General features: G+C 40.8%; 1 protein-coding gene across 5 annotated transcripts; it reads right to left on the reverse strand.

The window, feature by feature from the left end:
• Positions 1 to 5,330: 5,330 nt before the first annotated feature.
• On the reverse strand, positions 5,331 to 45,542 carry GCGR (glucagon receptor). Of its 5 annotated transcripts, none has more exons than XM_058174179.1 (15): positions 45,158 to 45,510; positions 27,729 to 27,875; positions 20,304 to 20,445; positions 20,105 to 20,213; positions 19,455 to 19,562; positions 18,253 to 18,368; positions 17,899 to 18,005; positions 16,752 to 16,905; positions 14,751 to 14,910; positions 13,447 to 13,507; positions 13,129 to 13,198; positions 8,889 to 8,977; positions 7,695 to 7,833; positions 7,544 to 7,585; positions 5,331 to 7,013 (listed from the first exon to the last, which is right to left on the reverse strand). In XM_058174179.1, the coding sequence occupies exons 3-15, from the start codon at positions 20,355 to 20,357 to the stop codon at positions 6,714 to 6,716; spliced, it is 1,509 nt and encodes a 502-aa protein (XP_058030162.1). In that variant the 5' UTR covers positions 20,358 to 20,445; positions 27,729 to 27,875; positions 45,158 to 45,510; the 3' UTR covers positions 5,331 to 6,713. The 5 variants fall into 5 exon arrangements, with proteins under 5 accessions (XP_058030162.1, XP_058030163.1, XP_058030164.1 ...); XM_058174180.1 differs by lacking the exon at positions 27,729 to 27,875 and adding an exon at positions 36,581 to 36,753; XM_058174181.1 differs by lacking the exons at positions 27,729 to 27,875; positions 45,158 to 45,510 and adding an exon at positions 45,527 to 45,542.
• Positions 45,543 to 53,077: the final 7,535 nt, after the last annotated feature.

The raw sequence follows: 53,077 nt of genomic DNA on the forward strand, positions 1-53,077 counted from the left end.
TGTGGTAGCCGTGCCAGTTTGGCAGCAATCATGCACCCAGGGTTTATATTGTCCCACCCCTTTGCTAGGTTGCTTGAACTATTTTAAGGAAAAGGCATGATATGTAGTTTTAGTCAAAATATCATGATTGTGACTCAAATGTTCTTTAAGAAAAGATGGAAGCTGGGGTCCTTCCTTCCTCTCGTTTAACACTTTCTATATCCCATAAACTGCCAGGTGCAAACAATCAGGACATGATAAGCTCCAGTTAAACTGATTTATTGCTCATGCCTATACATAAGAATCTAGTCAACTAAAGTGAACACTATATTGGTGCTAGATAAGAGTTAACAGGATTCAAGAAGGGTTGGACTTAAACCGCTTGTGGGAATGTAATGACTCCATGCCAATTCCTCTCTTGACTCTGCCCCCCCCCCCCCCGTTCTGTCTGTCCTGGTCCTACATCAAGTGGGAGTACCCAGTTTTAACTAATCTCCCTGTTACTTCCAAAACAAACAATACAAGCCTTTCCAGCCAGAAGAGACCCATTTCATTGGCTCAAGGGTATTTTTTCAAGAAACTCCTTGGATGAGAAATGAAAGAAAAACCAGAAAGTCCAGTTGCCTCTTGAAAAAGCACCTTTGGGACAACCATGACCTGGATGACTGAGAATCTCCATAGACCCATTTCATTGGTTCTACACTGTGAAAAGGGGAAAATATCTGCACATACAGGGTACAATTGTGCTACTTACTCCACCAGGATGTTTGGCCCGTTATACCTCACAATACTGCCCTTTATTGTTTTTCACAATATTGTGTCATTTGCCAAAGAGTGGACCTCTATAGTCACAGAATGCATTGACTGGAGATCACACAGGGATCTCAGTTCCTTTGGAGGCACAAGTTATCTGGTGGGAAGCAGATACGATCTGTTCTGGATCACTCTGGCTCTCTTGAGCTGTGGTGGCGCAGTGGTTAGAATGCAGTATTACAGGCTAACTTTGCACACCCACCAGGGGTTCGATCCTGACTGACTCAAGGTTGACTCAGCCTTCCAACCTTCCAAGGTCAGTAAAATGAGGAGCCAGATTGTTGGGGAAAATACGCTGACATTGTGAACCACCCAAAGAGTGCTGTTAAATACTATGGGGCAGTATATGTCCAAGTGCTATTGCTATTATCGCCAACATTCAAAATCTGCTCAAATTAATTGTGAATAAGCATAGGTGAGCAGCCGGCGATCTTGGAGAGGAAGCATTTTTCAGATGCAGCATTATGTGGTTGCGCACACACACTTCCCAGCTCATGAGTAATCAGCTCTGGGGCTAATAGAGATGGGCTTGTGATGATATGAGGGGATGTCAACATTTATTTGCCAAATAGGCAATTATTGAGCAGCAGGTTTCTGCTCATGCAGGAGTGAACATTTATAATCACAAGTCCCCTATACTAGCCCCTTTTCTTTGCATCAACAGTACCAATCTTTAGTGGTCTGAGTTACAAAAATGACTGGATTTGTGACAGTGGCCTAGCTCATGGAAAGAAGGCAGGCAGATGGATTGGACAAGGCTGGCATATTTCATGTCTTACCTTTATATGAACACAGAGCATGATATTTTTTAAAAATAATCATATAGAAAAACAAACAATTCCAAGCATCTGGGTTTTTTTTAAATCCACCTTCTTCCTTAGATTTAATGATTCATCAATGTAAGTTGAATACAGCTGGAACATTAAACAGCAGCTATTTATTATTTTTGATACATACTGATTGTGAGCTCATGTGTTCCTTAAGGCCCCTGACATGAGGAATGTTAACATTCCAAAGACATAGACCCGTAACTAATAAGGAATGAAGGCTGAAATTAGGGGTTATTTGAGTTTGATGGGAGGATTTGGGGGTGGGGGGAACAGAGTAAATGGAATAGAGCAGGGGTCTCCAACCTTGGCACCTTAAGCCTAGTGGACTTCAACTCCTAGAATTCCCCAGCCAGCTTTGAGTTGAAGTCCACCAGGCTTAAACTTGTCAAAGTTGGAGACCCCTGGAACAGAGCACCAGGGTAGTGAGAAGAGCAAAATCTCTTTCAAAGGACAGGTGCACTTGTGTGTTTTGCTACTGAGAAGTAAAAATAGTGAGATATCTGTAAGTGTTTGAAAGACACACACGTCATATGCATGGCTCACCAACCATATTTACCTTCTCATAAAGTGCCTTTGTGTTCCAGCAATTTGCTTCAATTAGGCTCATTATCTCGGGCTGCCCTCAGGCGTCTGGTAAAGGCAGCAGCTCCCTTGGGGAGAGGAATAGACAGTGCCTCTGACTGTACTTATCAAAGGCTGCTGTGGCCTATGAGCTCACCTTTCATTGCCCTTGACATTATCGGGTGTCAGCAGGTAGGGAAACAATAACTTTCTGGTAAACAGCCCTGTGTTGTTTTTCCTTCCTCCTCATTTTGTATTCAACTTTCCCTTCTAGTCTCTAGACTTGCAGTCTCCATCCCTTGTACAGTTGGGGAAAAAACACATTGTTAGAAGAGGCATTACTAGGCAGAAAGGTGACAGCTGAAAATGTAGCCTCAGAATTTATTTTAGCCATTCACCTTAACAGTAGTTTATTCAAGAGGCAATGCTGAACTCAAAACAATAGCCTCTGGCTACCTATTGAGACAGAAGCTGAAATCAAATGAAATCAAACTAATGGTCTGTCATGGTCTTAAAGGGAAAACCAGAGATGACCTTCAGCTACTTCTGTTTCACTTCTCTCTCCTCAGCCTGCTATTATTTTCTTCGAGGCAATTTCCTCCAATCTGATAACCTCAAAATATACTGGATTTGCAACTCTCATAGTGCCAGCTGTCATGGGGTTTGATTGTGCTTGATAGAGATAATGGGAATTGTAGGTAGCACATCTACAGACTTCAGAGGATAATTAGAACTGCAGAAAAAATAATTGCTACCAACCTGCCTTTCACTGAGGACCTGTAACTGCACGAATCAAGAAGAGGGCCATGAAAATATTTACAGATCCCTCACATTCAGGACATAAACTGTTTCAACTCCTACCCTCAAAACGACGCTATAGAGCACTGCACACCAGAACAACTAGACACAAGAACAGTTTTTCCCCGAAGGCCATCACTCTGCTAAACAAATAATTCCCTCAACACTGTCAAACTATTTACTAAATCTGCACTACTATTAATCTTCTCATTGTTCCCATCACCAATCTCTTTCCACTTATGACTGTATGACTGTAACTTTGTTGCTGGCAATCCTTATGATTTATATTGATATATTGACCATCATTTGTGTTGTAAATGTTGTACCTTGATGAACGTATCTTTTCTTTTATGTACACTGAGAGCATATGCACCAAGACAAATTCCTTGTGTGTCCAATCACAGTTGACCAATAAAAAAATTCAATTCTATTCTATTCTATTCTATTCTATTCTATTCTATTCTATTCATCTAAAAAGTTGGGAAAAGTTTACTTATGGAATGGGGACCAAGCAGGTAAAAGATCCTCAACAAAACTATGGGGAACTGAGCCAGGCTTGACCATTTCACGCATGGACAAGTTCAGGCTACTCTTGAGCATTTCTGGCATGATTGGGTCACACTTATATAACAGCACAATGGCCTCCACAAAACTGGTGCACTTACTAGATAAGCTTTTCCTCCTGGTTCAAGTATTAAAACTCTTTGTTGTATTCCTAAAGCAGTCATTGGACAAGAATTATAGACTCAAGCAGAAAAATTATTTGACTGCCAAGTGGCAAAGTGGCGTAAGGCGATTGGATGTTGTATGAAGCTTGATCACTTAACCTTTTTCATTAATTTTCTGTAGCTTTATGGTATTAATGTTTGCCCATTAATGAGTTAAATCGTGCTTCTATGAAACTGCATGCAATGCAAAGGGCTTTCTCTAGGATCAACCAATTGTGTTTTTCTTTTGCAGAACCTACATCAATCTTCAAATAACTGAAACAGCCCTGCAAAGCACTCTTGTTCTTATCAACATAGCTGAGGAACAGAAGCTGAAAGTGATGTTGCCAAAGTCAGACAGTACATGTATGGCCTGCAATGGAAAACAGCCCTTCCTTTCCAAGATAACTCCATGTATGTACCGGTAGATGTGATTCACCTTTTCCTTGTTGCTCCAATGCTTGCCTAAATGTTTTTCCTATTTTCTTCCACTGTTGTGAGAAGACTTGTAGGTAAGAAGAGATATGATACATCTGACCAAAAGTCCTATTTAGTTCAATATTCCCGTCAGATGCAATTGGGGATTCCATAAATGGAACATTAGCCCACTGGCATTTCCCATTCATGTCCTCCAGCAATGAACATCACAAGTCCTATTGCTTCTATTACTGAAAGTCTCACAAAGCTAATGATTGGAACCTTTCCCTCTTATGAAAATGCTATTTCTGCTAATGTGGGTTTAATAATATCTGTAATGGAGATTGCTGGTACTAGTTACTAGCAACAGGGAGAACTAATTTTTCTAAGAATGACAAGCAGGTCTGTGACAAGAAACTATTCGATACATCCAGGGCAGGAGAATTTGGGTCAGGTGAATAGAGGAAATAATCGGAATAGAAGTAAGTAATGAAAAATTTGAGGTAACATTTGAATTTTTGAATTCATACAACACATTCAGCCATGGTTAAGTTAGCTATGATTTAAGGAATTATCCCAATACCGTAGATTCACATTACACACTGAACCTTAAATTAACGACCTGAGCTGGTTTTTCCCCAAACACAAAGTCATTAAATAGTCTTGTGAGTTGTGGCAGCTCAACTACAGAAACTTCTGCTTTATTCATACTGTGTTACAGTCAAAGGAATTTAAGGGAACATCATAAGGATGGGCATGCATGAAGTTATTCTGTGTTCTGAGTTCACGCTCAGAAGGAACATTTTTTTATGCACATGCCAATTTTAAAAATAAGAACATATTTGAGAGAGAGAGAGACTGTGATGAAGCGCTCCATGATTAACATAGATAATATCTGTGCTTCTTCATACGGATGTCTGGATCAGAATGTTTCAATGCCCCTGGAAATGCCAGAAGAATTCTTCCATGCCTATTCTGGGGAGGACAGAATCTTAGGCTTTGAAAGAGACATTGCATAATCACAGAGGGCAATATATTACCTGCCTGTTGCAATGGTTCTAATTTAAACCTGTCACATAACTTTCCTATGAAGGTTAATATTTTTGATGAATGTGGCCAGTGCAGGACATCTGTTCCTGTCCATGTTAGTAACTGTTGTATAGTCCAGTCCTTAGGTAAGATGAGCTGTGATGTGCTTCAGGAGGAACCACCCAAGTTGCCAAGACACGTAACACCATTTATTGAGGGTTTGATCTCCGGAACATTGGCACTGACATCACAGACCCAGAGGCAGCCCTCAGCAAAAATCAATTTACAGAATCATTCAGGACAGAATTATCCTAGGAACAAATGGAGTAAGTGTTTCCATAGCACAGATGTAATGGCACAGCCATAAAGATGGTCAATACGTAATATCTTCACTCTTGAGGGCGAATATTACTATTGCTGCCTACTTAAGATCACAGGCAGCACTTTTGGTACTATACTGTCACCTACCACAAAACAATGTGCTAATTACCTGATAACCCAAGTGGGCAGCTCACAACAAAACGGGCTAATTTATGCTCAGGCTATTTTGGACTGCGATTGTGCTGAAGTGTTACATTCTGGGCATTTTACTGCCCAGAATCCTCTAATTCTCATTTCTTTATCTCCAGTTAAGAGGGACATTATAGCATTACTAAGTAGCTTTCTGAAATCACCCAGATGCTCAGGTGGAAAAGTTATGCTCCTAATTCTCCAGATGGACACCACCTCTATTGAATACCATACCTTCTTCAAGAAGCATGGCCCTTATTCCTAAGGTACTACCACTCCAGAGGCAAAAAAAAAAGATTTTCAAGAAGGAATTTGGAACTCTTGTGCTCAAACCCAAATTCTACAATTACTAAACTTGGAAATAAAATATTTAGCTATACCAAACAATTATATAACTGCATTTTTTGCAGATGACTTGGTTTCCAGACCTTTTTGGCAGTTTTTCCATCAGGATATAGCAAGTTAGGGAATAGGCAATAACTGAATATACACTCCCTTATGACTAATTTTTAAAAAATTGCACAGCCCCTTCTGCTCCATTTGTTTATCTTTGAGCAAATACTGCTGATGCATTTTCAGCTTGTTCTTTATAAAAGCAAGAGCTAGAAAGGTTTCTGAGATTCTCAGTTTGATCAGCACTAATCAATGTGCAATTTCTGAACTGTAGACTTTCAGACCTCCTAGCTATAGTACAGATTCTCTTTCCATCCAAAATCCACTTAATGTCATCTCCAACCTTTAGCCTATAACTCTTCCAGACCCATACCTGGGCTATCACTGACTTGTTCCTTTCTGCTCATCTACAATGGAGTTCACCCTTGGAATACTATGAATGCAGACAAGAAGGAGGACATGAGTCTCATCAGGATATGCCTCCCTATCTCAGGAAGGACACAACCAGATACTGAGGTATCATTTCAGGGAGCTAGACATTGGTCGGTTTCCAATCACACGTCCCACTCAGTGTCTCCTGGACTTCTAGCTCTGCCATCCTTGCTCTGCAATATGGCTGTCTTATGAGAAAAGAATCAATGGGCCCAATCTGCTGGAGACAATGGACTGAACTGCTTTAGATGTCGCTCTCTCCGTTCACGTCAGGAAATTCATAGCAAGGAGGTAGTTCATTCACAGCTAGATTTTCACTGATGCTGCAGTGTGTCCTCTCCAGATACTGCGTGCTAGTATGTACAGTTGCTTGGCTGCAGCTCAGACCATTGAGGTAGTTGCCAACCAGTTTGTGCTTCTCACAGGTGCTGCTGCTCCTCCCATTACGAGCATTGGGGGTGTTGCTGTATGTGTGTTTATACTCTTCTTCTATGTCCCGACCAAGTTTCCAGCGTGTCCATTTTTTAGTGAGTTCCGACTGTACCTACAGGGAGGACACACCAGCAAAAAGTTGGCTTTGTCGCCATTTTGGTACCATTATTTGTAGCATCCTAATCTCCTTGTACAGCCCTACACCTCTGTTTGCAGTATAGGACAGAGTATGGAAGTGTAAAAGGGGGAAAGGACGCTGGCTCTTGGAAATGAAAAAAATGACTTCAAATAATTTGATGTGTAAGGCACCTACAACTACAGCTAGCATTTTAAATCCAAACAGTATGTTAGAGTTACCCAAAATTAGTGATATTCCAGCTATATTTCAACCAAAAACTGCACAGCAGGCATGCTTTGGCAACTAAAATACCAGTTCTGTCAGTACAGCCACATATGGATGTGTGAACTGAAAGCTATAGTTATAGCTGCCCTTTTAATTGCTTCTTGACTACTGAAACTCAAAAGGACATTGTACTCAGCTCCATCATCATTCAAATGATTGCAGCTTGAAATTCTGGACCTCTCATAATTTAGCCACAAGGGGCAAAGCCTTTGTCCCATATTTCTCTATTTAGGACTCACCTCTTTGTTCACAAAGCAGTAGAGAATGGCTACCAGCATTCCCTAGGGATACAGAAGGGTAGTTACAAACATTGTAACAATAATTTCCAATAATCAAATTATACGGAAGATATGGAACAGCCCGAATATTAGTACAGTTCTTGTTTCTCACCTGAAAAGAGCCAAGAAAGAGGTCAAAGAACAGCTTGACAAAGCGCAGAGTGCCCTGGGCTTGCTCATCAATAACGAAGGCAAAAACCATCTCATGGATGCCCAGCAAGGGAATCAGAGTCAGGGTTGATTTTGCCAGCCTAAATGAACAGCAGGTGATTAGGCCTCATCGCAAGGAAAAGCAGTTAATCAGATGTGTAGGGAAGAGATGCACCATCTTTTGGGGTGAGAGACAAGCATTACGTTCAATCTCATTAAAGTGCATCAGGAACTGCATTCCCAGAAACTAGGCAGATCCAAAACGGAATTGGAATTTGACATGATGTGAATTTAGTAGTTACTGTGATTGCTTCCCGTGCATTTAATAGTTTCTTCTTTTTGTCACATTAAACATTTTTACATGCAAGTTTACACTCAGAGTAAACTTTTATGGGGAGTCACACCAAAAGTTGGCAAGGGCTATAGTCTTAATGTATTGATGGCTATTTTAGAAATCTATAGATCAATGATAGCTAACCTTTTTGCCATCACGTGCCAGGAGGTGGGGGGGGCTGCACGCGTGTGTGCCCACACCCATAATTCTATGCGCCCCTGTGCATGTGCATGCGACCCCCCCATGCTTCTGGCATGCAATGGCCTGGTAGGTCTGTTTTTCTCTCTCACCTGGCTCCAGAGTCTCTCTCTGAGTCTGGGGAGGGCGAAAATGGCTTCCCCACCCCCCCAGAGGCCAGAAATGGCCCGTTTGCCAACTTCCGATTGGACAGGAAGTGATGTTTTTTGCTTTCCCCAGCCTCCAGAGACTCCTAGAGAGGGTCTGGAGGCTGGGGCCTCCAGGGGGGTGCGGAAGGCCGTTTTCACACTCCCCCGACTCCTAGAGAGGCTCTGGAGCCAGGTGAGAGAGAAAAATAGGCCTTTCTCACCCCCCCCAGGCCCTCTGGAGGCAGGAAACAGCCTGTTTCCCTACCTCTGGTGGGCCCAGAAGGCCCGAAAATCAGCTGAGCTCATGTGCCCACTGATATGGCTACACATGCCACCTATGGCCTGTGTGCCATGGGTTCACCATCACGGCTATAGATCATGGTGCAGACCCAAAGCCCTACCCGGTGAAGGGACTGCCCTGACCTAGAAAGCCAAGGATGTAATTGTTCTTTTCCCAAGAAGCATGCCATTTGGGGAAAATGCCGAGAGCCAGTACCGAAACTTGTAGTCTGTGTATCGCATTTGGTGGGCACGGAGCTTAGAGACCAAGATCTGAATGATACGGATAAAAATGAAGAAATTAATCTGAAAGAAAGAAAAAGAAGCAGAGTGATTGAGTGGCAGGAAGAGATGGCATTGCATCAGTTGATATGACCCTCCATGCATAATAACGTTCTAGAGGATTCTTGAATAGTATTACAGTTTTGATTTATTTTCTCACTCTTCCCAAATTTATAATGACTGTTTTGTAGCTTCTGTTCCAATAATGATCATTTCTATCCTTAATTAGCGCTATAAGATTTCCTAGAGAAAAGATTTCAATGACCTGAAAGACAGACTGATAGGCTGGCAGGCAGAGAAGTATTTAATTAATCATATGTTGGGACTTAAGTATTTAAGAAAAGTGCTATAGAAATACTGAATTCTGCTACTCAAGAGAAAATGTATGTTCATTACTGGAGAACCGCTGGTATTTTTTCAAAACTAAGTTGTGTGCTAGTGTAGCTCATCATAAGATGATAATAACTCAACTTTTATTAAGTTATCACATCGGACAAGCCAAAATCTTCAGCTGCTACACATAAGTGGATGAGGATCTGGTGCTCAGACCACAGTATAATTCCAGGATCAAAGGACTATGTTTCCTAACTGGTTTCAGTTAAGTTTGTGTAGCATTTTGGAGTGTGCAGAGCTGTTCATGTACTGTAATACCAGCTGCTAATCTCTTAAACCAAAATACCTTAAACCATTGTTTCTTTTTGTAGGATCACACTGCAGTTATAGAGGGCAGTTGCATGATTCCAGAAAAAGGTTCACCCATTCCCCTCCAATGCATTGTTCCATTCTAATCCAAAGCGTTATACAGCCCTAGTTACATTTACAATTATTTACAATTAAACAATTGGGATCAAGTTATCCACCACCCCACTCCCAAATATATATACTTATATGTACACTGGGCATTATTATTATTATACACAGAAAATAAAATGAGAAAATGTCTGCTTAGTATGAAAATCAACTTGATTACAATCCGAACATTTGAACATTATATGATCAAAATGGATAGAATAAAACTCACAAATCCAGTATACAATGTATAAATGCAGAGGTGGGGAAGGAACCCAGAGGTTACTTGAAGAACTGCCTTTATGTAAATCATTCTGCTGGCAGGAGGAACGCAGACAATTCAGCGCTGGAATTTGCTACCATAAGATATAGAGCTGGCTATCAGCCTGGCTGGTTTCAAATAAGGATTGGACCGATTCATGGAAGTCATTAAAACACAAAAGTCCCAAAAACCTCTTTTATTGCAACAGCTGTGAATTACGTGAATTAGTTGCAAAAGTCCTTCGGAAGAAGTCCTTCGGGATAATCACCAACTTTTATTTCCCTTGACACGCTCCCAAAGACCTACTTGGCAAAGCCACACAGAGTCCAGAATCAAACAGAGATGCCGACTGGGAACAGAATTAACAACGCTGCTTTCCTGCAAAGGGCCCACATGCCTTTGCTCCTCTTTTAAGCGTTATGGGAGGGGCCAATCATCTCCAGGCCTTACTCCCGAGTCGTCCCTTTAGTTTTAACTGTTCTTGCCTTCTGGCAGCTGTGCGCATGCACGCACTAGGAACAGGCTCCTCCTTCTTCTGCCTCTGATGTCTGACTCTGGAGGCTCCAGAGACCATGCATAACTCCCAGATGGCCCTGGACCCATCTCTGCCTCCGATGCAGAGCCCTCGTCCGAGCCTTCCCCAGACTCCAGGACTGGCCCATGTTCCTCCCCAGCCTCCTCACTGTCCAGCTCCACTGCCAGCTGTGCAGGCTGCTGGCGGACCACAACAATGAGAAGAGACTGCAGGACTACAGATAGTCCTCAACTTAGGATCACAACTAGGATCTGAATTACCATTACTAAGCAATTGTTAAATGAGTCACGCCTAATTTTATGATGGTTGTTAAGCAAATCATTCCAGTTGCAAAGTGAACCATGCAGTCGTTATGCAAATCTGGCCTCCCTCATTGACTTTGCTTGTTGGAAACCAGCTGGGAAGATCACAGATGGTGATCACATGATCCCGGGATGCTGCAAGCGGTGTAAATACATGATGGTTGGCAAATGCTGAAATTGTGGTTACATGATTGTGGAGATCCTGCAATGATCATAATAGTAATAACAAAAGCACTTAGACTTACTTACTCCATAGTGCTTTACGACACTCTCTGAGTGCTTTACAAATGGCACCATACTGCCCCCGACAATCACAATCAGGAAGTCCAGCTGCCAGTTACTTTTTTCAGTACTGTTGTAACTTTGAACGGTTGCTAAACAAACGGCTGTAAGTCGAGGACTACCTATAGATGGGCCAGGGGGTTCATTCCATCTGGATACTGCTGGTGTTTTCTTTTTTATGTGCCTATCCATTGAGGTCAATTTGGGCCACATGCATTTGGCAGGCTATGGCTCATCTAGACCTCCCTCAAAGCAACTATGGCACAAGATAGGGAGCATTTTTAAACTGGCTTTTTTCTATCCTGAAAGAAGAATTTTAGCATATAACAAGATTTTTTAAAAGGCCTACATTGGTTTTTTTGAATATTTGAAATTTCAGCTGTTTATTTGTAACTATTTATTTATTTATTTATGTATTTATTTTATTTGATTTGATTTTTATACCGCCCTTCTCCCGAAGGACTCAGGGCGGTGTACAGGCATGATAAAACCGACAATACAATATACAAATTAAAATACGACTTAAAAAACTTATTTAAATTAGCCTAGATATTAAAATTAACCATACTAAAAAAAACCCGTTTAAAAATTAATAAATTTAACATTAAAATCCCAATTTAAGCCAGCCCCGCGCGGATAAAAAGATGAGTCTTCAGTTCGCGACGGAATGTCCGAAGGTCAGGTAATTGGCGTAAACCCGGGGGAAGCTCGTTCCAGAGTGTGGGAGCCCCCACAGAGAAGGCCCTTCCCCTGGGGGCTGCCAGTCGGCATTGTTTGGCGGACGGCACCCTGAGAAGTCCCTCTCTATGGGAGCGTACGGGTCGGTGGGAGGCGTGTGGTAACAGCAGGCGGTCCCGTAAGTACCCAGGTCCTTACTAGCTGAATACCCGTGCTCCGCTACGAAATTATGTGATCTGGCTTGATAAATCGACGCTTAAGAGTTTGAAAATTAATGAGTAGTTACAATCGGCCTCTTCTCTTCCCATCTCTTCCTCAGGCTTGCCCCATAGATCCTCTTCTCTCCTATTTTCTTCTTCTGGCTGGCCCAACATAAGCCTCTCTTATCCTCTCCCCTTCTCTCCCTCAGGCTGGCCCATAGATCCTCTCCGCTCCCCTTCTCTCCCTCAGACTGGCTCCATAGATCCTCTCCTATCCTCTTCTCTCCCTCAGGCTGGCTCCACAGAAACATCTCCGCTCCTATCCCCTTCTCTCCCTCAGGCTTTCTAGCCCCTCCTCTCCATGAGGCTTGCCCCACAGAAGCCTGTCCTATGCTATCCCATCCTCTCTAGAGTTATTTTCAAGTTGGGAGGGGGAGTAGAACGTCTAACTAATTAGCATCAGAGTGTATTATAATAATATAGGAAATACTAATGCTCTGATGGTCATTTTGAAAAATCCTTTCTTAGTGAGCACCTAGAAGCCAAGAGGAACATATGTGGCAAATTTCAAGTTTGTACGCTTTACGGTTCTGGAGATTTTGTGATTAATACATGAGTGGTTTTCGCTTTTATATATATAGATAAGCAGTGATTTGAGCTTCACAATATTGTATTACATCCAAACTAGACTGTGTTGTTTCTCCGTGTCATATAATATATGTGGGTATATGCGTAATTTTGTATCTATCTATTGATTTATTCTTCAAATTCATGTAGTGTATATTGGAGGTGGTAACCCAGCTGTATGCAACAAATTTTCATTTTAAGGTGTGCCGATTAGTGTACATTCAAAGTGACAATAAAGTTATTCTAAGTCATTTGTTGACTGATTATTGGAAGCCATCCTGAGATGTGTAATTTTTAAAAAGTATATAAGACAGGAGGGAAAAGTGAAATGTCTTCACAGCCGAAAAGTAAATACTGTACGTAGTTCCCTCACTCCTGCCCTTAATTGGTTAAAAGAATGTATAAAGAACACAGCTGAAAACAAGAAAATGATGCAGTTTTGAACAAAGCATTTAGCTCCCAAAGCTTCAACAAAGAAAAGGAAAAAAAGTGGGGCTTACCAAAATGGCTAAGAATACAGGGAAACGCAGGATCCACCAGAAGCCCATATTATTATTGGTACTCCAACAACTGGGGGAGTGATGAAGAAAGAAAGAAAGAAAGAAAATGAGTACAGATTCTTATTCTTCAGCAATCTTTCCTGCTGCTCATACACTGTATGGTCCTTGACCATGCATTTCCAAATCTCATGTGAAAGGCACTTCCTAAAGCACCTGGTAATACTGGGGATACAGAAAAACCATAGCCAACTTGCACACCGTCTACACTTGTGGATACTACATCTTTGTAGATTTTTTTTTTTGGGGGGGGTAACTTACTGAATATTTTCGTAAAGATATTTCACCACTACCCATGGCACAATGAAGAGGACTGGGGCTCCTGGGGAGAAAAAGGGAACAGAATTATGCAAGAAATGATCATCTTTTCATCATAGCCAAAAAACTAGTGCAGGAGAAGTCAATGTTCTAGATTCCACCCAATACGTATCTTTTCTAATTCCTAAAACATAGATATGAAGGAGGCAAGTTGTCAAACTTTGAGGTTTTCTCATTCGGTTTGCTGAAGTTGCACAGATACTTATTTGTTTCAATGGCATTTGCCCCAGTACAAATAACGTCTGGACTGGGACCTCTATAAGTACATAGTGATCAAACTCCCTAACCGTCATCTCCTAATCCTCATCTGATTCTATCTTTATTGAGACCATCCAACTTCTTATGACTTGGTCATTATATATGCTTTAAATCAGGAGTAGGCAATGTAAGGTTCTTCAAGTATCACAGAACTCCAATTCTCATTAGTCATCGTTGGCATGATCAATAATGAGGGATGATGGTACTGTAAAAGCACAAGTGATTTAGATGAGACTTTGAAGGAGAGAAGCAAAAGTTAGAATTTCAGGTAGGATGTCAATGATTCAATATATATACTGTATGTATTTTTTTAAAAATCAGGCAATAGCTATTCAATTGCTTTTAAAATACCTCTGCTACACATCTAGACATTTAAATCATTTGGAAAGCCTGCAAAGAGCACCAATTTTTCATTTACAGAGCAGAATGGCAGCATCTTTCTCACCTGCAGATAAAATGGCTGAACTGAACTGAACCTACAAAACACATTCAGCCTTGAATCCAGCGATTCCCCATGGATGGACCACAGGACATTCCCAAACAAAAGAAGACACAGGAAGAGATTTTCCACAATGCTTCCTTTCTTTAGGAGAGGTTTTCTGGAGAGTATTGGAAATGGTAAGTGGGAGACTGCAATGAGAAGGCAATGTGTGACCTTCCGGAGATTCCTGACTGCAGTTGCTATTATCAATAGAAATCCCCCCTTCGTTTCTCCAGAGGATGATACTACTGGATCTAAACCTAATTGCCTGTGGAACCGAAGAAGCACTCTGGGTCAAATCCATACATCCTGGCTATTCTCATAATCATAATTGTTGCACGTGCTCTATGCCAGACATCAGGAATGTGATCACATGCTCTAGTTCCACCTCCAGTTATATTGTTTCCTGTTCTGATATTACAGCTGACTCCCTTGTGTTCTTTTCCGATGGATGTGCTTATCTGTGCCCTGGTGATTACTGACACTCGACTCCCCGTCCTGTACTCACCCCAGCCGATGCAGAGGTAGAGGGTGAAATAGCTGCGTTCAGAGAAGACAGTCAACACCAGCAAGTTGTACAGATAAATCCCCTCCACGAGCAGCCAGCAATAGTTGGCCACAATACCATACTGCATGAACACTGTGGCTGCCTGGCACCCTGGTGCTGCCTGGAGAAAGGAGAGGAATCAGGAAGGAGAACCCCAAGAACATGTTACTGTAAATAACAGGTGTCTGGGCTGGGAGGCGTTTTTGTCCAAACCATGTAGCTCCCATGTTGATGCCTTGTGGCAGAATTTCTCAACTTTGGGCAATTTTTATAATATATAGAATTCATACATGCAGGCTGGGGAATCTTGGAGTTAGGGGTCCTTGGTGCTCTCTGAGCTTGCTTGTCCCAAATATGCTTTTTCAAGAGGCAACTGGACTTTCTGATTTTTCTTTGAAGACGTTTCACTTCTCATCTAAGAAGCTTCTTCAACTCTGCTAAAGTGAATCACTAAATGCCTATGGAAATTCTCAGTCATCTAGGTCATGCTTGTCCCAAAGGTGTTTTTTCAAGAGGCAACTGGACTTTCTGGTTTTTCTTTGAAGATGTTTCACTTCTCATCCAAGAAGCTTCTTCAGCGCTTGAGAATCTCCATAGATATCTGGGCTTTCTTGTTTTCTTGCAGATGTTTCATTACCCTAACAGTAACATCATCAATGCTAGTAAGGAGGGCTGTTTGCTGTCAGTTTATATTTTGGTGGCTTGCCTATATGAGTGGGTGGGTGGGGATGGTCTTAGATCTTGGAGTTGAAGTCCACACATCTTAAAGTTGCTAAGACTGGGAAACATTGGCTTATCATTAAAAACTAGCAGTGGGACAGACTGGGGAGTCTTGGAAGAAAAAAGGATGAAACACTCTTTTAACACTTTCACAAGATTCAGAGTTTTCTGGGCAATGTACCAGTGGCCTTTCCTTGAATTGTGGATTGAAGTTGTTGTTACAAATTGTTTGATGAGAGCGAACACTGCTACTTCCCATATCTAGGATTACAAAATCTGTTATGTGTGACTTTCCAGATGTTGCCAAAGCATAATTGCTGACTGGAGCTTCAGAAACTTCCAGAGGATCAGATGTTCCTCACCAAATAAATGTACAAACACTGAATCATTGAACAGAGATTTTATAGCATGACCATGACTCATTTTGAATCAAAATCTAGCTCCAGGATGAGCTTTCACAAGGATCTTATCTTCAGCAGTTACATATGTGAAGAACAATAGAGCATCCTTATGTGAAGATTATTGACCATGTGAAAGTTATTAACAGGTTATTGGCATTTTGTACTGGATGTTCTCTACATTCAGTAGAGAAACTGAATATAGGTTTCAGCTGACCTAAAAATGTTTTTTCCCCATAAATTATTTTAAACCATCCCCAAACTTTTCAATGGTCCTTGGTTGTTTGGGCATAGGAACAGAAAATCTGAGACTGTAGAATAACAGAATGATGGGCATAAAACAGATTCTTATACTGGAGGTTGGGACCTCTCAGAGAGGCATAAGGATCTTCAAGAAGTGTGGTAGAGGGGAAGGTAGAGTGTCACGATTTATTTAAAAACTAAAGGGGTAGTAGCATTGTCAAAACTCAAGTCAGGCTTTTATTCCCCATTGTGACTATGTGAGCCTGCAGTGGGCCACTGTAGTTCTTGACAACTGAGAACTTCTAGTGATACAGAGGAACCACCAAATCTACATATAAAAACATGTAATTATTTATATGTACATAAATTATTTAGACATATGAATTACTTATCCATCCTAATTCATGATGGCAGAGGTGTCACAGAAGTTCATTTATCACTTGAGGGGGTTGCATTATCACAATGTTCAGAAACTCCTGGCATAAGATTTATTGGATCAGTACATATACAGGTGGCCATTGGTTGGGTGGAAGCCTTACAATGCAGCTGGCAACAGGAGAAAATAAAATAAATGAGGGACTATAAAAGAGGGGGCTGTTACCTTGTCACTCTGCCAAAGGCTCACGTTGTAGTCATCAACTTTCTCACTGTAGCGAGTGTGGAGCAGTGTGTCGATGGTGAGCACTGAGATGCCCTTCAGGATGAAGGAGGCGAAGAGGTTCATGTGGATGTAGTTGCGCATGCAGTGCAGCTTGCTGGAGAGCAGGGAGCTTGTCAAAAAGGCCTGTCTATCTGGCTCAGGTCACGCTATACTTCTCTGCCCAAACCTTCACCCCACTTGGCCACTGTTCCTCCCATTCCCTGTTTTTTGCTCTCATTCCACTCATCAGTTTTTCAGTTCTTGCATTACTCTCTTCCACCCCCTGCAGCAACCCCTCACATTAACAGTTCTGAAGAAAATCCAATCTCTCCAGACTAGCTAGATGTGTCTACTGCAGTGCATCTCCCCACCCAAGTTGTGCCCAAAGTGAGATGAGATGGAATAGGTTTAAATGTCCATTTAATCACGGCTTTCTCAATCTTGGCAACTTTAAGATATCTGGACAAGTGGTGGGTTTCAAATTTTTTTAACTACCGGTTCTGTGGGAGTGGCTTAGTAGGTGTGGCATGGATTGGTGGGCGTGGCTTGGTGGGCATGGCAGGGGAAGGCAGAGAATAGGTGGGGGCAGGTTAGGGTTAGGGGCCAGTCAGAATTTTTACTACCGGTTCTCCGAACTACTCAATATTTCTGCTACTGGTTCTCCAGAACTGATTAGAACCTGCTGAAACCCATCTCTGATCTGGACCTCAACTCCCCATTGAAGTCCAGACATCTTAAAGTTGACAAAGTGACTGTTCCAATCAGTAGAGATAAAGCCAGATAATTTTAGAGGTTGGACTTGAAGACTAGGGCTTCCCTCAGTAGAGGATAATGTATATTTCAAAATAAGATAATCCATATCTGTTTTGCTTGAGGGCCCCTTTTGCTCATTACGCTGAGTGAGGCCCTGGATGTTTACTCTGATGGCACTAATAGTAGGCCTATGACCAAGCTCTACTAATCTCCTCCCTCTTTCTTTTCTCCTCCCACTTCGAAGGAATCCATCTCATTCCAACCCAATCCATTTTCTTTTTTCTTCCTTTTTCCTCCACTGTTTCAAGGGTCAACCACCCCACCATCACCAGTCCCGATCTAGTTTCCAAATTACCTGAAGCCCAGCAACACAGCCAAGGCCAGAAGCAGAGCACAGAGGGACACTGAGTAGCCCACCGTGTACATCACTCGGAAGCTTCCATAGATTCTATCAAACCACTCCTGGGGGAAAAAAAAGAGGAAAAGAGTTCGTCTGATACACAAAACCAATTCAGATCCTTTATCTATTGCAGGGGTCTGCAAACTTGGCTCTTTTAAGACTTGTGGACTTCAACTCCCAGGAGTTGAACTCTGGGAGTTGAAGTCCACAAGTCTTAAAGGAGCCAAGTTTGCAGACCCCTGATCTATTGGAAGCCAGAAAAAGATGATCTTGTAAAAATTAACAGAACTTATTTAGACCTCTGCTAACCTGGTCTTCCTTGTTGTCTATCATACATTGATCAGCATTGCGAAGTGACTTCCCTCCAGGACCAGTCACCCACTGTCCATCTGGGCCACATTTCTTGAATACATAGCCATGCTTCACTACAGGAATAAAGAGGAACATTATCATAAATATATCTGACTCCATAGAGAATGTCTACCTGTTTTGAGCTTTAATAATCTATTGTTGATTCTAATGTCTGTTCTAAATTTAAATTCCGGCACCCTCTGACTTTCATCTCACGTTTCCCCAGAAAATTAGGCTAATCTTTAATGCATTCGCTTACTATTTCCCTTATTTTATATTAGTTTTATGACCCTCTTTCCATTCGGAACGGAAACACAGTGCGTGTAAGCTTTTAAATTATATTTTAAAACTGATAAACTACATTAAAACTACGAAATTTTATTGAAGTACCGGTATCTCAAATAATAGGTAACATAAACTAAATAAACAAAACAGTAAAAACTAGAAAAAGACTTTCTAGAACAGTGATGGCTAACCTTTTCCGGACCGAGTGCCCAAAGTAAGCACAAACCCCCAAAATGCAATGCGCACGTAGTCCCACGCATGCGCCCTGCCCCCATGCATGTGCACATGGCACCCTCACATGTGCCTCATCCCCCCACATGTGCCCCATCCATCCGTAGCAGAGACCTGAAGACCAGCTAGCTGGCAGGAGGCATGCGCACATGCACAGCGGTGCTGAACTGGGGCGATGGCTCATGTGCCATCAGAGAGGGTGCTGTGTGCCACCTCTGGCACGCATGCCATAGGTTCACCATCACGGTTCTAGAGCTTTGAAATAATAATGGAATAGTATATCATTCATTTTCCCCACTGTGAATTATAGACCAAATGTAAGCATATTGACTAATATTTGGCCATCTCTTAGGCTGAAAGTTGACATATATCATTGAAGCGTTTACTACCTTGCAGGCCTATATAATAGAAGAATACAGTACATCATATCTTCTTATTATATCTCCCTGTGTTAGGCAAGGTAGGATAGTAGGTTTGTTTATCCCAATTACCCAGTGAGTTTTCTTGGCTGAAGATGGAAGTAAAAGGGTCTCCCCAGTTCTCCAACATTAGAATCATCACACACGTTGTCTAGATACACAGTCTATTTTCCCTGCTAAAGATATGGTGCAATGCCAATCATCTCCCTAGTGTAAATACTGTACCTTGATCATACCAGGGCAGGTACCAGGGGCAGGAAACGTTGACAGTGCTGTTGAGTTGTGCATCAGGCCAGCATGAATACTTATCAAAAGTCCGGTTACAAACCAAATCTGGAGAACAGAAGAAAATACAAAAATGGATACAGCAATTATATATGTGTGTGGGGGGTGTTTTTTCTTATTTTATTCTATTTCCAAGATTATCTCTTTTAATTTTATCTCACATTATGTGGACCTAAAATGTTTTATCCAATAAACTCTATTGGGGACTTGACTCAAATAAGCCTAGTAGTTCCTGCCTTGTACTTCATTCATAAACCACAGCCTTGAAACCATTTGTATGTTTCTGTACATACATGAATGCATCACTCTCAAGGAAAAAAAGTGATCTGTTAAGTTACATTCTACTATTTCTGTGATGTCTTTCTCCATTCCTCCAGTGCCACAGTTTCCAAAATTCTTGCATAATAGTTTTCAGGATGTTATCAAAAAACCTAGGATCCCAGCTTTCAAAAGCATACGACTTCAGCAGAATAAGCTGGAAGAAAATCAGTAAACACTTTGCCAAACTGTCAATGCTTTCCCCCGTCTCACTTTCCTTGTTCAGATAAATTATCAGCTGATACCCAATCTCCAGAGGGACCTGGTCTCACCAGTAGATGGTAGCCAAAGGCTCATATTGCGATGACATTCTTCACTGTAAGCCTTCCAACTTTCATACACGTATTCATATACATATTCCATAACCTGGGCAGAAGCTCCCTGAGGAAAAGAAAGAAAAAAAGGCCCTGCTAAGTGTTTGTGTATTTGATCTGAAACAGCCAGACAAGAAGGAGGGATCAAGATCCTTACCTGAAGGCAGAACACCAGTGCAAGCAGGATTCTGAGAAGGTGTGCCTGGGACATCCCTCTGGAGGGCTACAAAACTGCATAGGGATGCTCCTGGAGCTGTTGGTATCCTACCAGATGTCCTAGAGCTGTTTTATCAGGTGTCCTGCAAAGAATTAGAAAGGGGAGAAAGCAAAGTTACTTATGCTTGCGTGCTCCTTGCTGCTGAACTGTTAGTTCCAAGCTTCAGGAGCGCGTCTCCAAGGTTGATGACGCAGGCGGAGACAGGGTTTTCTGGGCTACGTCCAGATAGTCAGTCTAGTGCCAGCAAATCAAGGATTGAAAGGAACCTGTCAGGAATAAACATGGCTGCTGAGCCTCCTCCCAGGTCAGGTATTAAGGGCTTACTAGTGTTTTGAATCTCTCTGGTTGGTGCTGGGGCCTCCCTCACTGGAGCCAGGGGGAGTGGAGGACACCCAACTTAGGGGCTGCTTCAGATGCCAGCCATTGCAATTGGAGCCTCTTGGGGGAAGGGGAGTTATTTCTGGGCTGGATTTGGTTCCACCGCTGAATGCTTAGAGTTGCGAGCACAAGGACTATCTTGCCTCATCGCCTCAGAACCACAGTATGGTCTCGCCTTGCAGAGACTTATATACCTCACTCACAGACGGGCGCATGTTTGCCAAAGAATAATATGCAGCCAAGTAAAAGAGAACATGTAAAAATAAAATAAAACTTGAAGCTTTCTTTACAGAGGATCCAGCAATTGTTCCCATGACTAAGCACATCTGGAACTACTGTAGGAAGGCCACCTCATTTTCCTGGAAAGGCACCTTGGCCCGTAGTATTGACTGATATGCTCCTCTAGCCAGGGAGTGGAAGAATTGCAGTGCTCTGGATGGTAAGTTAGTTGTGTGATGTGTGGATGGTAAATTAAGCGTGCATAGAAAAGTGTGCAGAGGGCATAGAAAATAAAATACATTATTTTATTATGTCAGGGAATTAAAAAGTAAGTTACGTGAGGGATATACAGAAACAGTGCTGCTTGGGGGAACCAGCAGAGGGTAGTATAGCTATGCAATCGCTAGCAATAATAGGTTGACACCCAAAGCCCATGTGCTGCGTGCATGTTAGTAAGGTCAAAAGTAGCAGCGTGCTTGGGAAAGCAGGGAAGGCTATGTTCCTTGGGCTACCAAGACGGAGGGGCTGAAGTCTGCTGAGCACAGGGGACTGGATGCCTTTCAGTCCTGATCTTGTGGACACTGTTCTTTGCATTCCATCCCACTGACAGGGCCTGTCATTCAAGCCAGCAGCGACTCTATCCTCCTGATTCAGCCAGTATCTCTCCCCCACCCTCCCCTTTCCCTCAGTCCTTGTCTAAGAAAATAGGGAGGGACGAGGGAGAATGTGCCAGCACTACTCTGGTTTGTTTACAGCTCCTGGCACAGTCCAGTTAGGACTCAAAAGGCAGTTAATCATTAACATCCTCCAGGGATCCCTGGCTCTTCAGGCCTTGTTGTCTCCTAACCCAGAAGCCCCCTTCCTGTGGATGACAAAATCCCCCACTGTGCCCAGAGTCTGACTTCCTGGCTGGAAAGCTATGCTGGGTTCCCATGGGAGGGTTGGGCAATGCCCTATGTTCATGCAGAATAAACTCCAAGGCACCTCTGAACTAATGCCTTCAATCCTTCTCTAATCTGGTTAAAGGGCTTCTGAATGGGACTGCAGTGCTCCGGACAAACAAGCTATTCTTTGCTGGGTACCTTGCAACAACAGGCCAAGCTTTTGGCACCAGATACTTCCAGAGCTCTGCTGAGATTAAAAGGGGGCTGCTCCACTTACCCCATGAAGCAAAAAGCCCTTGGCTTGGATTGCTGGAGTTTTAACTGTGGAGCCTTGGAGGGACAACTTCCCACTAGACATCAGAACTTTCCATTATCCAGTATTCTCTGAGCAATGGAAAAGGGCAACCAAAAAGCCGGGAAGTCCTCTTTTGCTAGAAGGCAACTGTACCTTTCAGAAATTGTCAGGATGTGATTAATCCAGAGCAGACAGTTCAGGTTAAGCAAGAAAAGGAGCACCTGTGGCTAATCTTGTTCCTTCCCCTTCATAGTTCATGGAAACAACATACTCATCAAATAAATTAATTTGTTTAAGGCATTTGTAGACCACCTAACTGATCACAATGAATCCACAAAGTGCTTCACAGTAATTGGAACCTATAGTCAAGCCAGCACCCACTGATACAGGCAAGAATAGTGTAAATCCAGAGCAGCTGGTGATCCTTCAGTCAGTATAGAAATAACTGGGCCTTCACTGATACGATTAAATGGCAATGCATAAATACAATTTTTTTCAGCCATAGAAAGTCTAACTCAAGAGTTTGACCTGAGAGTGTGACTACCTGCTCTCCTGCCATAGAAGCATGGCCATTCCACAAGCCAACTTCCAAAGCACAAATCCTTTGAGTATGTAATGCAATACTGTCTATATCCTTTGATGCATTTTTCTCTCCCACACATGAAAGCTACTGATTTGCTCATGTTTTTTAAAAATTCTCCTAGATATGCTTTGTATTTTGCATTTTGCTTCTAAGCTCGAACCCAACATGAGTTAAAACTTGAGGCCCTGCTCTATGGCTAGTCTGCATTTGATTGGAGGATGCCAGAGACTGCTCAGTAGTTGCACCACAGGCTCAGCTTTTCCTCTTTGAAGACAAGGGCCTTCTACGGGGATTTCTGTGTTCACACCTGCTTTTAATTCTTGCATACTTCGGTGTGATATACTGAATACTTTCTGTGGATAAATTGCCTGCTGCTTTCAGGCATCAATCCAAGCACAACATGCAATCTTGTTAAGCTCTGTGCAGCCGTGTTGAACCTTCCCCAGGTAATGACTTCTGGCTCACGATTAGCACTCAGCTATAAGATCTGGCACCACAGAACATTTAATGGAGTAGCCGCTTATGAACATTTAATTTTATTTACTTTTTGATGTCATCTTTTATGCCTCCTACACTTTTCATATCCTTTATGCTCGTATACCTTCTTGTATTATTTTTAAGTTTTAAAAAGTTTTTATTAAATATAAAAAATTCAATATCTACATAAATATCTACCTTTTGTATTAATTATATTACCTTCCCATTCCTTATGCTGGTTTATGAGCATAATAAAGTTTGATTCAATTTGATTTTGTTAACGATATCGTTCATTACGATCCACTTTTGCAACTAGGGTCAAAGTAAGACATAATTGTGTAAAATAAATACAGCGGTGCAGATTTTAGACTCATGGATTAGGAGGATGTGTGAATTAGTTGTCAGTTTTAGTAACTAAAAATAGTTCTTCCATTTAATGTTCAACTGTTCGTTGAAAATCAGAGCGCTGCATATAAAACATCCTCCATATTTTTTGCAGCGTCCAGGATATTAGATCAGTATTATCCAAGATAAGGTTTAAATCAAGGACTTTCCACATTATGTGGAAATATGCATATCATAATTGGTTGCTTTTCCCAGGGAAAAGCAATTAGAGGGTAGAGAATGGCACTTGGTTATTTTCCTTTTGGCTGCCTCTCTACTTTGGAGTGTTCCATAACTCACAAGGGTTCCCCTCCTCCATTTTCACAGAAATAAGGAAATTCCACTTCAACTAGGTAACACTTTTAACAACTACACAGTGTTGTGCAAGAATAACAGCAAGAATATCTTTTTAGGAGTGTAACACAGGCCTGTATCATACGAATGCATATAAGCACATGTTATATAAAGAATACAGTAACGCATGTCAACATTTGTTGCAGTTAAGTGAAATAATTATTTAAAGACTTAAAAGATTTAAACACTGTGAAAAGTGTTTCTTGAGGATTAAGATAAAGGCGCTCTGGAATACTTTTTTAAGAAAGAGATAAATAGATTCACAAGTAGAGGATAATCAGATTTTAATATTTGGTATTATTAGCTAAAACTTTCATGGAGCCAAATAGATGTAAAGCCTTGAGTTATGCTTCCTTGTTTCAGAACTTCCATTACAATAGCAGAGCAAGTGTTTAGGGATGCGTTGACATAAATTTATTGTCTTTTCTAGTTTGGGAGTGGCATGGGATCCCTGCCTTTCTACCATGTGATGCCACACTGTTTCCTTCTTTTCCTGTGTCCACAAGTGACTTTGACCAAGCTGTTTCTAATTTTCATATCTTCACGAAAGAAGCTTTCTCGGATGAGCTAGAGGGAAATATGAATGCCTCTGAGGTGTTTTATAAGTAATTATCCCTCCTACATGGGCTACATAATGTGCAGAAGGTCTCTGCATGGTAATTCTGCTAAGATCGAGATAGCAAGTGAAGGAGTTATTTGTCAAATTTCTATAGCAGCCCATTTAACCTAAGGCAACTCTGGGTTACATACAACATATTTATTAGGGTCCCATTTTAATTAGGCTAACAAAGGCCACAAAATGATTGAGTTTTTTTTTAGCCGGGAGGCAACAGAAAAAGGGATGACTATGATTTTGCCAGAAAAGAACGATGCACTACAAAAAAATAAATAAATCATTTCTTGCCCTAAAATAAGCCCTGATATTTTGATATACTTATTACTGAGTTTCTGGGTATACTGTCAATGACTGTTCTAGATGAAAGTCTGCCCTGCTGGAAATAAAGCCTTGAACTCCCTGATTTGATGCTCTAGATCTAAATACAACACACTGAAGGTAGAAGCAGAGTCTTACTGATCAGGATGGAGTAGTTTGTGTCCAGCTCTCTGTCTTTAGAGTGTATTTTAAAATTCTCCATTAAATCCACAGCAAAAATCCCCCCCCCAGTTTTATCCTGCTCCCAAGATTTATTTATTTTTTATTTATTTGCTTATCAGATTAAGTTATTCTTATCCTTGGGAAAATCATGTTTCCTCTGAATAGCGTCTAACTGCTGCTGCCTGAGAGCTAGAAAGCTCATTAATCAGAGAGGCTGGAGGAAGCTAGCAGCATCAAGAACTGTCTATTCTGTTGGGATGAGCTTTCTCCACATTAAAATAAGACAGACAAATACATGTGTGATGTGTCCCTTAATTGGAAAGAGCCTGTACAGCCTCTGATCACCTTGACTCAGGTTTCTTGGACTGCGAACTCCACAGGCAAATTTCCCCCTCTGGGGATTATATCTCCAAAGCCAGAATGATAAGAAAGAGCCACCATCTTCACTATTGGAAACTGCCCCTTTGATACTACTACCAAACTTCAATGCAGACTTCCTTGTTGTGAAGGAAGAAACTCCTTTTCAACTTCAGGATCTGGGTTTAGCATATAAAATCATCCGTTGCAATGTCCTTCCTGTCAATGACTTTTTCAGTTTCAATAACAATATCACAAGAGCTACCAACAGATTTAAACTCAATGTCAACCGCTCCAGTTTAGATTGCAGAAAACACGATTTCTATAACAGAATTGTATATGCTTGGAATGCATTACCTGACTCTGTTGTTTCTTCTCATAACCCCAAAGGCTTTACTCAAAAACTGTCCACGGTTGACCTCACCACTTTCCTTAGAGGACTCTAAGGGGCGTGCATAAGAGCACAAACGTGCCTACCGTTCCTGTCCTATTGTTTCTTCCCCTATGTATATATATATGTTTATAGTACCTCGTTTCTCCTCATATATACGTTCATATATTATATAACCCTTTATGCAACGCTTGTATATATTGTTACGATAAATAAATAAATAAAAATAAATAAATAAACTTGCAACATCTGGAGATGGTCTCAAATTCCACACCCAGGAGAATTTAAGAACTCTTGGGTTGCTAGGATTTGCAGAGATATTGGTATATGTATGCATTGGGAGGACAGACTAATTTTATTCTTCGTCAGCTATTTACCTTTCCGCTGGAAGAGTTTATTTTTTTACTGTATTGCTGGCAGAGAAGTAGCCTCCAAGGAAGCCCAGTCACACGCTATCCTGGGAGCGGCAGATTCTTCTGGCAAAAGAAAACCTCTGCTCTAAATCTGCTCTTCCTAGAAATAATTCAGTTTGTGCTTCTTGATGTCCCTTAGCTCAGCTGGACATGCTACTTTCCTGGCCCAGTCCCTGAACTGAAAGGGCCTCTTCCTGCTTCAGCCCAGCTCTGTTGGGCAGGGATTTTCTGGTCAGAAGCCAGTTCTTTGTACCAGACACATTCAAGTAGTCTCACCCAAGCTGCATTACTGCTCAGGCCCTCCTAATGGTTTTTGGAGTCTGCCTTGGGAAGAGGGCAAAGAAGATACACCTTTGATTGTGCTCAGTTCAATCACAATAATTGGAGACGTGTTCTCCCTGCCAGAGTGGCCTCTCTTCTCCATGCTTGGTGAACGTGCTCTAATGAGTAATGACCCTGTTGTGCAGGCTAATGACACTGGCCCCTGGGAAGAAAGTATCAAGGACTTCCTAAAACTGATTCTCTACCCAAATTTACTGATTCATGACGTAAGCTCAGCGGGTTAGGAAAGGAAAACTCATGTTTTCAAAGTTCAATCTATCTTGCAAGATTATAAGATACAATTGTAAGATTGCAATTGTTTTTTGCTTAACAATTAAAATGGGAAAGAACCCTCAAGGAGAAAAAAAAACCCTGCCTTAATCCATAAATGCTGGAAACTTCCACTGAAAACAGATTCTCAATAAATTGAACTACACCAGATGAGCATTCCAACTTCATCCTTAATAAACAAAACGTTTAACAGATTAAAGCTACTTAAATTCTTTAGTGCATCATAATGTTTCATTATCATAATGTGTCCACCTATGAAACAATACATAACATGAAACACAAAGGCTTTCTTTCCATCTGTTTCAATCTTTTCTATGTATTTGTTTCAGCAAATTAGCCAATTATTGGATCCTTGAATCTTAAACTCTTAACGTTTTAAATTAGGCTGTTTCCTTCCATCAACTAATGTTCTGTAAACTGCAGGAATGCAGCAAAATCTTGATATTCCAGAAGAAACTTTAATGGCAGTAATTCAAATATAAACCGAGTATAATTTAAATGAAAGTATAATTTAATTTAATTTAATAATTTAAATGAAAGCACAATAACAGCCAATAATTCCTAATAGGATTTCTCCTTTCGGACCAGGTTTTATATAAGTTTGTGACAAAGATATTGTCAAAGATATTGTCAAAGATATTTGACAATCGCAACTACATTCCTGCCTAAACGAGATATTTGGAGACAAGAAACTTTATGTAAAATCTCAAGTTATCCAGTGTAACTTTCCAGCAAATATTGCTAGTGACTAACAAGTTGGGTTATTGCTCCTCATAGAATTATTTTGGCCATCAAACACAGTCCCCTGCTCCATGCAGAAATCCAGATTAGTGCATCCCTGAGAGATGGTTTTCTTCCCTCTGTCTGAACCTATCCAGAGAATTATAGATAGCTCTGCTACCCAGGGATGAGTTTCACTTACCTTCGCTTCTGGTTCGCTCGTGTGCGCGCCACTTCTGCACATGCACAGATCGTATTTGATGACGGGCGGGTGGGTGGAGCCTCCCACCGCTGCTACTAGTTTGCCCAAATCAGGGCGAACCGGTAGCAACCCACCATTGGTGCTACCCTGTTGCAACAAACAACAACAAAAAGAAATCTTATGCGCCCTTGTAGCCTGACACATTAAGGGCATAATGTTTAATGGATGTTAGTCTACTTCCTCAGTTTCATTTGATGAAGTGAAAGCCAGTCCATGAAAGTTTCTGTCATGACAAGCTCAGAATCGCAGAATTACAGAGTTGGAAGAGACCATTTAGGCCATCAAGTCCGATCCCCTGCTGAGCACAAGAGTCCTAATTACAATTTTTCGACAGATGGCTATTTATTTTCTGCTTGAATACATCCAGTGAATGAGTGCCCACAACCTCTCTGGGTAACTGGTTCTACTGTTAAAATATTCTTGTTATGAATATTATCCCCTTAACACTCAAACAGGATTTATCTGTCTGCCTGGAAGGCAATTGCATTATTTTGTACCTTAAATAGGTCTCAAATATTTTTTTTGTTATGACATCCTTTAAAGGTATATGAAGTATGTTATTACTTGCGTTGCCCCTATTTGGATTACAAAAATGCAGACAATCAATACATCATCGCAAATGCACTTCTATATTTTTCTTGGGTTTTTTTTTTTTTTACAGCTAAGCCAAAAGGGCCATTGAGGGTTGTAATTAATGATGGAGAGGGAGAGATGCACCTTAGCCTCAAATAGCCAAGAGGAATATAGCAGATGCTAGTCCCCATCTTCTCTTTGGTGAGATAGCAATAGCACTTAGACTTATATACCGCTACATCCTGCTTTACAGCACTCTCTGAGCAGTTTACAAACGTCAGCATATTGCTCCCTGAATGAGAGGTCATAAATCATTTGCATGCCAAGACTTGTGCTGGGAAAGACAGAAAACACTACTTTAAAATTGGAACAGCTACAGATAAAAGGACTGGGTGGGATAAAAGGACTTACTCCCTCCAGGGGGAGAATAAGACAATGCTGCATCCTGAGACATCTTCTAAAAATAGTTAGTGGAACATCTTTGAACTGTGATCATGTGGAAGAGCCTAAAGACACAAATTGGGGATGGGGGAGTTACTACCAAATGAAAGAAACCCCCTAAATAAATGATTATTAGGTGGCTTGAAATGGGTCAGTGCCATTCTACAACTTTATTGAAAGGGAGGAAGGGAGAGCAGAACAATAACTTTTAGGTAGGGGAGAGAAATAAAGAAGCTATAGAAATGAGATTTATTTTAGGAGCAACTCCTGTGTATCTGTCAGAACTCTGTGCAAGATTCTGAACTACAAGTGCCCATATTAGATTCAGAGCAGTGGTGGGTTTCAATTTTTTTTACTACCGGTTCTATGGGCGTGGCTTAGTGGGTGTGGCATGGCTTGGTGGGCGTGGCAGGGGAAGGATACTGCAAAATTCCCATTTCCTCCCAATCAGCTACGAATTGGGAGGCAGAGAATTGATGGGGGTGGGGCCAGTCAGATTTTTTACTACCAGTTCTCCGAACTACTCAAAATTTCCGCTACTGGTTCTCCAGAACTGGTCAGAACCTGCTGAAACCCACTTCTGATCCAGAGAATTGCAAAGTTCAAGAAAGAGAACTGCATGCATATCTTTGGAATTATTACTTCATGGTCCAGATTTAAATGTGTGACTATCCTGCAACACAATTTCAGTTACCTTTGCTTCTAATGTCTTTTAGCCTCATTTAATTTAATGAACCATCTGGAGGGAGGCTTGACCTACATGTCTGGTTCCTATCAGACAGAGAGCTCTGGATTCTATCCATTCAAAAGACCAGAGAGAGACTGGAGATGCATTGGCTGAAATGTTATTTTTAGGCACAGAGTAAAATGTATCACTGTACAGCTGCCTTTCTAGACAGAAAACGCCTTAATTCATACTTCCTCTACTTAACTCGAATATAGACCCACCAATTTTTGGCTCACTTTTGCAAGGTAAATCAATCTGTTAGTACTGGGTAGGTGAGTGGGTAACTGAGAATCCTATTGTTGGAACTCCTGATAGTTAATAAAAATCAACAGTGTTTAATAGTCCAAGAACTATAAATACAAACATGTGCCCAGATCATAGCACAGGGCTAAATAATCTTGAGAAGGTTTCTGATTCATAGTTCCAGGAGAATAAAGAATGAAGGAAAGGACAAGAATAGCACTGCTCATTACACTAAAACATCTGGATGATACATAACAAAGCAGGCAACCCTCATGACCAGAGCCTCTAATTTTACTTTTCAAAATTTGGAGATGGAGTGGAATCCATGGCTTACAAGGTCCTAGTGGGTGATACACTATAATTCCTGAAGCCAGAACTGAATTTTTAAGAACTTTTTAAGGGGGGGGGGCGCTAGGTGATTAATAGGCAAAATCAGTGCACTAAATTATACCTCTATTTTGTCCTTTTAAAAAAAATTAAGACAGTTCCTCTTGAAAGTCTTATCTACCAATTTTGGTGTGGTATGGATGGACCGCTTGGGGGCATTAAAAAAATAGATGCTATCCATGGCCTATATTATACAATTTTCCCTTCTCTGATAAATAGTCAATATACAATCAAATAAATCACTACACTTCTGAAATATTGACATCATGAGTGGGGAAACAGCTTTGGACAGCACTGGCTCAATGGATGAGAACTGCCCCTTATAGTCGGTAATGACTAGCAGAGTAAAATCCGCAGGGACTCCCTTTTTTACCCTTCTGAAATGTATGGGATGAGTTTTATTTTACAATAGAACAACTATGACTGGCAATACTAACAACCCTCCATTTCAGAGCATCCTTAGTTACTCTGGGATTCCTTTCTGAATAAATTATAAAGTCATGGGTTGGAAGAGACCTTGAAGACTACTTGCTCTGACCATGGCAGGAATTCATTATTAGAGCATCCCAAAGAGATGGCGTTTGGTGATGATTATATAAGCGATATATTATTAGCCCCATTGTACATTTTAGCAATGTATCGCAACATAGGAGTGTGCGTAAGACAAGGATTAGAGATCAAAAACATGATTAAGCGAGTGCTCTGGGTACGTCACTGGGTGAAACCTCATCATCCAGGATGATCAAGATCAAGAAATTTGTTTTTCAATGCTAATAATAAAGTTGAGTTAGAACCTAACTGTGAAAATAGAACCTCTCTGTTAATCCTAACCAGGCTAAAATTTCTTGGGCCTCTTACAGTAAAGCCTACTGATTCTGACCTCTGCTGCCATTGTCTCAGAGGAAGGGGACGGGGGGGGGGGAATGGGATACCCTATACTCAAAAGAAAATGACCAAAAGAAGACCATCAAAAGAAAATGATGGTCATTGCAGTCATATATATCTAGAAAGCATTACTTTTTGTGTCAGAAGGAGCTAGAATGAACCCAGCAGATCTTAGGTCTTACATTAAGGAAATAATAATCTTCTGTAGAGGGAATGGGATGTTGTCAATATAGAATTATTCCTTGCTGCTACTATTACACAGCTACTCATATTAAGATTTATCTCAGCCCCTCCAGGATGTCTCTCTATTTCTATCTTTGTCTGGAGCCATTTACAGTTCCACAAATAAGCCCCCAAAATCAAATTTAACAAGCAGGAATCCCTGAACCATTTGTGGCATTTACATAGATTTGGTTACAGGAAAGAAACAAAGGGAAGTTAGGCAGCATTCCTCTCTCCTAGAAGAGATTCTGTCTACCGTGGATATTTTGGGGTAGCTGAAATCACTAGCTCCAAGCTGTTGGGTTTCTCATTCTTGGCTTAGGACGGCATTTCAAAGCCACACAAATGGAGCATGGTGAATCCCAATTTGCATTCCTCAGACTGTCACCAAATTACCTTGGCCAAAATTTGACATAGAAACCATTGATTTTTGGTAATGCTATCAAACTTTTGATTGGAGGAAGGAGTATAATAAACATGTTTATTATGGGGCAATATAAGGACGTTAGGACTATTTTTTTCCACCTTAATTTCTTCTTGGGGAAAAATGGCCTAATCACAGCACCTGTATAACCCCTCCTGCAATTTTCAGGAATCCAAAGATTTTGATGATACTAAAGTGCATCTCTGACCCTGAAAATGGCAGTCCGGTCCTGACTTAAAACATTTGGTGGACAAATATATGGTGTCATTATTGCTGTACACTGAAGTTCCATTTTCGTTAGCTGGTTTAAAGTCAAGGACAGACCTTTTCTCCATTAATCGCCATAGAGTATTTTTCAGAACTATCCTAGAGTAGTGCAGTAATAAGGCTAGAGCAAGAAATGGGAATCTGTGGCTATTTTATACATCTTCTTTCACTACCCCATAACCTTTTAGTAATACAGGAATGATGTAATGGTATGGGGTATCATCACACTCAACTTTTTATACTCTCACTCTGTTGGCTGCTGCCTGCTAGAAGGATACAACCTGGAATGTGAGTTAGTATCATTATTTACATAACATAACATCAGAGTTGGAAGGGACCTTGGAGGCCTTCTAGTCCAACCCCCTGCCCAGGCAGGAAACCCTATACCATCTCAGTCAGATGGTTATCCAACATTTTCTTAAAAATTTCCAGTGTTGGAGCATTCACAACTTCTGAAGGCAAGTCGTTCCACTTATTAATTGTTCTAACTGTCAGGAAATTTCTCCTTAGTTCTAAGTTGCTTCTTTCTTTGACCAGTTTCCACCCATTGCTTCTTGTTCTACCCTCAGGTGCTTTGGTGAACAGCCTGACTCCCTCTTCTTTGTGGCAGCCCCTAAGATATTGGAACACAGCTATCATGTCTCCCCTAGTCCTTCTTTTTGTTAAACTAGACATACCCAGTTCCTGCAACCGTTCTTCATATGTTTTATCCTCCAGTCCCCTAATCATCTTTGTTGCTCTTCTCTGCACTCTTTCTAGAGTCTCAACATCTTTTTTACATCGTGGAGACCAAAACTGGATGCAATATTTAATATCCTTTGTATTACTACATTTTTCTATAGAGAAGAAGAGAGCGATGTCCACTACAGTAGTAAAAATGTAACCTCTGCCACTTCTTTGGACAGAGTGTGAATTCCATCACTGATAACAAAAGGAGACCTTAGGATCCTGGAAAAACAATTATTTAAAAAAATAATAACAAGAGAAGAAATGAGGAGCGTAAAACCTCCAAATTAACTCCATGCTGCATAGCAATAGAATGTAGAATGGCAACCAGGAATCGTACATGAGCAGTACAATCCTACACACGACTTACCAGAAGTAACTTTTTATTGAGTTTAAAACTCACTAATGCTGTTCCTGTAATTTATTCTGTAATTTCATAATTTGTGTTTTAATAAGTTTTTCCATTTGTGGCAAAATGTTATACCATTGCTATTATTTTGGTGGTGGGGTTTCACATCCTATATAGGATCTTTCTGCCAAGTTGTTATCAAACTGTTTATTAATCTTATGATTACAGACTAGTTTTAATTAACATTTATCTTAAATATTAGCAGCTTTTCATTTGGGTTTTTGAAAAACTCTCCAGTAAATGCCATTGGCAAATGCCTTTGCATGACATAAAGAATAGGGTAGAGATAAAAGATAAGAATGGATGGATAGATAGATAAAATAGATAGATAAAAGATAGATAGATAAAAGGTAGATACAATAGATAATGATAGACAGACAGACGCAAGGGAGGGAGGGATATACAGTCAGTCAGACAGACAGACATAATATACAGATCAGTATCTTCTTTGCTGGATGCTTCAATTTCAGAGTCAGCTATCATTGATGTTTGTAGGTTCATATTTAAGAAGTGTGGTCCTGATTTCAGAGGATATCACTCTCCCCTCTTTCAGTAACACAAGTACAGCTTGGTCCCATGCATGTTTACTCTGAATGTCAATGTTGCTTACTTAAACATGGGTGCACGCAAAACAGCAATTCTAGTCAATTCTTTTGGAACAGACCTTTGCAAAGCGATAATGGACAAATACAAATTTTCATCTTATAGCCCTCCTCTGAGTACATATTTATTTACTTGATTTCTATAGACTCCCCTCTAATCAAGGGACTCTGGGCAGCATACATCATAAAACGTAAAAACTATTAAAACAGTACAGAATAAATATCCATGGCACCAAGTAAAACGGTTACTACGGATGTTAGTCAGGAAATTGGCCTCTTAATACACTTGGGGCACCAAACCTGGGCATGCAACCAAGTCTTCATGTCTTTATAAAAGGCCTACAACAGGGGTGTCAAACTGGATTTCTTTGAGAGCTGGATCAGCATTGTAATTCTCCTCCGCAGGCCGGCTGGAGGCGGAGGGGGAGGCGGGATGGACACCTCGTGCAGCACTCTGATGGCCAAAATATTTTGGTCATCCAGACAGAAAATGGGGCGCAAGGGGCCCGTGTACCTTGTTTTGGCTGGCAGAACCCCGCAGGAAGCCGTTAGGGTTGACTTTGCTAGTTGGAAGGTTTCAAAAGGTGATCATATGACCCTGGGACACTGCAGCTGTCTTATGTATGAGTCAGTTTTAAGTATCTGAATTTTGATCACCTGACTGTGGGGATGCTGCAATGGATGCAAGTGTGAAAAAAACTTTTGGTAACTAAATGAACTACAGATAGTCCTCAACTTACGATCACAATTCAGCCCAAAATTTATGCTGTTAAGCGAGAAATTTGTTAAGTGAGTTTTGACACATTTTACAACTCTTCCTGCCACATTTGTTAAGTGAATCAGTGAAATTGTTAAATTAATAACATGGTTCTTAAGTGAATCTGGTTCCCCCATTTTCTTTGCTTGTCAGAAGGTCACAAAAGGTGATTATATGACTCTTAGATACGGCAACTCTCATAAATGTGGGTCAGCTGTCAAGCATCCAAATGTAAATCATGTGGCCATGGGGACACTATAACGGTTGTAAGCAGTGGTGGGATTCAAATAATTTAACGGTTGTCCCAGGGTCAGGTTGGCTGTTGTGGGAGGCATGGCCCTTCCCCATCCTCCACCTTGCCACACATGCAGGACGAGCCTCCCACAACGGCCAATCTGACCCTGGATGAACCGGTAGTTAAATTACCCCCCAAAGTGGATCCTGCGGGCTGGGCTGCAATGGAGAAATAGGAAATGGAGCAGCCAGTATGAGGGAAGAAGGAGGAGAGGAAGAAGAAAGAAGGAAAGCAGCCTCCTTGTTCTCTCGTGCCAGCTGCTCTGTGGCCCATTTCTCCATTGCAATACAGCATCGCCCCATGGAGCTTGTCCCACCCAGCACCACCCTGATGCCCTCGCTTCCCCCAAGCATTTCTTTGTCTACCTGATTTCCAGCTTCATTGTGTTTCTCCATCATGTTTCTTTTTCTTTTTGGAATTTTTCTTTTTTCTTTTTTAGACAGACAGACATAAACACATCTTCAATACAAATACAAGCAGTGTGTCGGTTGGTTAGTTGGTTACAAATCTTTTGTGCAATTTCACCATATTCATAACGTATGATTTATCTAATTTTACGTTTTACCAATTTAATATATATCCAAGTATTTTGGTCAGTTAATCATTTATTTAACTATAAGTATTTCTTCTGTCATTTCATATAAAATGTTCTAAATTTTATGTTAATTGTATTGCATCATCTCCGTCATGTTTCTTGCCGTTGTGTGCAGGGAAACAAAAAGTTTGTGGGACTTAAAAAAAAAAAAGTTCAATCAATCAATTCCAACTTCACAATATCTTTTTTTTTTTTGGTGAGAAGTTGGACTTGATTGAACTTTTTTTTTTAGTCCCACAAACTTTTGTTTCCTGCACACGACAGCGACAAACACAACAGAGAAACACGACAGAGCTGGAAATCAGGTAGGCAAAGAAATGCTTGGAGTAAGTGAGGGCATCTGAGCACCAGGTGCTGAAACAGGCCCAGGCCCGCTGGAGGGAAGGCTGGCATCTACTGGCACTTAAACGTGGTGGCATTCCAGCTCTGGCCAGGAAGGGGCAGCCGGCATGGGCGCTTCAGGAAGGACACCCATTTGCTTCAGAACCCTCGCCGACCCTCTGGCGCTCTGCCGGTGCTTTGGCCCTGGGCTGCCGCCTTATGCTCAGGCCCCGCCCCTGCCACCTGAGACAGTTTTCGGCAGAGTGATGTGATCAGTTTCTGCCACTCCTCTCTTGGACTTTTGGGGAGGTTCCCCCACCCCACCTGGAAGGAGGTCTAACCGGTTCGCCAAACTCACAAAAAATTAGGTATTCGGTTCTACCGAACTGTTGTGAACTGGCTGAATCTCACTACTAGTTGTAAGTGTGGAAAATTGTCATAAGTCACTTTTTTCAGTGATGCTGTGTCTTTGAACGGTCACTAAATGAACTATTGTAAGTCAAGGACTACCTGTACTGCACTATCCACCATTGCCCATGCTATTGAAGGACAGCGGCACTTGTAGACAAGCAAGATCAGAGCTGCTTCCCACTTTGATTCTTCTCTTGCTCTTTCTCACCTATACGCACATGCAACGACACACAGGCGCCGACATTTCACTAACACTTGATCTCCCGCACTCAAGATAAAGATTGTAGGAAAAGGAGGAAAGGGGTGTGTCCTCTCCTGTTAAGACGCTAAGGGATTAGCCCCTGGTGCGTTAATGGTAAATACTCCATGGCTGGGTTGGCATGGAAGCTACAATCCAACCCAGCAGGGGCTTCCTTGCTTGGCTGGGAACGAAGGGAAGCCCTGAGGAGGAACTGATGCGATGAGGTGTGTGGGGTTGGCTTTTCCCCAAAAGTAGCGATCCAATACCTTTAGCTAACCTCCTTAAGGGGAAGCTCATTAGATCCATCATTGGCAGGTGTTCAACAGCTGCCCTCTCTGCTCTTCTCACTTGCTTTTCCACCTCAGTTCTTGCTCCTTAATTCTGATTTTCATTCTCCTTCACTAGTCTTGCTGGCAGGTTGCTGGATGAAAACAACAGGCTGAAAAAATGACAATGGATCAATTGAGACAGCTCTACAACTCCATGGCCAGATGAGTAATCTCTTTGACCCAGTCCTTTTCCTACATCTGTGCGTAAAACAGCCACAGAAAATCTGATGGTTTCATTTTTCAGTATTACCCAGATGTCAGGATGCGGGAATGATTAGCCCAAAGAAGAGAGACACTAGGCAATCTTTTTTGCAATAATTTTTACCATAATGCTCATGGCATTTCATAGGTTTCATAGGAGCTCTTTAGGGTTGGCTGAAATTTTCTGATTTTAACAGCTCATTCCAATGGGCTCTGTTATTTAGAAGGTAATATAGGGGGAGGAGCTTCTTCATAACAACTTATCAGTCCCTACCTTATATTGTAATACAATGATGGAAAACTGCCTGGCTGTGCAAGATAGGAAAAGCTGGCACTCGTCTGGAAGCAGAATAGGATTAAAAAAAGACAGCCTGGACAGAGAGCAAATGCAGATGGATAATAGTATCTATTTTGGGATGGAGGAACAAACTTCTCATAGGCCTGCATCTTTTTTAAAGGCTAGCACAAATGGCCGATGTTGCTTTAGCAACTACAGAGGGTAGGAAGGCGGTGAAAAAGTGATATTGTACAGAAGAGATACTCTTCCCAGATTCTAACTTTTCTGTTCTGCTATTTTATCCCAACTATCCAAACCAAGAGTATATCTCCTGGATATATGATGGGAGTCCAAGAATAAGAATTAATTGAGTTTGGAATTTGCCCACATTGGTCACTGTAATGAAGAGTCAGAGGTGAGATACTGTATACACTGTTTACAATCTGGGAGTATTTCCAGTCCAGGCTCCTCCAGATACGTGAGCTTTAACTCCCTAAATTCACAGTAATGGCCATTTTGCTAAAGGAATCCTATGAAGTCGATGCATACGGAAGGCGTTAAAGTAGGGGAAGGTTGCTAACAGTATATGCTAACAGTAACTTCTCATCTGAATGGTGCTTGGTACCGTCACAGTTTTAGTCTCCTATTCCAATTCTGTTCGCCTGTCTTATAGCACAAATAACTTTTCTTCTGATCTTATACACTGTGGGAATCTTGTCTCTAGATCAACTCAGGAAGGAAAGAAAAGTCTGGTCCATGTTTAAGATCAAGATTTGGAACGTCGCTGAAGGTCTGCCGATTCTGATCTGAGTTTTTTGGAGCCTTCCAATTCGATGAGTTCAGGATCAATGATTGATTTAGCTGCCGAAGAACCGGCTGCACCTTTCCAACAAGACAGCTTGCTGAGGCTGAAGAACACGGGTAGACTGGCCAGCACAGCTGGTGAAGAGCTGGTTAACGAGAGTTCGCATGCCAAGGACTGGCCGGCTATCCCAGCCAGGTATCCTGTAGTGAGCACTGGCTCCAACGTCATGAGTTGCAGAAGGATGTCTGGATGGCGCACATCTTGGCAGTTCCGAGCTCATGGGTCACATAGCTTTTGTCTGAATATTATATTGCACTCCAGTTCCCTTTGCTTTACTCTCTCCCCACCCCCCTCAAAATCAACAACTCGATGGCATGGAAAGAAGATCCACTGCTATTTCGCCTAGGGAAGTCAGTACTACTGGGCAGAAGAGCTATAGACACTAGCAATCATGGGGGTAGGGTAGGGAGGTGACACATTTGCATGTGCTCGCATTCAAAGACTGCTACCGAATCTTTTTCTAAACCAAAGCACTAATCTTATAGCCAGTGGTGGGATTCAGCCAGTTTGCACCACTTCGGGAGAACCGGTTGTTAACTTTCTGAGCAGTTTGGTGAACTGGTTGTTGGAAGAAATCATTAGGGCAGAAAACCGGTTGTTAAATTATTTGAATCCCACCGCTTACAGCCCTTACTGTAATCTTATAAGTTGGGAGGAAACCATCACAGATGGAAAGGGGAATTCACAACTCTGTCATTCCAATGCAAAACTAGTGCCATCGGTCTGACTTTATTGGAGGAAGTGCTGATGATGGCTGTCATCCGGGTAGGTCAGGGATTGGTGACACAACAAGAGTTGTTATTCTTAGGCTGCTTCCCAAGCTGCAAAGTCTCATGGTGAGTAAGGCCTGTTCAAACAGAACTCTTTGCAATCACTCTGTTGACACAACCCAGCCTGGAACTAAGGCACAAAGGGCACTGTGGAGAGGATGAGATGGGATCCAAAGGACGCTGCTTGGGGCCTCCCAGGGAACCATGTAGCCCTGTGGCAGTAGCTCAGCAATCGCTCCTTGGGCCTTTGACAAAGGAAGGGATAGCAATCAAAAGTAACCAGTTGACTATCCCCACCAATGAAAAAGAAGGACACATCCAAAGCAGGTGTGCCACTAGGTTTGTTGCAAGTTAGCTCCAGAATATATTTGTCAATGTTAGCGCTCAAATCCTAAAGTATGTTGGATTGTTATTCACTGCATAAAAGTAGACAATTTGGGGCTAAACTTTATCTGCCGCATCTATAAGAAACACAGCCAAAGGTAAGGATGCAGCCTGGAAGATTCTGGTACAAAAATACTCAGGAAGCTTACTTGTGCAGTTAATTTTATTTCAACCTACAGTTTAGTAGGTTGTTTGGAGACCAAAATTAGGAACAGCAATTTGGTTATTAAGCGACCAAATGTTGCTAAATGTAACTATAACTGTCCCAAAGGGGCTTTTTCCAAAAGGCAACTGGACTTAGTTTTTCCTTTGAAGATGTCTTGCTTCTCATCGAAGGAGCTTCTTCTGTCTGAAGAAGCTTCTTAGATGAGAAGCAAGATGTCTTCGAGAAAAAACAAAGTCCAGCTTTTTTTTGGAAAAAGCACCTTTGGGAAAACCATGACCTGGATAGCTGAGAATTTCCATAAACATGTAACCACAACTGCTCTTATGAACTTACTTCAGCTTTCCTTTGATTCACAGATTTGTGAAGGTCATAAATGTGAGGATTGGTATAAAGTTATATTTTCATCGCTATTGTGAATGGCTAAGGCAATTATTAAATAAGGATTACTTGTAGTTTGCATCACATGTTAGGTATATAAAAAGAGAGATGAATCATGTGTACTGTACTGCTTAGTTCTACTTGAAGAAGTAGAAATGTAAAAAATAAATACTTGTCAATATTAATTCATTTGTACCTTTTGTCAAAGGGAAAAATAACTAGATCTTAGTGAGAGACTGGGCCATTTGGTAACTTCAAATTTTTTGTGACCCTTGGCCTAAGCAAACAAATGAAACCTCTGATAAAACCAGTCTCTCCTAGTCTGCTACATAAAACAGATTGAATGAGACAGGTAGATGGACAGACAGACAGACAGGATATAAGCACTGGGCAACCCCATCTATTTTTTAAGCCCAGTCCACTGTGGCACACAGCCAAGCTTTTCAGAAGCTGCAGTGGGACAGAATGTTCATTGGATTTTCTCTCTTCGCCCTTGCAACTTTCTTCTTGCTGCATCCCGGGTCAATGTAATTTGGGAAGAGTGTGATTTTTTTCTTGTGGGGCATTGAAAGCAACAATTCCCTAATCGGATTTTGTGAGGTACTCCAAATAACACTTAGGATTAATTTTATTGCTTAGTGTTATTGCAAAGGACAGTGAACCTCAGCAGTAAAAATATTGCTCCCACAAATACTGGAACATTTTCGAGAAACTATTACCCATTAAAAGCCTTCTTAAATGACACCCACCACTTTATCTGAAGGGGAGAGAAGTTGACGTCACAATTCTCTTCCCAATCACTGCAGAACCCCTTTGATTCTCTGACAACAAGGATGTGATGTCTTACAGGCATCAGCATTCAAGGAAGATCAAGGGCAAGCTTGGATTTGTAAGTATGATAACATTTGCATTCTCACGAAATGCTTCCGAATTAAGGGTAATGAATGCCAGCTTTGGAATTGATGCATAGATATCTCTTTACTTGCAACCGATAGTATGAAAAGTATAAAGATAAAAAATAAATATGAAAAGGCGATGGAAGAAATCCTCCCTCCTTCCTCTCTTTCATCATTATCTTTGGATCTCCATATACAAACACAAAACTAGAATTGGTCTCTATCTCTTGTGCCTGGAGTACTGCACACTCCTTATCTGCTTAACTAGAGTTGCTATAATCACAGCCAACCTACCTGAAGAACTGGGTTAGGACTTTAAGTGCTGTTCTCAGTGGCATAGGGTACTTTGTTTCTGTCCTCAATTTCATAGGGGAAACTAATATTTCCCCTACTCCTCCCTAGATTTCATAGCTGGCTGTCCTGAGGTTAGGAAATCCCGACCTTAATAAAAGCCCAGAATGCACAAAACAGGCTTTGGTTAGGGACACAGCCAAAGACCTCTAACCTCTCACAATGTGCCAAACCAAATGAAACTTTTTTTTTCCCCTGAGGAAAAACAACAGGAAAGATACAAGAAGGACATCCCCTGGTGTTCCTATTACACTTATTATGTTCTGCAGGTTGTGCAAGCAAAGGAGCCCCCTGTGCTTTTTCTAGTGGTGGAACCACAAAATGCTCTAAATATAGGATTGCTCTGCTCAATTGGAATCACAGGCACGCTTTGCTGGAAGCCCCACTGTTCCAAGGGTTACTTTCTTCTAAGTAAACATATAACAAGATTGTTCAGTACTTCCTTTGAGTTTCAACTTGTTCTGATCAGGCTGCAGATTCTAATGCAATGTTGGGAAGTAAGCCTATTTTTGAATTGAATGAACCCATTCCTTCTTCTCAGCATGTAATGGAACAGTGATGAAGTCAGGTAACTTTGCTTTTAAGACAAGCAAAGTTTTTCAGCCCAAGCTAAGATTTTACCTTGGTGGTGTAAGACCAATGGTCAAGCATTTTTTGATGGCACGGCAAAATATCAGAAGTACTGTGAAAATACTGGGGGATTAATAATCTTGATTTGGCCACACAGTGGAGCAGCTACACAACCATTTAACTATCTCTAAAACTCAGCACAGATGCAATAAACTCTAATAAGGAGGACTACTGTATCGTATCTCATATATCCTTCAATAGATGGGGTTCGTGCTTTTTAAAAATTCTAGTTATCTAAAGAAAACTTTATCACTAAGCACAACCAGTGAAAGCTTCCAGATCTGATTAAATTCAGTATTTAATTATTTTTTTAAAATGTAATTAATTATAAATTAAATACTGGGAAAGAGTCAGGCAGAGAACAGAAAAGCTAATTCTGTTTCATCCCTAATTCCCAGGGTTTCATGCTAATTGGGACATGAGGAAGTATCATATCAACAATGTTCCAATATGAGTTCGGTTAAATTAGATAAGAACATGGATGACTTCATGATGCATAACCTTTCTCTATTACCACCGGGATCATTTGGTACGTGCACAGAACAGATTCTTCACTATGTTTGCAACAAAAATAGTAGTGATCTCTTCCAACTTCCAAGTCATGGAGGTTTTAATGCATTATACTCAAGATAAGGAAAGCAAAGATTATGGTAAATTTACAAACCATATTAGACATCTTTCAGTAAAAAGAAGCATGTAAAGCAAAGATAGAACAGTTCAAGTTAGAGAAGACATATGTCCCTGGAAATGTTTATAATTTCAGTGGCAACGTGCAGCTTGGAATCTGTCTGTAAGCGTCTTCTGCAGCCTCTTTTTCTGAGGATTTTATACATGCAGCTCCTCTTACAGATATGTGGTACAGAGAACTAGAATGCAAAACTGGCTATGGAGAATGGGAGTTGTAGTCTAGTGTGCTGGCAAGGCACCAGATTGGGAAGGCTGGTTCCTACTGTGGGATGTTAACACAGTACAGATATATTCTTTGGGCTATTAGGGCTACTGATATGGGCTGTAAAATCCAGATGCTATTACAATATATATACAGTATATATAGAGAGAATTCTAACTTGTTACATCCCAGATGTGGAAGCCCTGGTGCTAACTGTTCTCTATGTCAAATATAACAGTTTTCAAATAATTAAAAGTCCTTTAAAAAGTGGCATACCTATCAGATTAATCTAATATACTTTTTTCACAAATATTATGAACACTTATATTTTGTATAACTTATTTGCTGCGTATTACTGTATACTTTATCATTAAAACTCTAGACCTTTCCACAGTTTTGTTCTACTTTTGAAAGACATTGGTGTATAATATAAATGCATACACAAAATGTTCAGACCATACTACATTGGGATAGAAGGGCAGGGACTGGAAACTGGATTTTTGAGAAATAGGAAAAAGTCTTTCAAAGCATTTTAAGGACATGTCAGTGCTCCATTTCATATTAGAGAACCAAACAATAGATTAAAAGGGAACTATTGGCTCAAAGGCAGCTTTTCTAAGAATTTGCTAAAAAGAACGAAAATGTTGTCACAGTTGAAAAGAAGAAAACAAGTCTAGCAAAAATATAGGCTTATGATCTAAACCTTCTCACTCTTGTCTGGACTAGAGGTCAGAACTAATTCTGGGGGAAAAAAAGTCTCTTCTTCATGCAAATGGTTCAAAAAGTTGATAAAATTGCTGCAAGTCTTGACTTTACCTGACACTGAAGAAATGATGCATTGAAATATCCCTAAGAGCAGATCCCCATAAACTCTAGCCTTGTTCTCACTAAGGATGTCACCAGAGCACAACAGCTAACCCAACAGTGCCAAAAGACATCAGCTACCAACTTGGTTAGGATTTTGCTGTCATTCCATTATCCTGCTGCAAAGAGTACCAAAAAAAATTTATGTGATACTCCTGACACATTAGAAAGTTTTGTATGAAATGGTATATTGATAAGAATAATATTGACAGTAAACCCAGCCAAGACAGGGTCCACTCTCAAACACCAATCTTTAGATGGGCCAGGAATTTATTCCCACTGCAAAATCATTTCTAACACCTCTAATTTGAATGTGAACCCAAACACCTTAAGGATACAATCCTAGGATCCTTCTTAATTTTACCAGGGGATGTTGTGAGATTATATCATACATCTAGAAATTTTAGACTGGATCACCTGAAATGGACAATAACAGTGTCCACTGTTCTCTCCCTTTACCATAACTTAAACTGGATGTTACTCCTTGATTAGAAGGGAGATGGTTAATCCCCCCTCCCCCCCTTTCCATATTCCCTTCTTTGTGTAAGAGTTCATATGGGACACTCTTTGCTAAATATTGTTTGCTCAAGCACTGGGCACGCTCTCCCCGCAGCCACCTTTTCTTCTGCACATGCAGCAGATTGTCATTAGTATTAATTAAGTGGAAGTTCTGCCAAGTGTTAGGTAATTAATGAACTAAGCCAGGCCAGCCCACAGACAGGGGACCAAAGGCTGAGGGCAGCCAGCGTTGGAGTACTACTGAAGTAACAAGATACAGCACAGCCTGCAGAAACAATATGGGGTGAGGATAGAAAACAGGTGTAGAAACTGCAGCAGCAGAAAGCACTGGGTGGAAGTGAGTTGCAGTTCATCAAAAGTCAGACTGTATCCATTGGCTAGGTTTTAAAAAGCCATAAAGTTCTGAGCTGAATTTACAGTGGATGCTCATTCATTCTCTCTCTGTAAATCAAATGTAATTATGTCTATATATACACCAGACCCGGGCATCCTAACTTATAAAAAAATCCAAATGGTTTCTACTTGGTATATTGTTCAACAATACCTGTTGATACAGCCATATAGACATAAGGAATAAATAAAAACCAACCTCATAGATGGATATGTGCCCCCTCCAAATTGTCAACAGCAAAATAGTGACAGACCCATAATGCTGTGAGAAGTCCCCTGCTCGGTTTCAGGCCGGGCGCAAGATGGAGGAAGCCCGCTCGCTCTCACTAAAGAGAGAAGTTATGATTCCTGGCAGGGGGTTGACTAAAGATACTTACTACTGGGCCCCCGACCCTTACGACACACCCGAACAGGCATATTCGGCGTGGGTAAGGAATTTTCTATCTAAGTTGCCCCCCTCCCAAAGAAGCGCGCCTCTGAAGCGGGGAATATTGGGGAGCTCCGTTGAAAGTTTACATAATTCGCTCGTGTTTATTCCTCAACCATACTTACCCTCTGCACCCGGCGGGGTTGTCCCGTTTTATCCGCATGGGTGATCCGTATGAAACCGGACTCCCTTTGGTCCCCAAAGCGACCCTCCAACCGGAGAGCGCACAAACCATCCGAGGTAGGGATGGAGGCGAGAAGAGGCTGCCCGCCGCGCGTGTGCACAGCTCGCTCTCTCTTAGCCCGGCCACGAGAGCCGAGCGGACTCCCAAATGCAGCCGTTAAGGCTCCCTTCCACGAACTGCCCCGACGAGGCCCCCGGAAAACTCACCTCGGGACTTTTGTCCACCCTCACCCCGGGAGGCTCCAACGGACGATCCCCAGTTCCTGACCCAAGAAGGACGCCGCCGTTCCCACCCCCACCCCCGGTCTCCCGGCGCGAACCTACCGGGCTGGCGTCGGTTCTCGGCGCCTCTAGGGCGCATCGCGAGGCAAAAGGTTGCGGGGTCGGCAAGCTTCGTTCTGCCCCCCCTTCCCCCGCCGTCGATTGTCAAGCTCGGTTTCTCTCAAAAACTTTTTATCAGAGCCGTGACTCGCCGCAGCAGCCACTGAGCGGTTCGGGGGAGGGGACCGAGTGGCTCCTCAGGGGAACCGGGGCGGGGCAGGCAGCATAGATCGCGCCGTTTCTCGGACGGCAGGTGTGGGCAGGGAGCCGGAGAGGCTCCGAGCCTTCCGCCGGACGCCCGGCAGACACCCCCGCGGCTGGTTCAGCGGCTCCCTCGCCTCTCTTTCTCCAGCGCCACAAGTTATAGCTCACCCCTCGAGGTCTTTGAACAACTCCTCCTCCTGCTCTGCGGCACCGGAGCCCCCCTCGGCTGTTAAGGGAGAAGCGAGGTTGGAGGCGCCAAAGACTAAAGACTACGGAGGGGGCCTCTCACCTGATCCGCCTCACCCGACCGAGGGGGCTGCGGCGTGCGTGAAGCTCCCGATGAGTAACGCGGGCATGCCGAGGCTCCCCGCCTCCTTCGGGCAAGAGCCACAGGTCTCCCCCGCATGGCGGGCTTCAACTTTCTAACCCGTGTGCGTGAACCTGTGGACAAGGGAATGATCAAAAAAAGGTCTTGGAGAAAGACAGAAGGTGTCCCTGGTTCCGAGGGCAAGACAGTTAGAAGCAATAACTCCCCTTTTAATGGATGAATAGTAGGTGGGAAGTACTGGAAGAATCCGTTCCCCTGTCGGATTCACAATTTACAGGAAGTCCTACTCATAAATCCAAGTTTAGAAAACCAAGAATGTGGCTTGCACACTTGGAGAAATACCACTAACTCTACCTCCAGCTCTGTTCAGTATCATATCCCAACTTTGTTTTCGTGCATAATCAATATTTGATTTCCAATATCTGGATACCATTTGTGCGGCACCGGAGTGCGCCATTCAGTGCATGAATTTCAGATTTCTTTTTTTAAAAAAAGGCCTCCTATCTGAGGATACTTTATTTTGCAACGTTTTATTGATCATGTAAATAATCCCCATATAGGTAGTCTCAATTAGCCATCACAATTGGAACCAACAGTTTGATCATTAAGCAAAGCCAACACTTTGGTCATTAAGCAAAGTGGTTGTTAAGTGAAACTGACTGCTTACAGTATTTCAGCTTTTCTTTGCTTTACTGACCTGTGAAGATTGTAAATGCAAAGATTAATCACAAAGCTACTTTTTCATCTCTGTCATAACTGCAAATGGACCCTGTATCAGGCAGTTGCTATATGAGGACTACCTGTATATTGTTAGTGCCTCCTCATGTTGACTTCAGAAATGTCTTCTTCTTGACCTCTTTGGTTTTGTACAGGGATCTCCAAACTTGGCAACTTTAATGGCTGGCTGAAGAATTCTGGAAATTAAAGTCCACAAATCTGAAAGTTGCCAAGTTTGGAGATCCCTAGTGTTGTATATACCATCCATTTATGATTATAATGCAAAGACATATCTCCCTTGAAATTCAATCAATGAAAGGATATGTTTGCATAATCCAGTTGTTTATAAAAAATGGGAGTGGGTGAGCCAACTTTACAGACTAGTTAAATTAGTGTTTACCCTGGTTAAACTTTTGGAAAATATAACTAAAACTAGAATAAGTAAATATGTAGAAGAAATAAAAATTCAGACAAGGAAGAATCAGCATGGCTTCTTAAAAGGGAAATCTGCCTCATCAACCCTTTGGTAATATGTTAGTTCTACAATTTACTACCCCTTAAAATCTTTTCTTTAAACATCTTTAACTTTTTTCTCAGGGTGTACTTTGATTTCTCAAAGTCTTTTTTATGAAAGGTTACAGAAACCATATGTTACATCAATCACCAAAAAAAACCCTGCAGGGATATGTCCAAGCAGTCTCTAAAACTGGACAAATTGAATAAAACCAGGGTGGTGGTGGTGAGGGAAGTATGACATATGACAGCTAGCATAAAACTCAATATTCTTGAATAACAATCAAGAAATTGGAGAATAGGACTTTTACAGGCCAGTACAATCCAAAACAGAAGGAGTCAATGGTAGTTCTAAACATGCTAATAGCTATCTGTCAAAGAATATATAGAGCACTGAGGCCGCAAATGACAAGATGCTCTACCTGACACCATTGTTACATCCACAAACCCTCACAGCTTCAGCCTTAAACTGTCTACCATGGACCTCACCCCATTCCTTAGAGGTCCGTAAAGGGGGTGTGCATAAGCACACCAGAGTGCCTATTGTCCCTGTCCTACTGTCCCCATTTATTTGTAGTCATTCCTTTGTTCATGTCCGTGTTCATACTTATACCTGCTATCTTGTACATGTTTGACAAACTAATAAATAAATACCAGTAAATAAATAAATATTTCTCATTCTTGATCCTCAGACACTAAGGAAACTGCTTATACATTACTCTTTATGAATATTGCCTTAGTTCAATCATGGTGTATATTGATTAATTAAGTTTATATCCAGAGAACTAGAAGGTATTTGTCAAAACAAAGTTTGAGATGACATTATAAATTGGCCTGTTCAGGATAGGATTATTCTATCTATGAAAGACCAGGCTCACAAACTAGAAGAAGTTCTTTTGGAGTAATGTGTTAAATTGCCAATCTGTTTAAATACAGGAAAGTTAACTAGACCTGTGAGAAGCATTAATCCTCCAAGTACCAATATTTCCAAGCAGGACATTTATATTATCTCTCTCTCTACAAAATGTAATAAAGGAAGGGAAAAATGCATGATTTAAAAAAAATTGAACCAACAATACTACATGCTTTGTTATTAGATCCAGAAATTGTTTTCTTTGCTTTATGGAAGAAGGAATCAGAAGAATTAAAACAAAGGGAAAAAGAATAAGTATGTAAAGGAATATGTTGACCAAATCTATATTGATCAAAATATTAAAAAAAACCACAAATGTCTAAAGTCTGATTTACATCTTGGCATTTTGCTCTTACTGGCAACATGGTAGTTACTCATTTATGTTTCTATAATATCTAGGGAACTTTCCCATTAACAATCTTTTGGGACTATTTAATTTTTGAAATGACTGTCAGTCTCCTCAATTTAAAACAACCTTGGTTGTTGCCTTTAAAAAAACCAAGTAATGATATGTACTGCCTCAGAATTAATATTAATATATTATAATATTATAATGTTATTTATTATTATTATATTTATTATTATATTATTATATTATAATATTATATAATATATAATTAATTAATATACTGCAATATATTCTTCCCTCATTGCTTCTGTGTATTAAATTCTGGTTCCCTTTTGTTTGATGTCTCCATTGTGTTGAATTAAGGATTATAAATTCTTTGGGGCAAGAGCCAATCATTTTGCATTTTTAGACTGCTAAAACAGAAATCAACAGATTGTGCTCCAGGAAAGTTGTACATACAACAAAATTGTGGAAATTGTGGTCAGATTAGTAATATCTGATTAGCATATGATTAGCTAGTGCTTTCCTACCTGAAAACCATCACGAATCCGCTTTTAGACCCCTTGCAATTTGCATACCGAGCAAATAGATCAACAGATGATGCTGTTAATATGGCTCTGCACTACATCCTACAACATCTTGAGTCTCCAAAGACCTATGCAAGGGTCCTTTTTGTAGACTTTAGTTCAGCATTCAATACCATCATTCCAGACATTCTTCTAACTAAGCTAAACCAGCTACAGGTACCGGAACAGACTTGTAAGTGGATCACAAGCTTCCTAACAAACAGGAAGCAGCAGGTGAAGCTAAGCAAGATCACATCAAATACCTGTACAATTAGCACAGGGGCCCCCCAAGGCTGTGTGCTCTCCCCACTTCTCTTCTCTCTGTATACCAATGACTGCATCTCCAATGATCCATTTGTTAAGCTACTGAAGTTCGCAGATGACACAACAGTGATTGGTCTCATTCGAGACAATGACGAATCCGCATATAGACGAGAGGTCGAACGACTAGCCTTGTGGTGCAACCAAAACAATCTGGAACTGAACACACTCAAAACCGTAGAAATGGTGGTAGACTTTAGGAAAAACCCTTCCATACTTCCACCTCTCACAATACTTGACAACACAGTATCAACAGTAGAAACCTTCAAATTTCTGGGTTCTATCATATCGCAAGATCTCAAATGGACAGCTAACATCAAAACATCATTAAAAAGGACAACAAAGAATGTTCTTTCTGCGCCAACTCAGTAAGCTCAAACTGCCCAAGGAGCTGCTGATCCAGTTCTACAGAGGAATTATTGAGTCTGTCATTTGCACCTCTATAACTGTCTGGTTCGGTTCTGCAACCCAACAAGAAAACACAGACTTCAGAGGATAATTAGAACTGCAGAAAAATAATTGCTACCAACTTGCCTTCCATTGAGGACCTGTATACTGCACTAATCAAGAAGAGAGCCGTGAAAATATTTGCAGATCCCTCGCATCCTGGACATAAACTGTTTCAACTCCTACCCTCAACGACGCTATAGAGCACTGCACACCAGAACAACTAGACACAAGAACAGTTTTTTCCCGAAGGCCATCACTCTGCTAAACAAATAATTCCCTCAACACTGTCAGACTATTTACTGAATCTGCACTACTATTAATCGTTTCATAGTTCCCATCACCAATCTCTTTCCACTTATGACTGTATGACTATAACTTGTTGCTGGCAATCCTTATGATTTATATTGATATATTGATCATCAATTGTGTTGTAAATGTTGTACCTTGATGAACGTATCTTTTCTTTTATGTACACTGAGAGCATATGCACCAAGACAAATTCCTTGTGTGTCCAATCACACTTGGCCAATAAAAAAATTCTATTCTAAATTCTATTCTATATTAAGTTATGCAGAAAATGAGGTTACTGACAAGAACTGAACTGATAGTTATTAACAGGAAAGATATATTGGAGTGTTACCATATCTCATTGAACAAATCAGCTCTGAGCAACAGTAATGAAAAGGATGAATTTCATGCCCATCTGGAAAAATTGTAAAGGGTCTGCTAGATAATTTCCCCATGAGTTGTAGATAAGGAATTCCAAATAATATGGTAATATAGTCCAACTCATATTTTCTTAAGCAATAGGAATTATGCATGATAGGGAGGGAAGGGAGGAAGGCCGGAAGAGAATTTATGTGGGAGATGTTGATGAACATCGCAACCTAATATCGGGGTTTGTGTGAGAAGTAAAAAGGAATAAGAACCTTTTAAAAGCAACAGCTTCCTGAAATCACCCATATAAATGCTGGGGTAAGGAGAAAAGGAGGTAAATGCAAAAGAAGGGCTATTATCTTCATGTTTTGTTTGTAGGCTTCTCAAACCATCTGGTTGGCTGTTATGGAAAACATCTGGTAGGCCATCCTTAAGCTTGATGTAATAAGACTATGTTCTAATATATTTGGTGCAGTGATGCCAATGTTGACCGCATGAGGGACTGTGTTGTTACTGGGATATTTGGGCTAGAAGTTAAATCTATGTGATAGATTTTGAGCAAGGTCACAACACATTCTGCCTTGTAATTCTGCAGTTACACTAATTGCTAAACAGCAACCTATTACAGTCACACTTAAATTCCAAGGATGCATAGCTCTCCATTCAGTTGTCTGTTTTTTTGGTTTCTTGTCTTCTCTTTACTTTGTACATTGATTGAAGAATATGGTCTTTGAGGTAGTTTTTCTTTCTATGCCTGTTCAAAACTGCTACATTGCAAATGGCTTTAAAAGGGGAATAACAAGGTAGTAGCCCTCAAGTCAAGTTCAATTTTAGTGACTTTATACTTATATAACTTATATAGCAACAATGTGGATGTCATTTGCCATTATATTTTTCCAGGATGTTAACTTCTGTAACCCTGGGATTTTGTAGGGGTTGTCATTCAGGTTCTATCTAGGTAGACCGTAGATCCTGTTTAGCTTTTTGAAATCCTTTAGTTGCTGTAAACAGTCCCAGAATGTAATGTAATGGTTCTCTCAGGTTATGTGATTTCTCACATACTACAGTATACTATCAAAATAAATGCTAATGAAATATTAACAAATAATGTAAGAAATCTTCATATTTGATGGCATTGTTGGTCTTTCAGCTTTATATTCAAGTTAGTAGGATTAATTCAAGGGTAAGAGGTTAAATATTAAAATTTGAGTCTTACTAGGTAACTTAGATAGTTTGTTTTGAGTTAAAGTTGTGGCATTATATAAATAATTTGTTATGTATACTCACAACTTAAAAGTGCTTGCTATAAATAAACAATATTTAATAATAAATGTGTGATATGAGTATATTTGAATTCTGTGCATTTCTGGAAAAGGCACAGAAAAAGATATCCAACATTATGAAGAAATTGGAATATGTATAAAGGAGATTAACTTTGAGAGCGTTTACATAAAATTCTCCTAGACTTTAGCTCAGTGCAATCCAGTTAAATTGCCAGTATTCAGAATAATGAAAACTGTTTCACTCAAAAACGCAGAGCAATTACAGAAATGTCACAAGATTTGAATATGGTATTATCATCAATGGCTTTAAAAGGAATAAGAACCTTTTAAAAGCAACAGCTTCCTGAAATCACCCATATAAATGCTGGGGTAAGGAGAAAAGGAGGTAAATGCAAAAGAAGGGCTATTATCTTCATGTTTTGTTTGTAGGCTTCTCAAACCATCTGGTTGGCTGTTATGGAAAACATCTGGTAGGCCATCCTTAAGCTTGATGTAATAAGACTATGTTCTAATATATTTGGTGCAGTGATGCCAATGTTGACCGCATGAGGGACTGTGTTGTTACTGGGATATTTGGGCTAGAAGTTAAATCTATGTGGGAGATGTTGATGAACATCGCAACCTAATATCGGGGTTTGTGTGAGAAGTAAAAAAAGGGAATAACAAGGTAGTAGCCCTCAAGTCAAGTTCAATTTTAGTGACTTTATACTTATATAACTTATATAGCAACAATGTGGATGACATTTGCCATTATATTTTTCCAGGATGTTAACTTCTGTAACCCTGGGATTTTGTAGGGGTTGTCATTCAGGTTCTATCTAGGTAGACCGTAGATCCTGTTTAGCTTTTTGAAATCCTTTAGTTGCTGTAAACAGTCCCAGAATGTAATGTAATGGTTCTCTCAGGTTATGTGATTTCTCACATACTACAGTATACTATCAAAATAAATGCTAATGAAATATTAACAAATAATGTAAGAAATCTTCATATTTGATGGCATTGTTGGTCTTTCAGCTTTATATTCAAGTTAGTAGGATTAATTCAAGGGTAAGAGGTTAAATATTAAAATTTGAGTCTTACTAGATAACTTAGATATTGCTGAGGTGGGCAAAAATCTATTATTGTATTATATTCAGGAAAAGGACAGATAGTTTGTTTTGAGTTAAAGTTGAGGCATTATATAAATAATTTGTTATGTATACTCACAACTTAAAAGTGCTTGCTATAAATAAACAATATTTAATAATAAATGTATGATATGAGTATATTTAAATTCTGTGCATTTCTGGAAAAGGCACAGAAAAAGATATCCAACATTATGAAGAAATTGGAATATGTATAAAGGAGATTAACTTTGAGAGCGTTTACATAAAATTCTCCTAGACTTTAGCTCAGTGCAATCCAGTTAAATTGCCAGTATTCAGAATAATGAAAACTGTTTCACTCAAAAATGCAGAGCAATTACAGAAATGTCACAAGATTTGAATATGGTATTATCATCAATGGCTTTAAAAGGAATAAGAACCTTTTAAAAGCAACAGCTTCCTGAAATCACCCATATAAATGCTGGGGTAAGGAGAAAAGGAGGTAAATGCAAAAGAAGGGCTATTATCTTCATGTTT

Source organism: Ahaetulla prasina, chromosome 2, assembly GCF_028640845.1.
Source record: "Ahaetulla prasina isolate Xishuangbanna chromosome 2, ASM2864084v1, whole genome shotgun sequence".
In the NCBI taxonomy this organism is placed as follows: Eukaryota; Metazoa; Chordata; class Lepidosauria; order Squamata; family Colubridae; genus Ahaetulla; species Ahaetulla prasina.

Excerpts from the sequence above, each read along its gene's own strand:
- GCGR (XM_058174181.1), bottom strand. The coding sequence starts at position 20,357 with ATGTCCCAGGCACACCTTCTCAGAATCCTGCTTGCACTGGTGTTCTGC. Across the intron at positions 14,911-16,751 it reads GCCTTTGGCAGAGTGACAAG|GCAGCACCAGGGTGCCAGGC; the intron begins GTAACAGCCCCC and ends TCCTTTCTCCAG. Across the intron at positions 7,014-7,543 it reads ACTGCTTTGTGAACAAAGAG|GTACAGTCGGAACTCACTAA; the intron begins GTGAGTCCTAAA and ends TCCTCCCTGTAG.